At 53.0% G+C, this 69,123-nt stretch overlaps 2 protein-coding genes and 4 non-coding genes across 7 annotated transcripts; 1 reads left to right on the forward strand and 5 right to left on the reverse strand.

Annotated features, from left to right (window-relative positions):
* Positions 1-7,474: 7,474 nt before the first annotated feature.
* Positions 7,475-15,099, reverse strand: RPL3 (ribosomal protein L3). The gene is made up of 10 exons (XM_028115377.1): positions 15,028-15,099; positions 13,853-14,045; positions 12,751-12,919; positions 11,910-12,045; positions 10,181-10,367; positions 9,492-9,652; positions 8,875-8,976; positions 8,326-8,421; positions 7,811-7,930; positions 7,475-7,575 (listed from the first exon to the last, which is right to left on the reverse strand). The coding sequence occupies exons 1-10, from the start codon at positions 15,028-15,030 to the stop codon at positions 7,531-7,533; spliced, it is 1,212 nt and encodes a 403-aa protein (XP_027971178.1). The 5' UTR covers positions 15,031-15,099; the 3' UTR covers positions 7,475-7,530.
* On the reverse strand, positions 8,518-8,611 carry LOC114218564 (small nucleolar RNA U83B). The gene has a single exon (XR_003611217.1). It is a non-coding gene; the product is annotated as a small nucleolar RNA U83B (small nucleolar RNA).
* LOC114218565 (small nucleolar RNA U83B) lies at positions 10,043-10,133 on the reverse strand. Its single transcript, XR_003611218.1, has one exon. It is a non-coding gene; the product is annotated as a small nucleolar RNA U83B (small nucleolar RNA).
* Positions 12,046-12,100, reverse strand: LOC114218566 (small nucleolar RNA U82P). The gene has a single exon (XR_003611219.1). It is a non-coding gene; the product is annotated as a small nucleolar RNA U82P (small nucleolar RNA).
* LOC114218563 (small nucleolar RNA SNORD43) lies at positions 14,476-14,539 on the reverse strand. The gene has a single exon (XR_003611216.1). It is a non-coding gene; the product is annotated as a small nucleolar RNA SNORD43 (small nucleolar RNA).
* Positions 15,100-34,490: 19,391 nt separating the features above from the next.
* SYNGR1 (synaptogyrin 1) lies at positions 34,491-57,192 on the forward strand. 2 transcript variants are annotated; one of them, XM_028115382.2, is made up of 4 exons: positions 34,491-34,616; positions 50,910-51,147; positions 52,520-52,665; positions 56,971-57,192. In XM_028115382.2, exons 1-4 carry the CDS (start codon positions 34,518-34,520, stop codon positions 57,190-57,192), a joined length of 705 nt encoding a protein of 234 aa, XP_027971183.1. In that variant the 5' UTR covers positions 34,491-34,517. The 2 variants fall into 2 exon arrangements, with proteins under 2 accessions (XP_027971183.1, XP_027971184.1); XM_028115383.2 differs by lacking the exon at positions 56,971-57,192 and adding an exon at positions 54,161-54,464.
* The last annotated feature ends 11,931 nt before the right edge of the window (positions 57,193-69,123 follow it).

The raw sequence follows: 69,123 nt of genomic DNA on the forward strand, positions 1-69,123 counted from the left end.
TGAGCCTCCCGAATGGAAGCGGGGAAGACAGACGGTGGGCAAGAACCCCCCGGGTTCCACCACGGCCATGCGGCCCTGACCGTCTGGGTGACCCTGGCAAAACCGCTTCATTCTTCAATTCGCGTGTTCATTCTCGCCTTCAGTCAGCTGGTTATTCAACAGGTATTTATTGTGTGGAACACCTACTCTGTGCTCGGCACTTGCTGGGTGCAGGGGGCACAAGAAGAGCAGAACAGACACAGGAGGATGCTGTCCGGCTGGGGGAAGTTGGACACAGAGCCACAAGCAGCAAGAATTGATGATAATGTGATGGCCATCGTGAGAGGTGGTGAGGGAGAAGCTGAGACAGCAGGAAGAACCAGCATTAGGGCACTCTGATGGGGGGGGGGGTTGTCTGTGGAGGCTTCCAGGAGGACGTGACATTCGGAGCCCAGCCCAGAAGGGCAAGTTGGGACTGCCCCCTGCAGAAAAGAGGGAAAAGCATTCCTGGCAGGGGAACAGCCTATGCAGAAGCCACCTGCTTCTATGAAAGGCTTCCTCGCTATTTGCTCCTCCAGGTAAAGGGGCCCAGAGGAGCCTGTGGGTCAAGCCCAAATTCCTCTTCTGTGAAATGCGGGTCCTCCTAGTGCCTGTCTCCTGTAGATGGAAGGAGTAAGCGAGCCAATGCTTGGCAAGTGTCAGATGTGGTGCCTGGGACACAGTGCATGGGTGGACCATGCGGGGCAACTTCCCCGCCCCCACCCACCCCATTGTGGTCTGGAGAACTGGGGCCCCCTGGTGCAATGGAGGGTCTCAGGGAAGACCTCCCAAACCCCCCTCTACTTGCTGTGCCTGACATTTCTCCATCAGAAGCTCACTCTTTTGAATTGTGCTTTCCCACCCTTCCAGAACCATCCATTCCATTCAGGTTAGCCGTGGGCAGGGTATTGCTCAGCCTTCACAGCTCATCTCAAGCCTCCCTCTTTCGGAAAGCCCTCCCTGATTGCTACAGCCCATTAAGTCTCTCTCCACACTCTGCACTGGCCTTTGGTCTTCTGAGTCCCAGCCTCAGAGCTGAAAGGGCGCTGAGAAATCATCCCTCCCTGAGACCCAATGCTTCAGGTGAGGAAACGGAAGCCCAGGCCGAGGCGTCAGGGGGAGCAGAGACAAGAGCTGGGCCGCCCCCATAGCCAGCCTGGTCGCTGTCCAGGACACCGTGCAGCCAGCACGGATCAGATTTACCAATTGCCTTTTTAAACGGATTATCAAATCTTTCACCCAGACCGAAGGAAATGTGAAGGCGGCCTCCATATCACAGAATCCCTCCAGGTGGCTCTTCTGCTGGGCGGCCCAGGTAACCAGGAGCTCCTTCATCTGCCCGCTGCATGGAGCTCCCGGGCCCAGGGAGGCCACATGTCCTGTTAGCGCCTCTCAGGCCACCGGACCTTCAGATGGCTTCCAGGTTTGTGCTGTCGATCAGGATTTTAAAGATAAAAGCAGAGCTGTGAACTCCAGAATTCAAAGCCTCGCGTGAAACAAACTCACTCGGAGGGCCACACCAAACAGCTGTGGGCCGATTTGGCCCTTGGGCTGTCAGTTGTCACCTCCAGCTTAGCGGGCTTTGGGAACCAGACTGGGCAGAGCCCTGTGGGTCAGCTGCCTTCTCCAAGCCCTGGTGTTACCGTCTGTGAAATGGAAGTAATATTGCCTATTCACAGGGCTGTCCGCACATTCAGGATTTACTGACAGGGAGTGCAGGCCAGACGTCCAGCGAGGACTCCGTGCCAGGAGCCAAGTGGAGCACATCCTCCACCTGATCCTGTTGAATCTTCACTGTGGCCCTCAGAGGGCTGTCACGGAAAAGCCATGGAAAGCTTTTGAGCAGGGGACAGGCTGCCTTGATTGAATATAAATGTTCAAGGCTTTAGATAGTGCTGGTCCCAGGAGCAAAGTGCTAGGCACAGTGCTGGATCCCTGTGCTTGTCCCTCCAAAGCCTCCGTCCACCCTCCACCCCCTGCTCTGCGCCCCAGGACACTGACATCTGGGGCCACCTCTGAGGACAGCCTCAACCCAGCGTCTCTGCTGGCTTCCCGTTGGGTTCGGCCAGCAGGAGAGCCGAAGGTTGAGGGCGGTGGTGTGCTGGCCAATGTTTAACAACCAGCTCTCTGGAAGAAACGCCCTGATTTGTAGTGTTTATGGATTTCCCTGGTATAAATACTTCCAAGAAGGTGGAGACAGACACACAGATGGATGAGTGGTGGCATGTGTCCTGGTGGGCCCCAGGGTTATCACGCCAGTGTGGTCCCGGGCCCGGCCTTGATGGAAATGGTGTGGTTGTGTCAGTGTCGAGCTGTGTCCATGGTTCAAAGGGGGTGTGACGATAGCACCCTGCCTCCTGTCGAGGGGATTGTCTGAGCGGCACAAGGCACATCCCTCCCCGGCCCGGCGCCTGTACCCAGAGAGTCTTCCCAGGGTGACCATTGCCTGGGTCCCTGTGTTGTGCCCCTGGCCAGGCGACCGGGCTCTGAGGAGTGGCCTGCCACAGGGCGGGGGCTGGCTGGGAGCCATCGGGGCCGAGGTGGTGGCCCGCGAGGATGGGGAAGTGGCGAGCCGGCTATCTTTAGCGTCTTCTCTCAGAGCCCTTTTCCTCTGCGTGCTGCTGGGGCTCGGGCGGCAGCCAGTGGGGAGGGCCACTTCTCCATAGTCATATGAAGCCTGGGGGCCCGGGGGCCAGCTGCGGGGCCAGGGCCCCCACCTGTGTGCCGCCGCGCTGCAGGCAGCATCCCCCGCGCTCCCATCCGTCAAGGCCCATGCTGGGGGTCGGGGGGGGGTGCTGGGGGGGGACAAAGGGACCGTGGTGCTGCAGGTGCTGCTGGGAAGCGCTGCCCCGCCCCTTCCTCACCTGCAGCCTCCAGGCACCTACTCCACGAGGGCAGCAGGGCACAGGGGTGGGAGCTGGGTTTCTGGAGCCTGCATTTGAATCCACTCCGGAGAGTCCCACGCGAGGGGCCGTTACCCAACTTGTATTTTCTCATTGCAAAAACAGGAGTGATAACAAGAGCCCCAGCTCCCCGCTCCCGGGGCTGTGACAATCCCACAGGGAGACAGCATGTCAGATGCCCGGCAGAACACGGTCCAGCTCTGTGACCTCGCAGGATTCCCTGAATCTCTCTGGACCCCCAGTTTCCCATCTGTACAATGGGAATGCTGGTTGTAAAGATGGAAGTAACTCTGAGAGGATCTAGCACAAATGAGCACTCTAGTCCTTCTCCCCCTAAGCTGAAATGGCCCCCCGGTAGCATCAGGTCAGGGCGAAAAGATGCCAGGCCTCAAATCCCAGCCCTCCCAGTTATCTACTCTGTGCCCTTGGGCAAGCTGCCCAACCTCTCTGAGCCTCGGTTTCTCCTCTGCAAAATGGGGTAGTAAGAGAAGCTGCCGCAAGAGCTGATCCCGGAGCCGGAGTCTGGGTGTGTAGTGCCTGCGAGGAGTGAGGTATTCACAGCTAGTGCCACCTGCCCCACCAGGCAGTGCCCCCCTAGAGGCAACGTCCGTGGGAGGGGCTGCTGAGCTTGGGCCCTGGGCAGCGTTGTGTCCCAGGTCCGGGGGACTGACAGATGAGACATGGTCAGGATTCTGCATTTTCGTAGTTCTGATGTGTTCGTAGGCCCTGGAAGGTTCCTGGAGGCCGCCTCCCTCACTTCCAAGCCCAGGGCTGTTATTTCCTGCTTCCTCCGGAGTCTGGGTCCGGCCCCAGCCCAGCCCCCTGAGCCTGCTGCTGAAGGGGCAGGGAAAGCTCCTGGGCTCCTGGGACCAGGCCAGGAGTCCGGCCCCGAAGGGACGTGATGCTGGAGAGGTCGGCAAGTCTCAAGTACCAGCCTATGCAGTGCGACGCCACATGGAGGGCGGGCAGGGACCCATGGGAGCTTCGGACAAGTAGCTGTGTGCTGAGAGCCGATGGGAGGAGGGCGAGGCCCCTGGGAGCGCAGGGGTGGGCTCCCAGGGGTGGGGTCGGGGCCTGGGGACAGGAGGAGAGAAGGCCCAGCAGTGCAGCCTCTGCCGGCAAGGATCCCACTGGGGATCCGAGGGGAGGGGGCCGCGTAGCTTGGGGGTGAGCCTGGGAGGTGCAGCCGGCTCCCCCACCCCTCCACCCTCCACAGCCATCCCCAGGTGAGCTCAGCGAAGTCACTGGCTCTGTCGTGCCTTTTAAGGCAATGGTGGCTCCTGCCACCTCCCTGTTCCCACTTGCTCAGAAATTCCCAGCAGGTATTTTCTTTTCTTTCTTTCTTTTTTTTTTTTTTTTTTTTTTTTCCCCAGGAGGAATGGAATGAGACTCCTTGTTCTGTCACTGCAGGATTCCAGCGAGGCCTGTCTGGGGGTTCTGGTGACAGGAAGCGCACAGTGACAGACCCTCAGAGAAGCACCCTCAGTGACACGTGCAGGCACAGATTAGGGAGACAGACACGGCTGCTCCACCCACCGTGGGCCCACAGCAATGCCTGGAGACCCCTGGCTGGGGCACCCAGACACACAAACGAATACGGGCGGGTCCCCGAAGCAGGGAAAGTTTACTGAGCACCTACCGTATGCCAGGCCCCGGCTAGGTAGGCAGTGAGGATCCAGTCCCACCTTCACGGACCTGCCTCCCTTGGGAGTTCAAATCCAAGCACGGAAGCCTCCCCTACCTCAGGGCCTTTGCACCTGCTGTTCTGCTCGGCGGGGGGGTGTCCGCTCTGTAGAGCTCACTTTGGTTGGATCCTTTACACTCTGCCTCAGAGCGGCCCCCCATCACTCTGTAGCCCACTGGCCTATTTTATTTCCTCAAGGCATCCATCGTTTTTTTTGTTGTTGTTGTTGTTGTTTTAAAGATTTTATTTGAGAGAGGGGAGAGAGCACCAGCAGAGGGGAGAGGCAGAGGGAGAGGGAGAAGCAGACTCCCTGGGAGCCTGACGCAGGGCTCGATCCCAGGACCCTGGGATCATGACCCAAGCAGAAGGCAGACACTTACCAACTGAGCCACCCAGGCGCCCCACATCCAACACTTCTAAAACTGTCTTGTTTACTTGTGTTTACTGTCTGCGCACCCACCTCGATCAGCTTCTGGGGAGAAGGGCGGTTGAGTTGCCCACTGTTCCCCCAGCAGCTGGAGGAGTGCTGTGTCCGTAGCAGGTGCTCAGGATTTGAGTGAGTGCAGCTGACCCCACACACGTGTGGTTGGCCTTTCCCACTGCCCCCCAGGAAACCCTATTATTCGTCCTAACAACGTCAGCTGTCCTGTGCCCCCGCTGGGGCGGTCTTGCTCATTTGGTCCCACTAACACCGCTGAGGAGGTGAGTCACCACCAGATGAGGCTGAGGCTCGGAACTGCTCAAGGTCACTCACTGGCTGGGGGCAGGCAGAAACAAAGAGGATGGGAACAGGAGGGTATGGTCAACAGCCAAGGGCTCGCCCCTATCGAGTAAGCCAGCCCCTGAAAAGGGCTGTGTACGTGTCACACGTGTGGGGACAGAGAAGGGCGTGGTGAGCCCATCACCTGGAGGTGTATCTGTGGTGCTGGATGCTTGTGTGCAGTCCTCAGCCTGAAGGCACACAGAATATTCCTTCCTGCCCTTCGGAGCAAGCCTTGGACCCCACATCCCATCATTCTGGCCATGCCCACGACTGAGCAGAGCCCTGGACAGGGAGCAAGGGCCAGCGAGGACATCTCTGACCCGCAAAACCCCTCCTACCTGGGCTGGGTGGGCAGGTGGGCTCCAGGGCTGGTCTAAGGGTAGTGGGGAACCCCCCAGGCTGTGGCCAAGGGGATGAGGGCGGGCCTCCCGCCCAGCTCAGTGTCCTCTCCAGAAGCTGGACTGGGTGGGGACTGACAAGAGAATCCCACAGAGGCAGAGCCCAGGTCCCATGCCGGGCTCTGCCAGAGGTGCCTGGTGGCCTTGGACCATGTGCTGACCCTTCTGCCTGTGGGCCTGACCCCCAAGACCATGGGGAATCCTGGCGAGGAGACCCTGGTAGGAAGGGCGAGAGGGGTAACTGCCCTCTCCAAAGCCTAGAATGAAGCCCTGGGCCCCTCCTCCAGCAGGATGCTGCCCACTCACCCCCTGGCGGCCAGGGCCTGAAGTGCAGCTCCAGCCACTCCAGAATCCGGATCCGGAGGCAGAGGACCCAAGGTCAGGAGGCACGGCGGCAGCCAACAGGTCCTTTGCATTAGCCCAGAGCGGGCTTTGAAGCCCACTCCCCCAGAGCTCAGAAGGGGGGCTCCAGAAATGCTGGGCAGAAGACATCATGGGAGGGGCCCCAGCTTGGGACTCATCTGTACACCCCAGACCTCACCCTGCCCGTCTCAGGGCCCTTGTCTTAATTTTAGCAACCTGTTGTGGGCTTCCAACCTGGGCATTAGGACTTCACCCCACTCACTGTGGGCACCATGCTAACTGGGAACCAGAGGGACAACTTGGGCCACCTCGAATGTACTTGGCCTAGCACCACATCCACACCACCAGCCCATCCCCAGCTAGCACCACCACTGCAGAGGGCGTCAGAACCAGGTGGGACAGTGGCTCACGGCTGGGCTGGGAGCACCCAGAGCTGCCCCAGCTGCAGTCTCAAGGGGTCAGAGGCAAAAAACACGCTACGTAACCAAAGGCTGTGTGAGGCAGCTCTGACTGGGGATGGGCTTAGCAGAGTCCGTAAGAGCATCGGGACACCTGGAATGCCAGGATTACGGCCAAGTCAGTCGGAAATCAGAGGCCAGGACATTCAGAGTGGAGAGGCCAAGGTGCTCAGCAGCACTACAGGTCCCCAAACCCAGAGGACAGTAGATGCCCAATTTGCTGGTCAATAGAGCACAGGGTGGAGGCTAAACCATTCCATTCCAGAATGGAAAAGGGGCCTGATGGCTTCACCAGCTGGCCAAATCTCACCTGTGTGCTCATGTCCCCAACCTGTGTGACAAAGCTGGGGGAGCTCCAGTGTCAGCACTTCAGGGTCCCAGCAGGCCCACGTGCCTCTGCCCAGCAAGCCCACCCTCCCCCAGTGTCACATGGCAAACAAGCCATCACTGGAACCCAATCCTATGTGGATTAGTGACTACATTATTTACTCTCTCAACAGAACAGGGTTGGTCCTGCCATGCCCATCCGCAAATCTAAAGACCACAGGGAACACGAAATCCTCAGCCTCCTTCCCACTGGGCTGCCACCCACGCTGTGCAAACACACGAGCTCTACAGCAGAGCCCGCTCTCACCTGAGCACACGCGCACCTGCACAAAGCCTGCTGCTCCGGCCCGGCTTCTACAATCCAGGGGCAGACTGGGGCGCAGCTTTGAGCACCCCCCTTACACCCCATCTGCTCCAGGCCTGAGCCAGACAAGCGGTAGGGAGAAAAGGAGACCCTCTGGCAAAGCCCAGAGGCCAAGGGCAACATCTCTGAGAACAGTGAGGCCCCTGTGGCCTCGGCGGCAGCAGCCACAACACACAAGCAAAACCAGGGACAGAAATCACTGGAAAATAATGTTTATTGAGATCCCACCAGCTGCACAATCTGCTCCCGCTATTAAGCTCCTTCTTCCTTTGCAATTCGGTCTTTCTTAAGTGGTCCCTGTGGAGCGAGGACAGGGGGCAAGGTCAGAGGGAGGAAAGCAGCTGGGCACGAAGAATACCCCACACTCCAAGGGGACCAGGGACTCTGCGTGGGTTCCCAGTGCAGACACAAGCTCAGGACCCCCAGGAGCCAGCCCAGCTGTGTCCTTCTGCACCAGCACCGGATGGGCAGGTGGCAGGCTGACAGGGGACATCAACTGGGAACTATCCCAACCCCAGGTCGGGGTGCTCACCATGAATGCTTTCTTCTCCTCCACTGTCTGGAATCGGCCGTGGCCAAACTTGGAGGTGGTGTCAATGAACTTCAGGTCAATCTTCTCCAGGGCCCGCCGCTTGGTCTGCACCAGCAAGGACTATGGGCCAAGAGCGGAAGGTTAGTTTCCAAGAGCTGGGCCGTCCTCTGCCTCTTGGTTCCCAGGCCCCCTCAGCAGAGGGCAGAGGATCGACAACCTCACTCAGCCCCTCCCGCAACACCTCCTGGCTAGCTGGTTTACCCAAGGATCTCACCCTGCCGCCAGACTGAGCAAACAACGCAAGCACAGCAAACAGCTGGGCCAAGCCCGACTGGGAATTTCCTCCTCCCAGGACTTCAAAGCTGCTGCTGGAGTGGCAAGCCCCCCCTTTTCCTTTGAACTCCCCTCCACAAAGTGCGGGCACTATGTTCCGCTGTTACCCATCACTACCCCCCTGTTGGAGGGCCGAGCTCCTGCCTACCCGCCCCGACTGCGGAGAAGGGCCCTGGCCTCACCTTGCGGAGAGTAAGCACTCGCTTCTTGGTTCCCACCACACAGCCTTTCAGCATGACAAAGTCATTGGTCACTTCACCATAGTGGACAAAGCCACCCTGGAAGAAACCAAGGCATCAGGTCAGATCAAGCACAGACAATACACATGAACGACCCCTTCAGCTTCAGGTGGTCTGCCGCCCGACAACGGCCAGGCTGTTCTCAGAAGGAAGGCAGCAAGGAATGTTTCCGCAGTCTGACTCGGGCGCTGTGCCCAGCGCTCATTCCAGAGCCTCATCACTGAACAGCTGGGTCTGAGACCCCACTTCTCACCAGCCAGCCCCACCAGTGGAAGACCCGGCATTTACAAGGAACAGACAGCTGGGTGCGGTCCTGCGCAGGGGACAGTTAACAAGCTCTGGAAACATGACCTCCATGCATCAGCCAGAACCCAGGAGCACTAGGGTCCCACCCCACGGGCAAGGCCGGGTGCAAATGCACACGGCATGAGGGGAAATCCCTGCCAGAGCCAAGACCCTAGAGGCTTTGAGACGACAACTCTCATTACTCACCAGAGGATTGATGCTCTTGTCAGACAGATCGTAATCCGTGGAAGCATTGTTCTTGATCAGTTTGCCATCCTTGATGAGGTAGCCCTGGCCAATCTTATAGATCTAAGAAGTAAAAGAATGAACACTTTAACACTGAGAGGGAAACAGGCTCACGTGTCCCTAGACAGAAGGCTGGCTGCAGGACAGCCAGCCAACAGGGGCAGGTAACCCTCAGCTCAGCAGTGGGTTAACCAACAAAGGACTCTGGATGGAAAGCAGCTACCAGTCCCTGTACGGGGGATCCCAGCCTGGTGGCAGAAAGAAAAACCGGCTGGGCCTGAAGATACTGCCACTTGGCTGAAACAATGCACACAGGCAAAGGAAGGGACAGACAAGGCTCTCATCCTGGGTCACTCCAAGTCAGCCGTACCAGAACCACCTTTGATGACACCTTACAAATCCCACCCAAGAACCCAAACCGTGCCCGTCAGACAAGATGAGCACCTCCAGTCCACATGCATTCCAGAAGCTCCCCCACCGCAACAGCGCTAACAGGAACCGGAAACCACACTCCCAACCCGGGACTCGTCTTTCCCTTCCCAGCATCAGTCTCCGCAAGAGCCCCCTTGGCACCTCACCTTCTTGTTGATCTCAGTGCGGTGATGGTAGCCTTTCTGCCCAGCCCGAGCCACAGAGAACGCCACTCGGGCAGGGTGCCATGCCCCAATACAGGCAACCTTGCGCAGGCCCCGGTGGGTCTTGCGGGGTAGCTTCTTAGTGTGCCAGCGGCTGGTGACCCCTGGAAGAGACGCGAGCTTATCACCGGGGCATCTGGCACTCGTGCCACTGGCCCCTTTCCTACCAAAGGCCAGTTCACCCACTTGTGGCGCACACACAGAACATTCGACACACGGGTTTAATGTCCTCTCCCCCCTATTTCCTCAGGTTGACCACAAGCCTAGACATAAACCTGTTCTCAGCCTGTAACAAAAAGCCTTGGAGAATCAGCCCTGAACTAGAAGGGGACCACATGCACTTCACAGCATCCAAGTTCCTCACCGGCAGAGGCCCCCCCGCCAACTTCCCAGTCCCCTCTGTCTTCTGCGGTGGGCTGTGAATGCTAAGGGTGCAGATGGATGGTGAGGGATCTCCCCCAGTCCTCCACACTTCCCTCACGCCTGACCGCACAGCTGTTCTTGGAAGGCAGGCAGTGAGGCAAGTTTCTGGAATCTTACTCAGGCCATTTGCCAGGCGCACATTCCACAGCCTCAAAGATCTGGACCTGAAACCTAAGTTTTATCACAACTTGGCCCACCGCAAAGCTCACCCTTGTAGCCTTTGCCCTTGGTAACACCAATGACATCGATCATCTCGTCTTGCCCAAACACTTGGTTCACAGGCACCTGCTGTTCCAGCCTCTCGCGGGCCCAGTCCAGCTTCTCAGCCACTGTGCCTCCATTCACCTGGATCTCCATGAGGTGGGCCTTCTTCTGGCGTAGAGGAAGCAGACGCATCTAGGAGGGAATCGATACAGCTTAGATCCCAAGCTTCGAGCTCTCCTTCCACGGCAAGGGAACTCAGGGTGGGCAGAACCGTCTGGCAACCTTGAACCTCAAGTCTCCCTACCAGCAAAAAAGACTCCTTCCTGTGTTCTAACTCCCCACTGGGTACAATTCCCCTTTTCATTTTAAGATTTTTATTTATTTGGCAGAGACAGCCTAAGGGGGAACACAAGCAGGGGAGTAGGAGAGGGAGAAGCAGGCTTCCCACCAAGCGGAGGGCCCAATGTGGTCTCGATCCCAGGACCCCGGGATCATGACCTGAGCCAAAGGCAGACGCTTAACAACTGAGCCACCCAGGCATCCCTAATTCCCCTCTTCAATTCTGATGCCCAAGTTCACCATGATGAGCTGATCCGTAACAGACATACAAGGGCCATGCCAACACAAGGAGACCAGAGACAAAATCCTAGGACCAACTAGCCCCATGTTCCCCATCAGCAGGCTTTTGGCCGGTCCCTTTGGGGTACTGCCCTGGTTTACGCTATCTATCTTGGTCTACTCAGTCAATAAGACGTTTACAACGTGGGAGAGTGGAAACAGCACCTCAGTCAAGGGCACAAGCTGCAAATATTAGGGGGAAAAAAGAAAGTCAAGCCTAAACCTTTTCATTAAGAGCAGCCCAGCGCTGTTCTACAGAACTTTCTTCAGTAACACGCATACTACAAATATAAGTACATATGATCGTTGCTAACCATAGGGAAAAGAAGTACTTAAGAACTGGACGTAAACCCAGGATGGCGGCTCAGGTCAACAGCGTATGAGGTAGCCATTCTAACCAAGTCAGGAAAAGGCTCATTCCGTTTGCATCAAGTCAGATTTGAGCGCAAATGGCCAACATCCTACTACTGACTACTGTTTTCAGGTAGGCATTTTAAAACACGAAGGAGTCACCAGTTCCTCCACCACTTTTTCTAAAATGGGGCACAGTTGGAGCGCCTGGGTGGCTCAGTTGGTTGGGCGACTGCCTTCGGCTCAGGTCATGATCCTGGAGTTCCAGGATCAAGTCCTGCATCGGGCTCCCTGCTCAGCAGGGAGTCTGCTTCTCCCTCTAACCCTCCCTCCTCTCATGTGCTCTCTCTCTCTCAAATAAATAAAATCTTAAAAAAAAATTAAATAAAAAAATAAAATAAAATGGGGCACGGTTTCCCTAATACAAGGCCCACAGAGACACAGCGCCCTCTGCTGGCAACAGAGAAACCAACCCACCAGCCTGGAGGCAGCCCTGGCTGCTTTCTCAGACCAACAGTAGTCTTAGCCTGGCCCCAGAAATCAACGACCGCGCAGGCGCCCCAGCCTACTTGCTGGATGCCCATCCATCCAGACAAGCCTAAAGAACCGGAACCGGTCTTACCACCCCTCTAAAATCCTCGAGACTTGGCACAAAGTCAGCTTGAGTTGAGGATCAACTCAGCAGGTAACTAGGTAAGCACAAGGTAGTTACTGTGAAGCAGTGGGACAGTCGCCCTCCTTTTGTGCCCCTTGTCGAGTGCTCACCTGGGTGTGGGCGATGACCCGGATCACCTGGCAGTACTTCTTCATGCTGTTGAAGTCCTTCTCCAGCTGCTTTTTGCCATCATCATCCTGCCACTTCTTGCAGTATTTGGTGAAGGCCTTCTTCTTAGACTTATGCCTTCAGGAGCAGAGCAGAGTTGGGGAGGGGGCCGGGTGCGGGCCTTCATCACCCCTCCAAGGGGTGAGCGGAAGGCACACTGGCACCACATGGGGACGGGGCTCATTGCCGGCTTCTAAGGAGCCTTTTCCACCGGCAAGCGGAGCCTGGATGGAGCTCATCGGGCAGACCCGAGCGGAGCTGAGCGGAGGTCCACAGAATTAATTCAAGTCACAGCATTCAAGTACACACTAATTCTTGCTCCTGCTTAGCCATCAACCCAACCACATTCCCAGGCAGGACTGGGTGAGTTACAGTGCTGTTTTTAACCGGACTCTCAATACTTCCCGGAACTAAGAGAACACTAAATACGGAGTCCTCAGCCAACACCCACTAGGGTGAACGTGACGGTCCAGAGGTGCTGCTCAAGATCTGTCCTCAGAACTGTTCTGTTCGGGAAGCAACTAAGCCAGACACCAGAGCAGTTCTCCCCCTGCTACAGAGAAGCCCACACAAGGCATTCCCTTCTCTAATCCTAGGTCCAGAGCCTCCTCACCCCTTACCAGAAGATTTTATTTATTTGACAGAGATTGAGGAGAAGGGACATGAGCAGAGGGAGGGAGAGGGAGAAGCAGGCTTCCTGCTGAGGATCCCAGGACTCTGGGATCACGACTGGAGCCGAAGGCAGTCGCTTAACTGAGCCACCCAAGTGCTCCATCCCCTTACCAGTTCTTATAGAAGCGCCTTTTGCATTCATCACTGATGTGCTCGGCAAAGATGGTCTTAAAGGTACGGAGGCCTCGAGGGGTTTCCACGTAGCCCACGATGCCCACTACCACCATGGGCGGTGTCTCCACAATGGTCACAGCCTCCACAACTTCCTTCTTGTTCACCTCTGCCGAAAATAGTAGTCAGACTTGAGTGGGATGGCTAGAATCGCCCACAAGGGATTCACGGTGTCTTGTGTGAAATGCCCATTTAGGTCAAGAGGGCAACGTGCTTCGGGTAACAAGCAACTTTGTGGAAATAGGGCCTTATCACCAATCTGGACTCCCAGGCCTGTCCTTACCAGATACGTTATAAATTCTAACTCAAAAAAATTTCAGGACTCTAAGACAAACAGTCCAGCTTCAGTTCTCATCACAAATCTCTAAAAGCAAATTCCTTATTACCTAGATAATACAAGAGTACTTAGTATGATGGGTTGTGGTAATAGCTCTGAGCTCAGCGTAGATGTTTAATACCAACATTAGTATGTTACCATGTGGTTCACTAACCAGTGTTTTTTATTTTAAAGGTTTTATTCATTTATTTACTTGACAGAGAGAGCCAGAAAGCTTAAGTGGAGGGAATACCGGAGAGAGACAGGGAGAAGCAGGCTCCCCACCGAGCAGGGAGCCAGATGTGGGGCTCGATCCCAGGACCCTGGGATCATGACCTGAGCCGAAGGCAGACGCCCAACCATCTGAGCCACCCAGGCGCCCCACCAGTGCTGTTTTACTTAGTGATTTTTCTCCTTTGCACTTCATAACCCAGGGACACGGGCAGCATTCAAGCTCTGGATTAAGGTGCACAGGTACCAACTAGCATACTCCTCTACGCTGTGGCTCTTGAATTTACTCACACGCTGCTCTGACTTCAATACATCCCCCACCTAAAGCAATAATGCCAGCCACCTGTAGCCTTTAGTGGGAATCAATCCTAATGGAGATTTCCATCCTGTCAAAAGGTCTGTCCTCCTTTGACTACAGTCCAGTCCATCCCCATCCTCCACTCCTAACCACCACTCCCCCCCCCAAGCAGGGTGAAGGGTCCTGCTGGTACTCACTGGATCCTGGCCTGTCCACCTCCCGAACGATGTGAGTCATGCCAGCCTTGTAGCCCAGGAAGGCTGTGAGGTGGACAGGCTTGGAAGAGTCATCCTTGGGGAAGCTCTTGACCTTCCCACGGTGCCGGCTGCTGCGTTTCCGAGGCAAGAAGCCCAGGGACCCATGCCTGGGAGCGGAGAATTTCCTGTGAGACTGGGCGAGAAAGGATCACCATTAGCACTCAAACCTGTCACAAGCAGCTCACTTCTGATGCCCGGCTTTGCCTCAGTGGTGGAAGGACCCGCCCCAACGCGTAGTCCACACCAGAGACCGGCGGCCCAGCTAACAAACACGCTTACAGGCTGGGCTGGGTTCACTTTGAGAAAAGGTCACACGGCCTAAATGACTTGAATCTTTGCCACAAAATCTCATTTTTTAACCTAAGAAAACGTACCCTCCCCTTTCTTCTCTATAAAGACAAAAGCACACCAGGTGATGTCCTTAAAATCACTCCACAGGTGGCTTTATGATCAAGTCAGCACAAAACGGCTGCTGGGACCAGGAGCTAGGTGGCAGACGGCACCACAGGCTCCCCCTCCCCCCGCTAGAGGGACACCCGAAGGCCACTAGAACTCGACGGAGCCAAATCAGAACATGACAATCAGCACAGAGTCTCTGTCCGCCCGTCAGAGAGTTCATCATCTGTGGTTCCCGGGAACTCCAGAGGCCTTACACGGGGTACCAACGTCCCGCCCAGTTCAGCCCGAGGCCTCAGCAACCCCAGCCCAGGTTCCCCTCCCACGTGCTACGCTGATTTCCGCACCTCCCCCGGTCAGCACGAACAGGGCCTAGCGCCCCCACTCAAGGTCCTCCTGACCAATGTGCTCACGGACTCCAATCTCGATCCACACTCAACCGGTGAGCTCGAGAAATGATCGGTGGCTTGAAAATTTCCGGGCTCGGGGCCTCCAAACCGGAGCCCGCCCCACCGGCCTTCGCCAGCCGCTGCCCGGCGGGCCCCAGGCCGACCACAGGCCTCCGCGGTTTTCAGAAAACAGGCCTCACTGTGGATCTAAGTCTCCCGTGCTCCCGGAGCAGGGCCCCCGCGCCCGCCGAGTTGAGATGGCGGCGATGCGCCACGGATTGAGCCGCACCGCCGCGCCGACAAAGAGGAAAACGCCATACTGACACGTACCATCCCGCCGCCAAATGCTACCGGTAGAGGTCGGACCGCGCGCAACGAACGATTTATAAAGCCCCGCCTGGGCCCGCCCCTTCCGGCGTGCGAGCGCGCGCCCGCGGTGGGCGCCGGGTCGTGGGGCGGGTAAGGGCCGCCATTTCCACGCACGCTCGTCCCCGCCTAGCGTTCGTTCGGAGCTGGACGTCAGCCTCGGGGGCGGGGATTAGAGACTACGGCGAGCGACCGCGTTCAAACTTCGTGAAGAGCCGCGGAAACGCTGGCAGAGAACTGGGACTGCGGCGACCGTAGGGCTCTAGGTCGCTGCCAAATTTGCTGAAAGACGCCGTTCCGCTGAAGCTAAGTAGCTGCGTCTTTTTTTCATATGAAATGCAGTCACCTCCAGGATTGAATAACCCAGCTGTGGGTTTCAGTTCCAAAGCGCCTTCGCACGTGGTATCCCATTTCCGTCCCACACAGTACATCCGCGGTGTTGCCATTTGGCGGGCGCGCTGGGTTGGGACAGAGTTGACCGGCTGCCACCTGCTCAAAGTTGGAGCGAAAAGACTGGAAGCCTGGTTTCCTGGCTCCCATCCCAGAGCCGCTTCCACGACACCTTCAATGCGTTGTTTTCGGACATCGGTCGCTCCAGCCTCATCTCGGCCACTACTCCTGGTGTCCAGCTGCTGCGGCCCTGCTTCTGAGAGTCAATGAGGCGGCAAAACGACCTCGGGACCTGCGGTGACGGGTCCAGCTGCCCGGCCTCGGAGCCCCTCGCTAATCTCTGCTTGCACCCCCACACCCCCACCTCCGTGACCCAGGGGGCTCCTAAGTGCTCTCCCTGCCTCCAGGCTTGCCTCCAAATCTTTTTTAAGAATCAGATGTCATCTTCCCCTCCCTGGAAAGACCTCTGGGATCCCAAGTCATTCACTCAGAAATTCTTGCTGAAGGCCTGCTGTGCGCTGGGTACTGTTTCCTTGGGATTAGGCATTAACTGCTTTGGCTGCCACCCAAGGCTCTGTGGTAACTGGCTACTCCACCCCTTTTTCTGGGTGAGAGCAGCACGCTCTCTCCCATATATCACCTTGCACCTCCATCCCACCCAGTCCTGTTATTTGATTCTGGGCCTGACCATTGCTCCAACCATTGTTCAAAACAAAACAAAACAAAACAAAACATTCTTTTAATCTTCACACCATCCCTTGAGAGGCAGTGCTGATGGGTCCTCAATCCCTTATTGGAAATCTTTGGGGCCTGATGTGTTTCCAAACTCAGCATTTTTCGTGTTTTAAAAAAATCATGCAGGGGCACCTGGGTGGCTCAGTCAGCTGGGCATCTGCCTTCGGCTCAGGTCATGATCCCAGGGTCCTGGGATTGAGTCCCACATCGGGCTCCTTGCTCGGTGGGGAGCCTGCTTCTCCCTCTCCCTCTGCCTGCCACTCCCCCTGCTTGTGCTGTCTCTCTCTCTCTGACAAACAAAATCTTAAAAATAAATAAATAAATAAATAAATAAATCATGCAATATGGTGCACACACTTATGTAATCCTCCCCAAACTCTTTAATGAAACACATTAATTCTGTTAAAAAAAAAAGCATATTCTCATAGAGTGGGATAAAAATAAATGTCTTCACATCAGTTCAAGCCTGACTGTGCTGCCTAAAAAGTTCAGATCAGTTTGGTTTTTGCTATCAAATGACTTAAGTTTTTAATTTCAGAATTGCAAACAAGGGATTATGACTGTTGTCTGTCCCCTCTTGTCCCCTCTTGCAGAGAAAACAAAGTCTCAGTCCAAGAGGAAATACTTTGACAAAAGTCACACTATCAGTGAAGGACAGAGCTGACTCCACCTTGGGTTTTCATATCAGACTTGGTGTTCAGTAACCCCCTCACTGGAAAGATCTCTGGGGTCCCAAGTATTCACTCAGTAAGAAATTGCTGTGTGCTGGGTACTGCACGAGGCTGCGGGAGTACAGAGAAGAACAAGACGGCCACCATCACACACCAAATAAGACTATTTAAAACCGTGAGGAGAGTTTTAAAAGGTTTGACAATGTCACTAAAGGTGCTAGACAAAATATTCTCCCTAAAAGAAACTCCCTGTTTTCTCCCTCAGAGAAAAGAGAGCAGGGCCACCTGGGTGATTCAGTCGGTTAAGCATCTGCCTTGGGCTCGGATCATGATATCGGGGTCCTGGGATCGAGCCCCACGACAGGCGGTACACTCAGCAGGAGTCGGCTTAAGATTCTCTCTTCCTATCTCTCCGCCTCTTATCCCAGCTTGCGCACGCACGTTCTCTCTCTAAAATAAATAAAATCTTTAAAAAAATTAAAAAATAAAATAGAACTTCTAGTAAGGAGCAGAAAAGGGTCCCAGGCTTTGTTCAAATACCTAAAGAGCAGACGTTCTCTATAGCCAAGTAAAACCCAAGGTGTGGAAGGTTAGGAGGACCTGATGAGGAGCTGAATGGGTATGACATGAGGATGTTTCAGTGTTCATCTCTCTCATTAGACTGGAAGCTTCCTGTAGGCAGAGACCATGTCCTGTTCCCATGTGCTCAGCACCCAGTGCAGGGCCTAACACATTTGTCTGCTGTGGGTCACATTTGTCAGATGAGGGCATGAACACAGGGACCCAAACTAGAACACCACAGTTTTATTTTCCAAAGGCTGCCTCCCTTGTCCCTTTGAAGCAATAATGGCCCCTCTTTGACATGAGCTCACATCTTGATCTTTTGTGCTGTCATTGATTGTTGCAAAACCACCTGGCCCAAAGGACAGAGTGTTTGGGCCAGAGGCTCAGTTAATGCGATCTTGTGGCAGGAGCCCAGCCCAATGCCCCCAGGGCAGGATCCTGGGCACGGAGCCTCTGGGTCATGAAAGCCTCCCATCCCTGTTCCTCCACCACCAGCTGCCAGGACAATGCCCCACAGAACGGGAACCGACTGGCCAGGGGTGCAAGGCAGCTCCTACTGCTGCTCCTGTGTGGCCCAGGCCTGGTAAAATTCTCTGCCCCTCTGTTGGGGCTGCAGGCGGCCATAACAAATATGGCCTCCCACTGCCGCTCAGTCTACATACTGGGACTCTGTATCCTGTGGTGCAACAGCCTGCAGGTAAGCAGGGGGCTCACCCTCATCCTGGCCAGGAAGCTGTGCATAGAGGCGCTGCTGCCCATCCAGCGGGCCTTGTGGCAGCCACTGACCATCGCGTGGGGCTCGGGCCTTCAGCAGCTCACCACCATGATGCATGGAGCCCACCACTGCATCCTGCAGCAGCTGCGGCACTTGAAGTGGGAGGCAAGCCTAGTCCTGCTCTCCATGGCCCAGTGGGCCTACTACAGCCTGGCCAGTTTCCACCACGAGAACAGCAAGGCCGTGGAGCTGCTGCTGCGAGCTGTCCTGCAGCAGGTGGCTGTGTCCCCGCTACTCCGCTGCCTAGATAGGCTGTGGGCGGCCATGCGACGGGCAGCCCAGGCCATGCAGGACAGTGGCCTACAACCTCTGCAGTGGGCCAAGCTGTGCTGGGCAGACTCCAAAGATCTGGATGCAGTCACCACCATCCTTCCAGCCACCACCATCCCTTTTAGCTGGCGCTTCCCTGGACCTAACTCAGCCACCCTGAGCAGGGTCATACCAGCCTGCATCAGCCTGTGCCTCGTGGTTGGGGCCAAGGATGCAAGCGAGCAGGGAGGAGGCTGCAGCTTTGGGACCACCCAGGTGCCCATTAGCACCAGGTTCCAGAGCAGCAGGACAGGCAAGATGGCCTTCAGGGGTTCATCCAAGCAGGCCCTTGCCCAGCACGTCAAGGCCACCTGTGTTCTCATCATTCTTCTCTCTTTATCTATGCCGCATCTCTGTTCGTGCAGGTCTTAAAATAAATGATCAAGTGGGAGCCAGCCTTTGGTATGTCCCCAGCTTTGCTTTGTCCATGAGAGATTGAATGGTCCCAGGTCTGTCCACCTAGGCCTTTGCTGCGCAGGGGGCAAGGGTCAGTGGTAAGCCACATGCATACCCAGGGCTAGGCTGGGGGACCGGGTCTCAGCTCTGTCACCACTATGTGTCCCTAGGGAGAGGTTCCTTCATCTTTCTTAGCTTCGGTTTCCTTTTTTGTAAAATATAGATAATAGGACTCCCGGGAGAGGGGGTATATACAATGGTGCCATCTGTAAATTGTAGGGTGCTCTTCCTTCTATAATTACCCTCAGAGAGTGTGTAAGACCTCCTTAGAGACCACGTTCATATTCTTTTTTTTTTTTCTTAAGATTTTATTTTTATTTATTTGAGAGAGAGAATGAGAGAGAAAGTACAAGAGGGGGTAGGGTCAGAGGGAGAAGCAGACTCCCCGCTGAGCAAGGAGCCTGATGCGGGACTCGATCCCGGGACTCCAGGATCATGACCTGAGCCGAAGGCAGTCGCTTAACCAACTGAGCCACCCAGGCGCCCCGACCACGTTCATATTCTATTAAAAGACATAAAAAGAAGACCCAAATAAATGGAGGGACATAGTCAATTCATGGATCAACTGGCCTAATGTCTTAAAAATGTCAATTGTCTCCAAACTAATCTATAAAGTCATTAGGATTCCAACCAAAATCCCAAGGGAACCTGATTCTAAGACGTATAGAGAAAATCAAGGTCTTTGAAAATTTAAGGCATTTTTGAAAGAACAGAGCCAAGATGGGAACTTACTCTACCAAATGTTAAGACCTACATATTACAAAAGCACAGCAGTAAAAATAATGTGGTAGTGACAGGAAACACAGGCAGATGAACGTCTGTAGAACCCCAGACAGAGGCTGGGGAATGGAAACCTAATACAGGAAAAAAGGGACATCCCAAACCAGTGTGAGAGCATGGCCTTGTTAGCAGATGGGGTTGGAGAAATTGGTTCACAATGTGAGAAAATAAATGCATATGGATCCTGTAGTGGATTGAAGGTGTTCCCTAAAAATATGTCCACCCAGAACCTGTCAATGATGCCTTATTTGGGAAAAAGTCCTCTGCAAAGGATTCTTTGAACCAAGGGTCTTCAGATTAGATCATCCAGAATTAGGATGGGCTCTAAACCCAATGACAAGTGTCTTTATAAGAGAAACTAAGGGGAAGGGCGCCTGGGTGGCTCAGTTGGTTAAGCGACTTCCTTCGGCTCAGGTCATGATCCTGGAGTCCCGGGATCGAGTCCCACATCGGGCTCCCTGCTCGGCAGGGAGTCTGCTTCTCCCTCTGACCCTCTTCCCTCTCGTGCTTTCTATCTCTCATTCTCTCTCTCTCTCTGAAATAAATAAATTAATTAATTTAAAAAAAAAAAAAAGAGAAACTAAGAGGAGGAGAAACACAGAGAAGAAGGCCGTGTGAAGGGGGACACAGATTAACCAAGGAACAACAAGGATTGCCAGCAGCGACTGGAAGCTGGGAGAGAAGCATGAACAATTTCTTCCTCAGAGCTTCCAGAAGGAACCAGCCCTGCCAACAACCCCCCGATTTCAGACTTCTCCAGAACTGTGAGAGAGAAAATCTGTGTTGTTTGAAGCCCCCAAGCTTTTGGTAATTTGCTACAGCAGCCACAAGAAACGAATACAGATCCTTACCCTGTGTCTCAGCTCTATACCTAAGGTCCAAAAACATATGAAGTGCTGTATCAAGGCAGATTGGTATTATTTATATTATTACAATGATTTGTATGTGCCCAACACATTTATTATTCTTTGGGAAGTAATCTTAGCTGCCCTTTATTGAGGGCAAAACAATCTTTCATTTCATTCGATCATCCAGTCAACCTTTTGAGGGAAGCACTCTCAGCTCCATTTTATAGCTAAAGAGATTTGTCTCAAAAGAATTTAGTGACTTCCTGAGATCCCACAGCAGAATTCATGCCTTCAGGCACCAGCCCTCCTGTCCCTGCTCAGAATGAGCTCTTTCCAGGGTTTTAACTCCTTCCCTGCCCCCACTAGCACGGAGGTGGCAGGAAGGCAGGCCCTACTGAATTCCCTTACTCTGTCCCCAGGCCAAGAGCAAGCATAGAGCCTATGAATGACGTCAGATGCCAGTGTGCTCCTGTAGACTTTTGCCTGTGCTATCCCCATTTGTTTGCTGCTCACAGAGACTGTTTGCCTCCTCAGTCCTCAACCCACAAGTCAGGGCAAAAGTCCCCTCCTGCCGGGCTTGCTGCACCAGCCTCCAGAAGCATCCTTTTACCCCCATCTTGCCCCTGAGATCTGTTCTCTGCCTGGCAGCAGGGTAAGATCTCACACTGTGAATTAGATCAAGTCATTCCACTGATTAAGACTCATCAAGGGTGCCTGGGTGGCTCAGTTGGTTAAGCGACTGCCTTCGGCTCAGGTCATGATCCTGGAGTCCCGGGATCGAGTCCCACGTTGGGCTCCCTGCTCGGCGGGGAGTCTGCTTCTCCCTCTGACCCTCTTCCCTCTCGTGCTCTCTATCTCTCATTTTCTCTCTCTCAAATAAATAAATAAAATCTTTAAAAAAAAAAGAAAAAAAGAAAAAAAAGACTCCTCAGTGGCTTCCCATAGTATGAGACCTAAGGGGGGAACTGCAATCATGGTCCCAGCACAAGCCTGGGTTCCCCGGGGGCCCCCCACAAAATCCCTCCCATTCCACATGCAGCCCTCCCAGCAGCAGAGCCTTTGCATCTGCTTCTCTCCCTGCCCAGAACGTGGGTTGACTTCTACTTATTCCTGTTAAAGCATAAATGTTAAGAGATGATAAAATCACAACTCTTGTACAGATATAAAATGAACATATGTCAAAGATTTTTATTCAGCTCATTAATTAATGAGAGAACTAGACAGATGCCACAACGGGTTCAAAGAAAAGATGCAGAACCACACATTTATATGGAGCAAGGAAATGTCAAAACGAATTTACAAATAGATGTCAAACTGGCTTTTTCAGAGGCGATTTATTTGCGTATGGATAGATTAGGGTTATTTGCGTAGCTACACTTTTATCTACAATCCACAGAGCTGTTAAACAGTTTAAGAGCGAAGAACAATCTTTTAAACTACACCCAACTTGATAATCGCCAAGGCTCCAGCATGTGAGCAAAAGGACAATCAGAGAGCTCTTTTCCTTCTTCCAAAATCTTTCAGTTTTTCTTCCACTCTTCAGATCGTATCTTACAGGTTACCTCTTGGGAAGCCTTCCCCAATCACCTGATAGTACAAACTGGTTTCCCTCCCCTACTCAGGTCTTATCCCGCGTTGTGGAACGTATGTAAGCTTTATGCCCAACTTGAGAACTCACGACCTGGAGACCAAGAGTCCCCAAGCGTCTCGTGCTCTACCAACTGAGCCAGCGAGGATTTTAAATTGCCAATGTCAGTTGCTCTAAAGAAGGGGCATCTCCGTTTTGCATGGCACCAAGCACATAGGCAGGTTTCATAAATATTTGTGGATGAAAGTAAGGGTGAGCCTGTTGTTTGGAGGGATATGTAAATGTTGTCAAGGGAGCCTCAGGTTTGGACCTCCTGGGTCCCTCTAACCATAATGTGTTTCTCTTCCCTGGGGGCAATGTGAAGACGAGAAGCCCCTCTTCCCAGAAGCAAAGGTCCGATTCTGTGTCCGGAACATCACGTCTCTGGTAAACTTGTCCTCTTGCCATCCCTGCAAACACCATGCCCAGAACCCCCAGCATTTTCCTAGTTTGACCAACTGACCTAATAGCCACCTGAGCCTTTGTTTCCTTAGGTGTAAAGTAACAATCACATCTGAATCAAGGGTTCATTCATTCATTTATTCATTCAGTAAATACGTCGGATTGCCTGTTACACACCAGATTCTGTTATGTGGATGCAAATCCAACAAACCTTTTAAAATCTCTAAGAGTCAGGGGCGCCTGGGTGGCTCAGTCGTTAAGCGTCTGCCTTTGGCTCAGGTCGTGATCCCAGGGTCCTGGGATTGAGTCCCATATCGGGCTCCCTGCTCAGTGAGAAGCCTGCTTCTCCCTCTCCCACTCCCCCTGCTTGTGTTCCCTCTCTCGCTCTCTCTCTCTCTGTCAAATAAATAAATAAAATCTTTAAAAAATAAATAAATAAATAATAAAAAAAAAGTAAAGTCTCTAAGAGTCAGAATTTTATTTGAGCCCAAGTTAGGACAGCTACCAGGGAAGCAGGCTCTTCACAGGGAAAAAAAAGTGTTTCAGAGAATGAACAGTTACTACAAGGTTATATACATTTTTACATCTTGTAAAAGCTCAAAAGATTATAGGTTAGCATGTAGTCAGGAATCACGAGTTTTATCAGAAAGGAATGCAGGGAGTAGAAGCATTGATCGATATCTCAAGGACAAGATGGTTTTCCTTCAGGCTACTCATTCACGATGCAGATGCACAATGCATGCACGGCGGGCCTTAAATCCGGCTTTTGGTTTGAACAGAGTTTATATACCAGTCATGTTGGCTTAGAAGGAAATCTAAAATGGCTTCCCGCATATCTCAGGCCTTCAGAGAGCTTTTCTCTCATCAGTTATAGTCATGACATATAATTCATTATATAATTATAATATCCATTATCTCAGTCGATCCTCAAACAAATTACCAGGCAGCTTGTTGTTAGAACGTAGGTTCGGATTCATGAAGACTAGATCTGCCTCTGGTCCATGGAACACCCTTTAAACAGCAAGGCCCTAAACACATCTTATTAACCACCCATTATATAGCCCAGATCACTGAGGCTCTGAGAGATTGTAGGTCCCAAAGCTGGCAGACATTGAGGGGGTTTTCAGGGACTGAGTAAACAGAGGTTCTTCAGCGTTGGCTGTGCATTAGAATCACCCCAGGGAGAGTTCAGAAATTCTGACCCCCAGGCTGAATCTCAGAACTGTTAAAAAGAAAACTACAGATCCAAAATGGCATCCTTAGGCCAAGTCACCAAACTGGGGCTTAATACCTAACCTAATGCAGTTTCAACCTCCCCCAGAAATGCAATCTTCACTAGTCAGAGAGTTTTCTGATTAGCACCAATGTGGTAATAAATCACATGGGCCCTCTCCATTCCCCAAAGGAAAATAAGGTCATCCACCTAATAAGACCTCTGCACTTCCCACTAAGGGAAGGTGACCTTGCCTTGAACAATCCTTCTATTTCTTCTGTTAATAACTTCCCTGCCTCGTCCTCCTTCCTGTAAAAATCTTCCACTTTGTACAACTCCTTGGAGCTCCCCTCTGCTTGCTAAATGGGATCCTGCCTGTTTCATGAATTGTTTAATAAAACCAATTAGATCTTCAAATTTACTCCGTTGAATTTTTGTTTTTTAACAACAAATTGCAATTTCTGGGGTTGAAACCCAGACCTGAGCTGAAGGCAGACGCTTAACGACTGAGCCACCCAGGCGCTCCAGCATTGGGATTCTTTTAAGCTAAAAACACCTGAACGGACATCAGTCACGAGAAAGAGAAAACTTGCCTAAACTTCTTTGCTGCCTTACAGAGGACTTCCTGAAAGATACAGTCACCATAAATCCTCAGTCTGGGTTACTCACAGCCAGAAAGGAGACTAATCATCGTAACCTGAATAATTGCTTAAACAAACTTTACCTGAAACTGTCACACCTTCTCTCTGCGCTTCCATAGGAGCCCTTTCTCCCTGCTCCCTATCCCCTTATCAGGTGGATATGGAAACACTTACCTTCCTTTTCGTCTAATTCAGTGGTTCTTGAAGCAAATGAGAACAGTGGAAATAGAGCAGGAATTGGAGACAGCTGCAGCATCCATCACCCTCAGGATGGGTAATAAGATGGGGCATGTGCGCAATGAGGCACTGGGCACCACTGGGAACGAACAAGTCAAATGTTCCTACCGTAATGTCGGTAAGTTTTAACACCATAATATGGAGTCGAGAAAGGGAAGAAACAGCAATGTTTACAGCCCAATGCCATTCAAGCTATTTAAAAACACAAACAGGGGCACCTGGCTGGCTTAGTCTGTGGAGCATGTGACTCTTGATCTCGGGGTCGTGAGTTCGAGCCCACATTTGGTGGAAAGATTACTTAAATACCTTTTTTTTTTTTTTTTTTTTAGAGAGAGAGAAAAAGAGAGTACATGAACAAGGAAGATGGGGCAGAGGGAGAAGGAGAGAATCCCAAGCAGACTCTGTGCTGAGTGCTGAGCCTGGCACTGGGCCTGATCTCATGACCCTGAGATCAGGACTGGAGCTAAAATCAAGAGTCAAATGCTCGGGGCATCTGGGTGGCTCAGTCAGTTAAGCGTCTGCCTTAGGCTCAGGTCATGATCCCAGGGAGCCCCGCATTGGGCTCCCTGCTCAGCGGGAGCCTGCTTCTCCCTCCCCTCTGTCCCTCTACCCCCACTCATGTTGGAGCACTCCCTCTCTCTCAAATTAATAAATAAAATCTATATATGTTTTAGATTTAGATATAGATTATATATAGATTATATATATATATCACCATGATAATTATCTTTCCTTCTATCTACCCTTCTAGGTTCTCAGCTGCATCTCTGTAAGAAATGACAAATTAGGTGCCTGGGTGGCTCAGTCGTTAAGCATCTGCCTTCAGCTCAGGTCATGATCCCGGAGTCCTGGGATCGAGCCCCACATTGGGCTCCCTGCTCAGCGGGAAGCCTGCTTCTCCCTCTCCCACTCCCCCTGCTTGTGTACCCCCTCTCACTGTGTCTCTCTCTGTCAAATAAATAAAATCTTTGAAAAAAAAAGAAATGACAAATTAACAGGAGAAAAACAGAAGTCCGTTAACACTGTATATTTCGTATATGCATGGGAGAAATCTGGGGAAAAGTAGCTCAAAGGGGTGGCTAAAACTTGGGCTTATTTGGCATCTTCAGCAAAGAACAACACATTTGTAGAGAATGACAGGGCAAAGGAAACTGTTTTAGACTTCCAAGGGTGGCAAACTGGGGGAAAGTAAATATATGGTGGGAAACTAACAGAATGCAGTTTGTTTTCAGATTCTTCCAGTGCTGCCACTGGCCTCATAAGAGTCTAAAGTCTCCAGTAAAGGAAAATTTAAACCCTAGAAAGGGAGAAGGGAAAGAGAGCTTTTCCTGTATTTGCTACTTTTTAATTGCCTTCAGCTCAAAATAATTCTTATGTCAAAGAAGCATATTTTGGGGTGTCATATTCTGGTTTCCTTCAATGATATTTCTGTACAGTGAAATAGTTTGCAGTCTGTTAACCAGAATTAGGTAGGTCTATATATATAGCAACATGAAAAGACTTTCAAGACACATCGTCAAGTAAAAAAAGCAAGTCATGGAACGACACAAATGCTATAATCCTATTTATTTAAAAATTAGATACATGTCCACGCATGCAAAATGAGTAAATTCATAGACAGCCAACCAGAAAGTGGCTTAAACTGTGGATACTTTTGAGGAGTGCAGTGGGCCTGAGGGGTGGGTGTGAAGGTGGCTTTTCCAGATGGTTCTGTATAGCCTGCTGTGTTCCTCACAAGAATGTACTCATTGTTAATTACTTGGGCAATTTTTAAAAATAAAAATCAAAGTGAACTTCTGAGAAGAAACAAAACAGGAATCATCTGGACTTTTTCAAAATATAGATACCACCCTGGGGCCTGCTGAATCAGAAGCTGGGGGAAGGGAAGCACAGCAAGCCCGGAAAAGAACCCCAGGTAATTCTGATGGGCACTCCCCCTTAAGCACCACTCAGCCAGGGAAAGTTTGGCAAATCACTTGAATTTGAAATCCAAGTAATTGTAAAAGTCTTTTCTGTGCACCAAAATGCTCTTCTGTGCCATGACAAAGCTCATGTTGGAAGGCTCTGAGCAAATCCCTTTCCATCTCTGGGTCTGAGTCCCTTGGAAAATGAGGACGTTGGACCAGAATCTCTTTAATGGATGGTCTCAGGTCCCTTCCACTTACCTTTTAGGATTCTAGATGGGCTGTGTTTCTAATCCAACCAACCAAGACCTACTACTGTCTTGTTAAAAACAAAACACCAGGGCACCTGGGTGGCTCGGATGGTTAAGCGTCTGCCTTCAGCTCAGGTCATGATCCCAGGGTCCTGGGATCGAGTCCCGCATCGGGCTCCCTGCTAGGAGGGGAGCCTGCTTCTTCCTCTGCCTCTGCCTCTCTCTCTCTCTCTATCTCTCTGACTCTCATGAATAAATAAATAAAACATTTAAAAACAAAACAAAAAAACATCATAACACCAGATAACTGTCCTGCTAATGAATACAGAATAAAAGTAGAAAATCACCCCTTTGTCATCCCTAATTGAGTCAGGCAAGGAGCTCCAAGAGATGTTAAGAGCACTGGGTGAAACAGAGTTAGAAACAGTAGAGTCATGCAAAGTATTACGTACAGTTTACTAACAAATTCTGAAGGGAAAGTGTACTTCAACAATGGGAGACCACTTTAAGCAAGCAGCAACACTCAGAGTGGGACAACCTGGTGTGGTGTCCCTCCCGATGGGGCATTCGCTGAAGTGTCTGACATCATCTGTGAACTACTAAGGTCCAAATGTTCTATGTAAGTGCGATCATGAGAAAACAGACCAATCAGGCCTCTCTGGCCTCCACTTTCACCCTGTCCCTTCTCCAACTGTCCCTTTCAGCCCCTCTTGATTTATTGCAACTCCCACAGCTGGGGTTTCCAGCATATACAGAAATGATACATACAACAACCACAACATAAAGCAGGAGGGTGCAGGGAGATTTCGTTTTCCACGGTATTAGGGAAACAGAACCAGCAAAACTAATCGTGTGTGTGTGTGTGTGTGTGTGTGTGTTACATATATATATATATATATGCATATATATGATTATTTTAAGGAATTAGTTCATGGGATTGTGGGGGTTGGCAAGTCTGAAATCCATAGGGCAAGACAGCAAGTTTGGAACTCAGGCAAGAGTTGATGTTGCAGTCTTGGGTCCAAAATCTGCAGGGCAGGCCGACAGACTGGGAACTCAGAAAGGAGTTGATGTTGGAGTCTGGAGTCCAAATTCTCTCCATTCTGGGAAGACTCCGTTTTCCGTCTTAAGGCCTTCAACTGATCAGGTGAGGCCCACCCACACTCTTGCGGGTCACCACCTTTATTTAGTAAACAGATTGTACATGATGATCACTTCTACAAAATGCTTTCACAGCAACGTCTAGAACAGCATTTGATGGAACAACCGGGCACCACACCCATTGGTAAACTGTACCAAGGCATTTATTTATTCACTCTGGTCACCCACCTCACTAACTCGGTTTTTAGCTCTATCCAGGCTCTTGTTTTCTCGACCTTTATTTCAACATTTATATTTTTCATTTCTAATACTCCTGCTTGATTCATTTTCCTTTTTCTTGTTCTTTTTTTTTTTAAAGATTTTATTTATTTATTTGAGAGAGAGAGAGATAGCGAGAGCAGGAACACAAGCAGGGGGAGTGTGAGAGGGAGAAGCAGGCTTCCCGCCGAACAGGGAGCCTGATGCAGGACTCGATCCCAGGATCCTGGGATCATGACCTGAGCCGAAGGCAGACGCCTAATGACTGAGCCACCCAGGCGCCCTTCTTGTTCTTCTTTGATATTGCTAATATCGTCCCTTATCTGCACATCATGCTTATTTCAAATTTTTGGTGTGTTTGTCCTAATACCCCTGCTTCAGATGGCATACGTCAGATAGTTCACTGACTTTATTTTCAGGGAGTTGTACTACTCAGATATCTAGTTGTTTTAGCCCTTGGGTTCCTTTCCTCTCTGCACAAGGATCTCAATTATTCAATCTGGTTGTGTGTATCGAGAGAGGAAAAAGGCCAGTTCCTGGCGTGTGTTAGTCCCAAGAAGTTTGAGTAGAGGGGAGGATGAGCCCTGGCAGTGGTGGGGGGCAGAAAGTTCCAGGGTCCACCAGACAGCTCCAAGCGCTCCCTCTGGTTCCACTGCCCCCAGCTAATCATGGTTTCACCTTCAACCAGCTTTAGCAGTTTCCTAGTTGGCATCCTGAGTCCTGCTGATTTGGGGAGGTGGGTAGGTGAATGAATCCTGAGTGCAACTGTCTTCAATTTCCAGCCGGCACATGGAATTAATTTGTGTGAATGGTGTGAGGTAGGAACCCAACCTCATTTCTTTCCCCATATGGATAGCCAATGTTCCTGGCACTACTCACTTACTAAATGGCCCATCCTTTCATTTGCAATGTCACTTCTGTATATCACATTTCCAAATGTTCCTCATTCTAATTCTGGGCTCTGCATTCTGTTCCATTGTTCTTTTCGTCTATCATCTGATTTACTACAGCTCTATAATAAACCTTTACATCTGCTATGCCTATCTGGTAGAACTTGCTCTTCGTCCTCAAAATTGGATTGGCAATTCTTGGCCCTTTGCTTTTCCATAAGAATTTTAGAATCAGCTTCTAAGTGAAATAAGTTAGTCAGAGAAAGACAAATACCCTATGATTTCACTCAATTGTGGAATTTAAGAAATAAAACAAAAGAACATACGGGGAAAAAGGAGGAAAACCAAAAAACAGACTCTTAATCATAGAGAACAAACATTACTGGAGGAGTGGGTGGAGGATGGGTGATGGGGATTAAGGAGGCACTTGTCCAGACAAGCATGGTGTGGGGTATGGAAATGTTGAGTCACTGCACCTGAAACTACTATTACCCTGTAAGTTAACTAACTGGAATTTAAATTAAAACCTTAAAAAAAATAGGAGCGCCTGGGTGGCTCAGTCGTTATGCGTCTGCCTTCGGCTCAGGTCATGATCCCGGGGTCCTGGGATCGAGCCCCGCGTCAGGCTCTCTGCTCGGGGCGGGAGGCCTGCTTCTCCCTCTCCCACTCCCCCTGCTTGTGTTCCCTCTCTCACTGTGTCTCTCTCTGACAAATAAATAAATAAAATCTTAAAAAAAAAAAAAACTTAAAAAATAATAATAAATAAGGAAATATTTGTTTTGTTTTGTTTTAAACAGCCTAGATAATTAATTTTTTTGTAAAATTTTATTTATTTATCAGAGAAAGAGGGAGAGCGAGCACAAGCAGGGGGCAGGGAGGAGGGGCAGAGGCAAAGGGAAAAGCAGACTCCCTACTAAGCAGGGAACCCAATGTGGGACTGGACCCCAGGACCCTGGGATCATGACCTGAGCAGAAGGCAGACGCTTAACCAACTGAGCCACCCAGGCGCCCTAAGTAAATATTTGTTTAAAAAAAAAAAAGTCTTGGAATCAGCTTATCAAGGTCCACTGAAAATCTTGTTGCTATTTGGATTGGAATTGCACTGACTCTATACATCAATTTGGGAAGAATAGAGATCTTTACACAGGGTTATCTCAGACTCTCTCTCCATTTCTTTAGGTCTTTGTTTCCTTTAATTAGAGTTTTCCTTCTAAAGATCTGTCCACCCCCCTCCTTTTAAAGTTTTATTTATTTACTTATTTAAGTAATCTCTACACCAACGTGGGGCTCAAACTCACGATCCCAAGATCAAGAGTCACACGCTCTTCTGACTGGACCAGCCAGGCACCCCTCCCTCCTTTTAAATTATTCCCAGTTGCTTTTTAAAATATTACAAATGGCACCCTTTTTAAATATACATTTTCTAACTACTGGCTATGGGAATATAAAAATACAATTGTTTTTGGCATCTTGATATTCTGATCAGCAAACTTACAAAACTCTTATCAAGTCTGATAATTTGTGCATTCTTTAGAGTTTTCTATGTGGAGCAATTATATCATGTGAAAATAATAAATATTTGTTTCTTCCTTCCAATCTTCATACTTTATATAGCTTTTTTTTCTTGTCTTACTGTGCCGGCTGGGACCTCTAGAGCAATGTTGAACGTGGTGATGATGCCTGGCATTCTTGTTTATTCTCCAGCTTTTTAAAGGAACCCTTCTTTTTTTTACTTTTTTTTTTTTTTAAGTAGGCTGCCTGCCCAACATGGGGCTTGAACTCATGACCCTGAGATCAAGAGTGGCATGCTCTGCGGGCTGAGCCAGCCAGGCGCCTCTAAAATGAATGTTTTTAATGTTTCTTCTTTGAAACTTACCCATCTTGTATGGTTTTTGTGGATGATCTTTATTAAGTCAAGAACATCCTATTTTTAATTTGGTAAGAGCTTTTATATTGAATGGGTGTTGGTTTTATTGACTAGTTTTGTTGTGTCTGTGGAGACGATCTTGAAGTTTTTACCTTTTAATCTGTTCATATGAGAAATCACATTTCTCGATTTTCTGATAATAAGCCAAGTCTGCATTCCTAGGATAAACCCAGCTTGTTTGTGATGTATTATCTAATGAATTGCAAGATTAAGTTTGCTAGTATTTTCTCAGCACTGTTTGCAATGATATTCATGAGTGAGACTGGCTGAAACTTCTCCTTTCTTGTAATATCTTTGTCTGATTTTGATGCTGAATCAGTTTTAGAAAATTATATTTTTCTATAAACGTGGGGAATTGCCCATTTTTGTCTATTTTCAAATTTATTGGCATAAAGTTGTTCACAATATTCTCTTGCTTTTTATTATAATAATTTTTATTATTTAACATCTCTGCATCTGTAGATATGGGCTCTTTTTCATCCCTAATATTGTTTATTTCAGTCTTCTGTTTTATTGATCAGTCTTGCAAAAAATATATCAGATTTTTGGACTTTTTAGAGAACTGACTTTTAGCTTCATGAATTTATTGTAATAGTTTTTATTAATTAATTTATGGGTTTTTAAAAATAATTTATTTGCTTCCAATGGGTGGGGGTCATTCTGTTGATCTTTATCTGATTTCCAAAGTTGGGTGCCTAGTTCATTAATTTTCAGACTTCTAAATTATGCATTTAGGGACTACTGGGCGGCTCGGTGGGTTAAGCTTCTGCCTTCAGCTCAGGTAAAGATCCTGGGCTCCTGGGATGGAGCCCCACTTCAGGCTCCCTGCTCAGCGCAGAGCCTGCTTCTCCCTCTGCTCCTCACCCTGCTATCGCTCTCTCTCTCTCTCTCAAATAAACAAATACATAAAAATCTTTAGAAAATATTAAGCATTTAAAATTTTAAAAAACTTCCTTCTTGTGTACTGTTTCATCTGCAGTTCCCCAAATTTTTACTTTAATTACTTTGCAATCTTAAGTATTTTCTAATTTTCATTATGTTTTTTTCCTTGGTCCATGGGTTATTTAATAGTGTGTTTTAAAAATTTAATGTATAAGGTTTTAAGTAGTTTTTGTTGTTAATTATTTCTTGTTTTTTTTTCTGTTTTGCTTTGTTTTTAAGATTTTATTTATTCGTTTGACAGAGAAAGAGCATGAGCAGGGGAGTGGCAGGCGGAGGGAGAGGGAGAAGCAGACTCTCCACTGAAATTCTTGTTTATCCTCCAAGTTTTTAAAGGAACACTTCTTTTTTTGTACCTTTTTTTTTTTTTTTAAGTAGGCTTCGTGCCCAACGTGAGGCTTGAACTCATGACCCTGAGATCATGCGAGAAAATCTTTACAAAGCATCCATCTGATAAAGAGTTTGCATCCCAGGGGCCCTGGGTGGCATAGTTGGGTGAGTGTCAGACTTGTGGCATTCTTGTTTATTATATGTATACGAACTATACCGTTTCATATTTTCACCAGCAAGGTTCAAGAGCTCCAGTTGTTCTAAATCCTCTTGAGCACTTGGTATTGTCAAATCAAAATTTTTAACCATTTTAATAGGTATGCGGAAGTATCTCATCTGGTTTTAATTTGCATTTCCCTAGTGACTAGTGATGCTGAACATCTTTTCATGTGCTTAGTTGCCATCTATATGTCTTTTTCGGTGAAATATATCTGTTCGAGTCTTTCGCCCATTTTCTAAAAAGCAGGTTATTTTCTTATTATTGACTTTGTAGAGTTCTTTATATCTTTGGGACGCAAGTTCTTTTTTTTTTTTAAGATTTATTTATTTAGAGAGAGAGAGGGGGAGAAAGAGTGTGAGCAGAGAGAGGGGCAGAGTGAGAGGGAGAGAGAAACTTCAGCAGACTCCTCCCTGAGCTCGGAGCCCAACTTGGGACTTGATTTCAGGACTCTGAAATCATGACCTGAGTCAAAACAAAGTCTGACACTCAACCAACTATGCCACCCAGGGGCCCCTGGGATGCAAGTACTTTATTAGACGTATGCTTTGTAAAGATTTTCTCCCAGACTGTGGTTTGCCTTCATTCGTTCCTGTTAACAGTGACTTTTGAAGAGCAGTTCTCAATTTTGACGAATTTCAATTGATCGATTGTTTTCTCTTAGGGATCATGCTCTGGGCATTATATCTAAGAATTCTTAGCCCAACCCAAATTCACAAAAATTTCTCTTGTGTTTTCTTCTAGAAATTTTATATAATCATAGCAGCTACCTTATGAGGTTGTTGTATTGAATGGGGGTAATATATATGAAGTGCTTAGCACAAGGCCTGGCACAGAATGAACCCTCGTTAAATAGAGCCTAAAATGGACATTTGCCTAGGTGATATTTATAAGACGTGCCCTCACACCCGCCACACATTTCCTCTGCACAGACCTGTGTCCTGTCATCACAGAATGACAAGACACAGCAGCAAAGCATATCCTTGTCCAACCGGATCCTGGAACCAATGGAGGTACAGAGGCAATTGAGGGAGGTGGTAAGGACTACAGGTCATCTCAAGAGCCAGACCCGGAAGGTGTTCTTCCTACTGCAACTAGCTCTCCTCCAGCCTGCCTGTTTCCATGCAACCTGGAGGTCTAGCCCAAATTATGACGCTGTTCTGGGGACAAGGGTCTATTTATTGAGCACCTACTTTGTGCCAGGCCATTGGCTCCAGCAGCTAACGAGATAGAACCCACAGACTAGCAGAAGAAAAAAATGAACAAATAATTACATAATTAATTACTGAATTAAGGAAAAGGATGGGGGGGTTACGTCCAATAAAACATTTGTTGCCTTTCCTCAGCCTCCGCCCCTGTACCAGGCGTCTCGGGCCCCTCCGGGCTCTGGGTGGGGGTGCTCAGACACAGGGGCCCACATGATGTCAGCCTAAAAGCAAGGTGGAAAGGTCCTCGGGGAGGTGGGGGCTGTGTTTTGGAGGGCTCTGGGAGAGGGGTTATTCATTCGTGGTCCATTCATTCATTCGAGAAATCTCAGGCGGCACCTGCTGTGTAGGAAGACCAACGCGGCCCCTGCTCTACTATGTTGGGGGGCAGACAGCGACAGGAAAAAAATAACGAAGACGCTTTTCAGCCAGAGCCTTAGGCACGGCGGGGCCGTGATGGGAACAGGGCGGTCCGGTGGAGCGGCTGCCCGGGGACGGAGTCGTCCTGTATTTGCGGCATCCACCCCCGCGCCCCGGCTCCGCAAGGAGGTCACCACGCTGGCGACGAGCGCGCCCTCCGCCCTGTCCGCAGCACGCGCGCCCCCGCGAACGAGCGCGCGCGGCGCCCTGCCCGCCCGCGCCCCAGCGCCCTCCGCGCACGACGCCCCCTGGCGGGAGCCCTCGACCACGCTAGCCGCGCGAGCGGGGAGGGGGCGGGGGCGCCGCGCACGCGCAGGGCCGGCGGCGCGCGCCGAGCGGGGGGCACCGCGCGGGTGCAGCCACGATGGAAGGGGGTGCGTACGGAGCGGGCAAAGCCGGGGGCGCCTTCGACCCCCACACCCTGGTCCGGCAGCCGCACACCATTCTGCGCGTCGTGTCTTGGGTAAGGACGGCTGGGTGGCCCGGCCGCGCCGGGGGTGGCGTGTCGTGGGGGCGCGGGCAAGGGCGGCGCGCCCGGACGGACCCCAAACCCGCCGGACCTCGGGCAAAGGTGCCGCAGCCCACGGGGAGCGTTCCCGACAGGGTGCCGGCGCCCGCCCCCTCCCTCCTTCACGGGCCCCGGGCGGGGGGTCCCAGCGCTGGCGAGGGGCGCCCGCTCCTGCTGCCGGCGCCCTTGCTTCCCGGCGCCCCCATTCGCCTGTGGCCCCCCCATGGTCGTGACCTCCAGGCCGCGGCTGTGCGGCTCGCGGCTCGTGTTGAGCGTTGCCGCCCCGGCGGATCAGCGCCGGTGGGGACTGAGTCCGGGTTTCAGGTGGCCTTTTTTGGGGGGGTGGACCAGGGCGTGGATCATCTCACGGGGTGCACGCCGCGCCTGCCGTAGACGTTCGAGGAGGGAGAGGGCCGGAAACCAGGTTTGATGGCTTGGCCCCGAAGGTAAGGAGCGATGCGTGGGGAGCCGGATACCTGGCTTCCACCCGGCAACTGCCTCTCCTTCGCTGCGTGACCTTGGACCGGGAACCACCCAAGAAATGTTTATGGGAAACGAGGAGTTACATTCTGAGGTGGGGAGAGTCAACTCCTTTCTCATGCCTCAGTTTCCCGATTTGTAGAGAGGTGGGAGGAGCCACCTTGGGCTCTGATATTTCCTGAATCCATGACCGCCCCCCCCAAGTACACCTGGATGCTTGTGGGGGGGCGGGGGGGCGGGGAATAAGGGAGAGGTCCCCTGCCCATAGGGAAGAGCAGAGAGGCCTGTTCTGGAGCTCCGGCCTGGTGGGTGTTAGAATCCCCCAGCAGTAGGGGGTCCCTGCTCAGACCTGGGGCTGTGGGGGAGGAGGATGGGACAGAGACAGTGAGCACAGAGGGAGGGGTTCAGGTGGTCTGGGCAGCACCCCAGGAGAGGAAGGCCCACTGTGGGAAGGGGTGCCAAGGGCCCCCTAGGGTTTGCTGGCCATTGCCCAGACACCCTCACTAGAGGGTCATGCCTCTGCCGGCCTGGGGCCTATTCCTGTGGGCCCATACCAGAAGGGCTAGGATTGGGGACACTGGGCAGGGTCACTTCAGCGACCCCAAGGGGCTACACCTAAGGCCAGCTGTGGCCTCAGGGTGCTCAAGCCCCCTCACTTCCCGGGTTTTCAGGGCAATATTAGGGTCTGATGGGTGGGACAGCATGGGTGTTTATCTCTGGCCTCCCAGAGAGAAAGGAAGCTAACTGTCCTTTGTCTGAAAATGTTAAAACCTCCCCCTGGTGCCACAAGAAGCCATGTGTAAACCCCTTTCTTCTGAAGTACCCACCAGACGGGGAGCTCGCTGAGGGCAGGGAAGCCCCAGTGGCTGCACAGGACCTGGCAGTCGGCCTGGCACCCTGGGCACATCCAGAAGGCTTTGTGGTGCTGGATTCATTCATCTGTGCCAGTCTCCAGCTCCCCAGAGACCCCGACTGGCCGTTGGCAGAGATAGGGCTCTGGGGGGGCACCTGCCTGATCCGGTGGGCCAGCTGTGTGCTCTGCTCCCCTTTGCCAGCCCCTGGGCCACGGGCCTGGGAGGGTGAAGCCACTGGCTTTGTGAGGAGGTGTGGGCAGTTTGCCTGCTTGGGGCACTTCTGCCTGTGATGGCTTCATTTAGCAAAGCTTCAAGTCTGCTGGGCCCCTAGGGAAGGCGGCATGACTCAGACACAGCCTTTAGTGCTCAGGGATGGCACAGTCCCACTGGGAAGGGAGCCAGGTACCCCCCGGGCAGAGGCCGTGAGAGCCAGCAGAGGGGTCCCCCTGCCGTGGGAATCAGAGAGGCTTCGTGGAGAAGGTGATATCAAATTGGGCCTTGAAGGATGAGCACGGCTTACCTCTGTTCATATCTGGGTGCAGGGAAACATTCCAAGCAGGAGGAAGGAAAAGGAACTGACGGAGAACCCACCGTGTGCAAGGTGGAGGGGGGTGCACACAGTCACCCAGCTCATTCCCCTATGGCCTGCATCACTCAAAGAAGCAGGCTGAGAGAGACCCAAGGTTACTGAGCATGTAAGCGGCAGACAGAGGATCCAAACCCAAATCTTGGCATTTCCAAAGCACATGGATTGCTTCCCTGGGAGCTGGAAGAGGTCAGAATCCTGGCTTTCAGGACTGGGCAGGATAAAGGTCATCTGGGCCAACCAGCATCTAAGGCCCAAATCCTCCCACGGCCTCCTAGCTCTGCTCACTACCTTTGTGTGAGCAGAGGCCACTGATACAGGCTGATCGTCGCCTTTAAAAAATATATAGTATTTTTTTTCTGATCACAAAAGTAACGCCTGCTGATGTTTGGAAAATATAAACGTCACTTGCGATGGTCAAACAACAATATAAATGTACTGGACTTAATACCGCTGTGCACCTAAAACTGATGACGGTGGTGCATTTTATGTCCTATTTTACCACAATAAAAAAACTCACATGTGATCCCACCACTCAGGGAGGCCCAGTGCTTCCTTCCAGTGTTTTTTGAAAATGTGTGGTACGCCAACATGTCTTAACCTGTTGACAAGCATGCAGAGGATGCAGTGGGTGACCTGTCCTTCACCCTGGTGTTCCCTTGGCGCCCCACAGGGTCAGGGAGGCATCAGGTTCTATCATCAAGCTAAGGAAGCCTGAGCTCCAGGGCTAGGGTGACCAGTTCATCCAGGTTTGCTGGAACTTTCCCAGCTTTAGCCCTGAAAGTCCTGTGTCCTGGGAGCCCCGTCAGTCCCACACAAACCTGGACGCCTGGTCTCTCCATCCAGGACCACCCCTGTGTTTCCCCCGTGCAGCCCATGGGCGGCCCTAGCCCCATGTGCTCGTGGGCTGGTGATTTTGTGCAATTTGTAAAAGACAGATCTTGTTTCTGAAAGTGGGACCCCCCATACCTGGATCTACCCTGGAACCTGAGCCACTGGGGCAGAAGCACATTGCCCAGCCATCTCCTCTTTGGCTTCCTCAGCTCCTCTCTGCCCTCACCTTCCCCACCCACTGGCTCCCAGGCCCCATGATTACGCAGAGCAGGCATTGAGCGCTTTGGCTAAGTGGGGAGGGGGCTGGCAGCCCTCTGGCTCAGCTGACTTGGACCTTTCCTGCCTGGGGTGAGGAGGGGACGGTTGAGGGGGTGCAGCGTGGAGGGCGAGCTCAGAGCTGCGGCCTCTGACCGGGTTGGAGGGAGATGGCGCAGTGCTGGCTGGCGGCCAGGAGAAGGCTGCCTCTAGGCTGCCCCACGCAGCATCTGCGACCACCCTTGTGCCTCGATCTCCGCAGCTCAGTGAGGAGGCTGAGCTAGGTCAGAGGTGCTCCAAGACCGCGGCCTGTCAGCGGGCACCTTTCTTTGTGCTGGGGCCAAAGAAAGGTGGGGGACATGGAGCTCTGGCAGGGAGCTAACTGATTTCATATAAAGGACCCCCTCCTCTGTGGCCTTTGCAGTCTTTTCTTTTTTTTTTAATTTTATTTATTTATTTATTCATTTGAGAGAGCGAGAATGAGAGAGAGAGAGAGCACATGAGAGGGGGGAGGGTCAGAGGGAGAAGCAGACTCCCTGCTGAGCAGGGAGCCGGATGCGGGACTCGATCCCGGGACTCCAGGATCATGATCTGAGCCAAAGGCAGTCGCTTAACCAACTGAGCCACCCAGGCGCCCCCTTTGCAGTCTTTTAGACGGTCCACCTGATCTGCAGGGAAGGAATATTGGCGCTGGTAGAGGAGAGGGTGGTTGGTGTTTTAATGTTCAGTCTGAGCAAAATAGGATGCTAAAAGTTTGAAATTTCAGCGTGTTCAGGGTTGATTTCTGAACACCTCTGGATTCTGTGAGTAGGATGGGTATTGCCCCCCCAAACGACAGAATAAGGCACAACCTGAGGTCTGCAGGGTCCACATTCAGTGTACCCCCTGTGGCCTCCCTGTCTAGGTTGCCATGGTCTCATTTCATCAGCACCCTCCGTCATCCCAGTGAACACTGACTATAAAAGCTGAGCTAGCTTTGGAAACACAGCAGCTTCGAGATGAGATCCCTTGTCCCCTCTCCCATCCAGATCACCATTCCCTAGCCATCCTGCATCAAAATCCTGGAGCTGTGGGGTGGCGAAAAGGGGTCCAGGGTGGAGATGGAGCCTTCGGCCAGCTCTGGCATTCAGCCATCCATTCCACAAACGCCAAGTCCCTGCCCAGTACCAGCCTGTGTGTCCTACCAGAGACTGTCAGTCCAGTGACACGGAGACTTGAGACACTACAAGAAGAAAATCCAGTAGGGGGTAGCTGCCTCTGCCAGGGGGGTATGGAGGAAGGACTTCCAAGGGGAGGTGACTTCTGAGTTGGTTCTGATACAGACGTGGGGAGGGAACATTCCAGGTGGAAGGAACAGCATGTGCAAATATCTGGAGGCAGGAGGTCCGAGTGGGCTTCAGAAACGATGGTGAGCTCTTGGAGGTTCCGGGTATGTGAGTGAGAGTGACGTCACACTCTGTGGGTGTGCTCAAGAGCGGCAGGTGGCGGGGGCAGCTCACAAAAGACCTCAGGTGGCAGATGACTTCATCGGAGGGCCAAGGGCAGCCACAGAGAGGGGTTTCAAACAGAGAAGAGCTCCCTGTGGCTGCTATGTAGAGGTGTGGCTTGAGAGGGTCCTGGGGGCAGGTGTCCTGACAGGAAATGGGTGGCCTCATACAGCCTGTCCTCTCCCAGCACCTGGCACAGTCCCGTCACTAACTCAGGGAGCTACGTCCATGGAGGTAGATCACATGCTCGTTTGGCGTTTATCACTAACAGTCTTGGAATCTTCCTTGTCTTTTCATCTGCTTGTGACTGACCCTTGGCTGGTCTCTCTCTCTTAGGTCTAGGATGGAGTCAGTGGCAAGGAGAGATTCAGGAGATGTTGGCTGGTAGGTGAGGTCTTCAGAAGACGTTGGTCAAGGGCTGAGGTCTTCAGGAGATGTTGGCTGGTAGGTGAGGTCTTCAGGAGATGTTGGTGGTAGGTGAGGTCTTCAGGAGATGTTGGTGGTAGGTGAGGTCCTCAGGAGATGTTGGCTGGTAGGTGAGGTCTTCAGGAGATGTTGGTGGTAGGTGAGGTCTTCAGGAGATGTTGGTGGTAGGTGAGGTCCTCAGGAGATGTTGGCTGGTAGGTGAGGTCTTCAGGAGATGTTGGCTGGTAGGTGAGGTCTTCAGGAGATGTTGGTGGTAGGTGAGGTCCTCAGGAGATGTTGGCTGGTAGGTGAGGTCTTCAGGAGATGTTGGCTGGTAGGTGAGGTCTTCAGGAGATGTTGGTGGTAGGTGAGGTCCTCAGGAGATGTTGGCTGGTAGGTGAGGTCTTCAGGAGATGTTGGCTGGTAGGTGAGGTCTTCAGGAGATGTTGGCGGTAGGTGAGGTCCTCAGGAGATGTTGGCTGGTAGGTGAGGTCTTCAGGAGATGTTGGCTGGTAGGTGAGGTCTTCAAGAGACATTGGCTGAGGGCTGAGGTCTTCAGGAGACATTGGCTGAGGGCTGAGGTCTTCAGGAGATGTTAGCTGGTAGGATCCTGCCTTGTATCTTGGGCCTTTCCTCATGCACAGGGGCAGTGTGGGAACTTGGGAGCCTGGGGGAGCCTGGTGTTTGACGTAGGGAGCAGGATCGCCTGAGCAGGACCTTGGAAAATCCTGGCCTCTCCAAGCCTCATCTGTGACCTGCAATATTGGAATGCTTAGGTTTGGGGCAGATTCGAAGCTTTATGAAGATGGATGTGTAAAGGGTCTGCCATACATCCTCTCCTCCCAGGCCTGTGGCGTCCTGGTCGAGTGGGTTTTGTTACCTCACTTTAGGTGAGAAGCTGAGGCCCAGAGAGGTTGTGGAGTGGCTGGGATCACAGCTGACAGCTTCTGCTTCGGGGAGTCCCCAGCCACATGGGGCGAGCCCCACGACCTGCTCCTGCAGGGACCTGCGCCTGCGCCTGGGAAGCTGGGAAGCTGTGAGGCAAGCCCGAGCCTGGGGAGAAAGAACAAAGGCTGGGGGAGGAGGGGCAGAGAGGAGGAAAACCAGGAGGAAAGGAGGGCAGATGGCAGAGCTGGCAAGGGAGCTGCGCTGGGCACCAAAGCCGGGGAACCAGCTGTCTGGTGGGAGGACAGGCAGGGCAGGCCACGGGGAAGGGCCTGGGGCCACGTTCTGCAACCCCTCTGACCCTGACTGGTGGTATGACTTGAGCAGGATGCCATGTGCTCTGGGCCTCAGTTGCCCCACCTGTCAAAGGGGAAAAGGATAATCAGATTGGGCTCGTGGTTCCCGAACTTTCTATCCTCAAAGAACCCCCACTCTTGCTCCTAGTGGACTCCAGGTTGGGGACTTTTGGACCGGTCAGTCTTTGAAGAAGTGATACCAAGAACTACACCCTCACAGTGCTTTTGGGGGGCCTGCAGCAGGGGGCCTGGGTCCCAGGTCCATGGATGTGAGCAGAGGATCCTGGCACGGCGGCTCATACCCCTGTGTTTCTGGAGGACACTTCCCTTCCAGGGATGGAATTATGCTCAGCTCCCCTTGCGGGGGAAGGGGCGGTGAAGGGGGCCATGGGGAGGGGGTGGCTGTTTGGCTGGGGCAGCCCTAGGCTGCCAGGCCCAGACTATTTAGAACAGTAGTCCTCCAAGAACCCCAACAAGCTGGGGCTCTCAGCTCACGGTCCAGGGGGCGAGCAGACATGGCCTGGGTCCCCAAGTCTTCAGCCCCACACTGAACATCCCTAATTATAAGCTGCACTGTAACCTGGCCTCCCCCGACGAAGGTCACAGATGGTGGAGAGGACAGGGAGAACGCCTGAGTGGGGTGCAGGTGAGAAACTGAGGGAGAACCCTTGGAGACCGTGACCTTCTCGCCACATCCACGGTCGCTTGTCATTAACGGCTCTCTCCGCCGAAGCTGGCCGGCCGTGAGAGGCTTCTCTGTCCTCCCCTTGGTCCCAACGGCCACAGGACGCACACACCCTGCCGTCTTCCCTTTAATACACACGGGAGCGTGTGCTGGGGGCCTGCCCTTTGCCAAGGGCTCACGGTCTGGTGGAGGGAAGTGTGGTGTGAAACCAGTAAGAACAGGTGAGCGCGCAGCCCGAGTGAGGAGACACTCAGGTCAGGGACGGGGACGTGACAGTACGGCGGAGATGAGAGGAATGGGGCCAGCCAGGCGGAGAAGCGGGGGGGGGACTCTAGGCAGAAGGAAGGTCATGGTAAAGGCCGAGAGGCGCAGCAGAGCAGTGAAGAGGCTGCCACCCCGATGGGTGTAAGCTCTGGGGGGACAGAGACTGCGTCTATTTTGTCACTCTTGTATCCAGTGCTAGATGGTGCGAGCCGTCTTGTAAGGGTAGACAAGGTGGGGAACTGCACTGCTCTGCTTCCCTCTTTCCACCCTTTGTCCCTATTTAGGGTCTCCCACGCAGCCTTCAAGGCCCAACTCAGATATCGCCTCCTCCTTGAAGCCTTCCAGGATCCCCCCACCCCCAAGCTTGCTGTCTCCTCCCTGCTTCCTTTGTGCTGTATGTGAAAGGCTGTAAGAACTCTCAAAGCAGAAGGCATCTCCCCCTTTGCGTCTTTTTCTCTAGAAAGTGATGCAGGGCCTGGGACCAGATTATCTCTCTGAAGACCTGGAATTTCCACAGAGCAAAAGAAACAGTGGACAGTGTCAGGCTTGTAGGAACTGGCAGGGCAGAGAAAGGCATTGAGGTGAGGAGGAGCTCACAGACCTGGGTGGTTATCCCTGCCCTTAGTAGCAGAAAGACAGCAGAGAGCCTTTCCCATCTGCAAAATGGGGAGAGCAGGGCCTGCCCAGGGGGGCTGTTGGGGCATAAACAAGGTCCTGCCTAGGAAGGGCTCCAGTCGTGCTTGGTTGGCATTCACAGCACTTTTCCAGGGGTGGCATTGTTCCGCCTCCCTACCTCTGAAAGTTCCGAGGTGGCAGGACCTGGGTGAGGAAGGACCTGGGCTGTAGTGGCCGGGGCGGAGGGGAGCGGGGATACTCCTGTCCCCTAGCAGCTGCCCGGGGCCGTCAGGCAGCTTGTCTCGGGGTCTTGGTTTCCCCCTGCTCCCCATGGTTACACAGCCACAGGAGGATGAAGGTGGGGACAGTGCAGAGAGGAGGGGGAGCCTTCAGATTACCCAGTTGAGGCTCTCAGTACCTTGGGGACAGGGGTCTGCTTGCTCAGGCCCCTGCCCTGCAGAGCCCCCTCCCCACCCCCACCGCTGAGAATGTGAGGGACAGCTTGCAGGAAGATTATGGCCTAATCCCCTGCAGGTCACATCCAAGGCTTCAGAACAGGGTGTCTGGGCAGGGGAGGAGAGAAGGGACCCTGGGAGCCCCCCCCCCGCCCCCCCGCAACCCTGCCTCAGCCCTGCGGCTCCGCACGAGGCTCTCCAGGAAGCAGAGAGGCTGCCTGGTGCTCGTCATGTGCCCCTGCGTTGGCTTCAGCCATTTTCCTCTTATGACCCCGTGGGAGGCAGGGCCCCATTCCCATGAAGGAGGGGGGCCCTTGGCAGCCTGACTCATCCCTCAAAAGCACAGCTACTTCTTTCCTCACAGCCTTTCCCTCGGGCCCAGGAAGCAGGATCAAGGACTTTGGTAGGGATACTGACAGGAAGGCAGGGTCAGCTCGGGGTGAGGGAGAGGACTCAGCAGCCCCCCTTTTTAGGGAGTGAGCTCACCGTGGCCAGAGATGTGCAAGCAGAGGCCCAAACTAGGGATGCTAAGAAGGGAATCCTCCCTTCTCCTGATTCCCATGCTGCCTGTGCCTCTGCCCATCTCAGATTTGCTATTTGCTCCCCTCTAAGCCTTTTCCTGACCCTCCCTCTGGGTCCAAGGCGGGAGATGTTCACCCACAAATGAACCAATAACTAGGGACATTTGTGTATAATGATGTTATACACAGTTTTTCTGGGGGGAAACCCGGCATGTGCCTAAAGATGATTAAAGCCAGCCTCTGGGGAGTTCCCAGCAAACAGCAGCGACCTCTGCCCCTCATGCTGGCTGGGCCCAGCTCTCCCTGGAGCCGGGTCAGCCTGACGCCCAGCAGTGGCCCAGACACAGCCTATGGCCTGCCCGCTCTGGGTGCGGATATGGAGTAAAGTGGGCCCCGCCTGTCCTGCCCTGTAGGGTGGTGACACGGCTCCGGACGGCAGGTGTCCCTCCCAGGACTCATGCTTGTCCTAGAGTTTGGGATCTGGAATTCCCTCCTGGGGAGGCAGCTGAAGGTAGAGATTTGGCTTACATTCTGGAATGGGGCTGGAGGGGGGCAGGCCTGGGCTGGGGCCTGGCACCCTGCTTACCCGCTAGGGGCCAGCCTGTTATGGGCAGGCTAGAGTCCAGGCCTGTCTGAGCCTCAGCTTTCTTCTCTGTGAAATGAGCTAAGTGAGCCTGATTGTGGAGATGTTTTTCTTTAAAGGTTTTAAAGACACTTTATTTTTGGGCGCCTGGGTGGCTCAGTCGTTAAGTGTCTGCCTTCGGCTCAGGTCATGATCCCAGGGTCCTGGGATCGAGCCCCGCATCGGGCTCCCCGCTCAGCGGGAAGCCTGCTTCTCCCTCTCCCACTCCCCTCGCTTGTGTTCCCTCTCTCACTGTCTGTCTCTCTCTCTCTGTTAAAAAATAAATAAAATCTTAAAAAAAAATAAAGATACTTTATTTTTATTAGAAAGGGGGGTGCGGCAGAGGGAGAAGGAGAAGGAGAATCTCAAGCAGGCTCCACACCCAGCTCAGAGTCTGACTCCGGGCTGGATGCCACGACTGTGAGATCATGACCTGAGCCGAAATCAAGAATTGGCTGCTTAACTGACTGAGCCCCCCAGGTGCCCTTCCTTAGAGGTTTTGGTGAGGATTAAGTGACATGATTTTTGCCCGGCACTCCCAGTTGATGCAGAGCTCCTGCAGAGGCTGTGGGGTTAGCTCGGGGTCTCCTGGGGGAGACAGACCCAGAAATGAGTGTGTGCAGGGTCGGGGTGGAGGAGAGTTTTGAACGGTGAGAAGGAGTTTGATCCTATTTGAAAGATGAAGAAGGTGGGGAAGGGCGTTCTGGGAGTGAGAACAGCAGGTGCAAACTTACCAGACAGCCCGCGGCCGGGCCCTCTGGGGTAGCTGAGCCAAGTGGGGGAGAGGGGGAGGGGAGGCCAGGGTGGGGTCCGGCTGTCCTGGGGTCTCCATTTCTGTGTCTCTGAATCCCAGTACCCCAACACCCTGAAATTCTGAGGTACCCCTGATTTGTTTTTCTGAGTTCGACCTAGCTCTGTTCTAACTGCCATCTGGAATCCATTTTTTTAAAATCCATTTTTAAAAAGACCCAGGATTGGATTATAAAGACAGCAAAAAAAAAAACCAGCCTTGGCCCATTTACATTGGTGCCTTTTTAAAGAAATAAATAAATTTTTTTTATAGCATTTTCTTTAGTTCAAGGAAAAGGGGTGGTTTTTTTTCCTGTGCCTTCCCGTGACCAGCGACCTCTCTGGGACCCCCCCTGAGGCCACCGTGTCCTGTTTCCAGGGCGCTGGTTCTGCCGCCAGGGACCTGTGTCCCGTCCCTCCAGCACATCTGCTTGTCAGGAAGAGTTTGGCCACAACAGCATAGAATTTCATTCTGGTTTCATTCCGGGCCTCTGGTGGTGGCTCCATGCGCTCCCTGCTGCAGATCAGGCCTTAGCAAGTCTCCTGGAGGCCTCCTGACCTGAGGCGGAGCCTGGCGCGGGGCTCAGAGAGACTTGGGTTTGAGTGTGCAGCCAGCCCGACCAGCTGTGGCCCCAGGCAGATCCCCGGACACTGGCCTTGCCCAGTTAGGAGGACGCATTTCAGTCATCTAGCAGATCCTGAGGGAGCCCCCGCTCCCTCCCAGCGGGATGGGAGCTCTGGGGGACAGAAACCTGAGGCCCATCCCGGCTCTTGGGGGGCTCCCTCCCACTAGGGTGGAGGGACAACAGCTAAAGGGAGACGTTAACCCGGGGTTTGCAGGGTCCTTGAGGGAGTTTGGGAACCACAAGGGGCCAGTTGTCTATCTTTGGCAACGCTTCTCCGTGTGTAGATTCTCAGGCCCGGTCTAGGTGAGGCTCCCTGTCCTGGCCCAGCTCTGCAGCCTGCGGGAGACGTGGCATGCACACCTGTGTCCCCGGTGGGGACATGCACACACCCCCACCCCCTGCCGCCCCTGCCCTTTGCTCTTGCTCCCATCCCCCACGGCGGGCCTGTCAGCAGATGATGGTGTGGCTCTACCTGCCACACACATTCAGCGCCCAGCCCCGTCCCGCCGCCACCACTGCCCACGCCAGCCCAGGGCACCGCTTAGCCCCCGGGGGGGTCTCCCAGCCTTCACCCCGGCCCTACACTCTTCTCTTCATCCGCCCGGGGGGGCTCTTTTCAGACCTAAGTCACATCAAGTCACCCACCTGCTCTTAGGCCTGAAGTGGATCCAAACTCACCCCGCCCCTGGCGGCTCTGGGGGTCTGGCCTGGGTGGAGCTGGCTCCACCCCCACAGAACATAACCTGTGCAGGTAGCAGCCAGGTTCAGAGAGAAAATGGTGTGGGGAGGGCGGGGCGTGGGAAGGTGGGGAAGCACTGATTGGTGAGCCGTGGAGGGAGGTGGGGCCCAAGGGCCTTGACCACCGGCCCTGGAAGCTTGGATTGTGTCTGGAAGGCGGTTGGGGAATGGCTTTAGGGCTTTTCCTGCTGCAGGGTGGGGATGGGGATCCACAGGTCTGGTCACCCCCCTGTGACTTCTCACTGTGCCCCACTGTGGTCCATCTGGCCCTGCCCCCCCCACACTCTCCCTGCCTCCCTCCCTCCCCATCCCATGCACCTTTCCAGCCCCACTCGTCGGTCACCTCCTCCCACCTTCGGCCTCTGCCCTTTCTGTTCTGCCTGAAACACGCTTCCCCTCATCTTGGCCGGGGTGGCTGCGTCTTGTCTGCGCTCCAGGATCGCTGCTTCGGCTCCTTCGCTGGCCACTGCTGTGTCCCTCCCACCGCTGCCCCCACCGGCGGTGCTTCGATGCTTCGTCATCCCGTCCACTTGTTCAGCGTCAGTCTGGTGTTTGGGGACGCTGCCTCCAGGACACCTGCCGGTCCTCACGGGCACGACCTCATCCCTTCCTTGCGAGGCGCCATTGCTTTACAGATGAGGGGACCGAGGTGCTGAGAAGGCAAGTCACTTGCCCAGGGTGACTTTGAGCGCCCCGTGTGCCGGAGCCGTGGGCTGGAGAGGAGACCCCGAGCGGGCACAGAGCCTCCTCTCTCTGCCTGCCCTTGGGCCCCGCCGGTCCTCGGAGGATGTTGTGACCTTGTTCCTCACCCTCTTGGGGACTCAGTGTCTCCAGCACCTGCCTCCCGGCCTCTCCAGGGACTCCCTGCTTCTCTCCCCCCAAGAGGACCCTGTCTGAATGGTTCCTCCTCTGCTTGTCCCCAAAGCCCCGACTTCTGCCTGCCTGTTTCCCCTCCCACCTCCTCCTGGCCTGCTTTTGGCTGGGGGGCGTCCACCCTTGTCCCCACCCCTGGTGGAGCCTGTCAGGAAGTGCTGCCCAAGAGGGCCTTGCGCGTGCTCTTCCTTCTTCCCTGGGGCCTCTGGAGAAGGGAGTTAATCCTTGCTAAGCCCCTACAGTGCACTGCTCTGCTCAGGGTGCTTGCATGTAATTCACCCATTAGCCCTGAAGGGAAGGTTAATTTTTGCAGAGGACCAATCTGAGGCTCAGAGAGGTTGTCATTTGCCTGAGGTCACACAGCATAAGCAGCAGGCCTGGGATTTGACTCCAGCAACCCTGTATGACTCCTCAGTGTCTGGAGCGCCCTCTAATCAAAAGGCTTTTCCATTCTGCTGGATTGGGGACCACGGGTGACATCCGGAGCTGGGCCTCAGATTCCTGACCTGGCAGGTTCCTGGTAGGAACCTTGGACTTCTCTTAGCGCATAGGTCCAAGGGGCTGCGTGAATGGCAGTCCCGGAGTTGTGCTGTGCACGGCTCTGGCAACCGGCCATCAGAGCCCGCCTTCGCCTCCCCGTGTCCAGCATCTGCCTGGCTTGTCCAGACTGTGTCAGTAGCCTAGGAGTCCCTTAGACAATTGCTGTGAAATCCGGACTTGCTGCCTCTCCGCTCCTGTGCCCCTGAGCACAGACTTGGCTCTCAGGCACACTACGGGCCCCTCAGGTGTCTGTCTCCTTCAGGGCCCACCTCCTGAGGCTGAGAGTCAACTTGGTCAGGTGGGTCAGGTGGGAAAGAGCTTACACTTGGGTTCAGGTTCAGCCTGTCCTGCTGACAACAGTGCCACCTGCTGTTTCTGAGGCTCAGTTTTCCTACACTGCTAATTGGGAGCAGTGCGAATTGCCCTCTGCGCTTCACAGGGTGATCATGACGACGCAGAACGTGTGACACGGCTACCCCGAGAGCCAGCATGCCCGCGCGGGGCTGGACCGTGGCTGTGTTTACATTCTCAAGTCTGGATTGGCAAATGTGTGGCTCACGGGCCACCACGGCCCAGCTATGTGCTCGTGGTTGAACCAGGACACAGACCCAGTCTCGTCGTTCTTTCTTTTTAACTGCAGAAAAACTCATGTAGAGCATGATAAGCCATTTTAAAGCACACAGTTCTGTGACATTTATGTTGTGCAACGATCGCCTCTGTCTAGTTTCAAAACTTTTCATCACCCCATAAAAAAAAAAAAAACAACCGTGTTCATTAAGTAATCACTCCCCATCCCTCCCTCCTGCAGCCCTGGTCACCTCTGGTCTGCTTCTTGTCTGTTTTGCCTATTAAGGATACAGGACAGAAATGAAATCATGTAACATTGACCTTCTGTGCTGGACTTCCTTCACCTCTTTTTCCACTTCTTTTAAGGTTCATCCAGATGTAGCACGTGTCAGAACTGTTTTGTTGTTTGTTTTAATGACTGAAAACTATTCCATTATGTGGAGATGCTCCAACCTGTTTCTCCATTCATCTATCGATGGACATTTGGGTTAGAATTTTTCTTAGCACACAGTGCCGTGAACCAGTGGTCTCCACACTTTTGGTCGTGCTATTCTTTAGGAAAAACTTTTGAATCAATCCTCCCATTAAATGTAGATGTATTTGTTTGATATACATTACTACTACACAGATCCAGTACATTACAGAACCCATGTAAAGTATGGACATCTTAGGGGCACCTGTTAAGCGTCTGCCTTCGGCTCAGGTCATGATCCCAGGGTCCTGGGATCGAGCCCCGCATTGCGCTCCCTGCTCAGTGGGGGCGCTGCTTCTCCCTCTCCCGCTCCCCCTGCTCACGTGTGCTGTGTCTCACTCACTCTCTCTCAAAAAATAAAATCTTTTTTTAAAAAAAGTATAGACATCTTAGGAAGATGAGATTAAAAAAAATAATAATGCTTTTCATATGTTTTCCCACACCTGCCATGGGGTTACTGCCCATCCTGCATATTAGCTGAGGATGAAAATGTGCCTGAAATTATAGTTTCTTATTTTAGAAAAATTGGAAACCACAAAGAAGTGGAAAACAGACAATAAAAATACCCTCTGGCCCCTGCCTCATGCTCACTGAAGGCCACACCTGAGGCGCTGCCTGTTGAGTCTGGGCCTCTTCACCCTCACACAGTTTCAGGGGAGGTGAGAGGCAGGAGGAAAAAGCAAGAACTTTTTTTTTTTTTAAAGATTTTATTTATTTGAGAGAGAAGGAAAGCATCCAAGCAGGGGGAGGGGTAGAGGGAAAGAGACAAGCAGACTCCCCATGAGCAGGGAGCCCAATGCAGGACTCAATCCCAGGACCTTGAGATCATGACCTGAGCCGAAGTCAGAAGCTTAACTGACTGACCCACCCAGGCACCCCAAAGCATGAACTTTAGAGTCTATCCCCTGGACTCTAAAAACTTAACAGTTTTATGACTCTGGTAACATTAATCAATACTCGTACCTTAACTGTCTCATCTGCAAAATGCTGATCATAACTGATGTATTAGTTAGCTATTGCTGTATAACAAAATATCCCCAAATGAAGTGGCTTAAAACAACAAACATTTGTCATTTCCTAGTTTCTAATGTCAGGAATCTGCTTAGCCAGGTGCCTCTGCCTCAGGATCTCTCACGGGTTACAGTGTGGTGTCAGCCAGGGCTGTGGTCTTAATCTGAAGGCTGAGGGTGGACCCATTTTCAAGCTCACCTACATGGTGCTGGCCGACTCGATTCCTTACAGGCTGAGGGGCTCTGCTCCCTGTTGACTGTTGGCTGGAGGCCTCCCTCAGTTCCATGCCACGTGGGCCTCTCCACAGGGCGGCTCAAACCATTAGAGCGAGCAGGTAGGGAGTGGCAAGAGAGGGTAAACAAGGTGGAAGCCAAAGTCTTTGTAATCTCCTCGCAGAGATGTTGCTATCACTTTTTGTGATATTCTGTTGGTTAGAAGTGAATCACAAGGCCCAGCCGCATTCAAGGGGAAGGAGGTGGTACAAGGCTGTGAATACCAGGAGGTGGGGTGGGGGGTGGAATCTCAGCCGGCTGCCTACCCAGCTGCAATAGACCTGTCACAGAGGGTTATTGGGTTAAATGAGGTACGTGCACTGTACTTGGGGGAGTGCAGGTTGCCCTGTAACTGGCAGGATTGTGACTGGTGTTATTATTTTTTTTAATTACTATATTTATTTGTGAGAGAGAATGAGCGATGGGAGGGGCAGAGGGAAGGAGCCCCATGCAGACTCCCTGCTGAGCGCAGAGCTGGCCACGGGGCTTGATCCCAGGACCCCGAGATCATGACCCGAGCTAAAACCAAGAGTCAGGTTTAGGGGCACCTGGGTGGCTCAGTCAGTTAAGCGTCTGTCTTCGGCCCATCTTCATGATTGGAGATGGGGCTGGGCATGTGCCAGCATCCAGAGGACTCAGCCTTGGCAGGTCCACCTCCCAGAAGGGCATGAGACCGACCACTCGTTCTGGGAGGCTAAGTCCACAATTCTAGAGGAATCTTGATGTCAGGGCCCAGGAGGACCTCTCAGGACCTGGCTGGTGGGATGGTAGTGCCAAATCTGTGGTCAGAGTGTCCTTAGAGCCTGAGGCTGAGGAAAGAAGTGATTGTCCCCTCCCGTGCTGTGTGACCCCAAGCAAGTTGCCCTCCCTCTCTGGGCCTCCCCTCTGATATGCCTGCTTAACAGCAGCCTTGTGGCTGATTGGGGTGAAGAGGGCTGGCTGGGGTGGGGGCAGACAGCAGGCCGAGGGGAGTGGCCGCCCCTTCTCCAGACCTGGTGCTGGGTCGGGGCCGGCCTGGGTCTCATGCCCGGCCCGGCCCCTCCCCCTCCCCGACAGGTGTTCTCCATTGTGGTGTTCGGCTCCATCGTGAACGAGGGCTACCTCAACAGCAACTCGGGGGGCGAGAAGTTCTGCATCTACAACCGCAACCCCAGCGCCTGCAGCTATGGTGTGACCGTGGGTGTGCTTGCCTTCCTCACCTGCCTGCTCTACCTGGCCCTGGACGTGTACTTCCCCCAGATCAGCAGCGTGAAGGACCGCAAGAAAGCCGTCCTGTCCGACATTGGGGTCTCAGGTGAGTCCCCCGCCCCCGTGGGCACCCCCCAGCACGACAGAGACTGCAGAGGGCTGCCCCAGCCATGGGCCCACCACTCCTCACGCACAGCTATGAGGCGGGCGAGGGGACAGCCTGGGGGTCACCTGGCTGGCAACAGGGAGTGGTGGGCCCAGGGCTGGGCCTGAGACGCTAGAAGAGCCCTCAGCTCCACAGCGGGGAGGGGACAGGGCTTCTGTGCCACCTCCCTTGGTGGAGCCTCGTGAGAAGTAAGGCTAGACTGACGGCATGGCACACAGTCCGGGCCCGGGGAGGGTCGGGGCCTGACGTGACCTGCTGCCCCTGTCCTCCAGAAACAGTCTTTGGTGGAGGTAACCCGACCTCTCTCCCTACGAGTTCTGAGAGTCTGATCACTGGGTGCTTTGGTTGAGGGGCAGTGAGGCTTTGGCTGTGGTCTCAGGTCTCTGGCTGGGACCTCCCCCCATTACCGGGCCTGGGACTCTCAGGATGAGCCTGGCTGACTTGTAAGCAGTGAGTCCAGTCCCTTAGACTTGAAAGATAGAATGAAATTAGTAGTTCTCAAACTGTATTCCCCGGAGCCCCAGGGTTCCGCAGCAGTGCCTGTGGGAGACGTTGGTCTCTAGATACCACAGCCCTTTGGCACACACACGCTTTACTGGAGCAGCTCTGGTTCTCTCTGGGTAGACTCTGGGCACCCACAGAAGATCTCATTGCCACGAGGCTCTCACTGCTAAACTCCCCAGGCCTCTGCTCAAGAGGCTCCTCCCTAACCTCGGGCTTTGTGAGGCCGCAGGCACATGAAAAGCTGGTGCTCAGACCCGTGCAGCTGACCTGCCCCCCCTCCCCAGCCTCCTCATCCTCCTCTCTCTGCCCAGTTCTCAGGGAGGCTGCAGTGGGCCGGGGGGTCAGAGCAGTGCCCCTCCCAGACCGCTGCAGGGCGGTCAACGGTCCCCAGGCAGGGATGCAGCTGGGAAATCTGTGCGAGGCTGAGGTGACAGAAATGCCCGCACAGGCTGACTGACTTTTCTCTGTCTCTCCCTCCTTCGCTCCCCTCACCGCCCCTGGCTCTCCTCCCCTGCTCTGCTCCGGGCCTTGCTGTCTGCACGGCGGCGGGCTCCTCTCTGTGGTCTCTCTCCCGCTCCATGTCTGACTGACCTCCCTGCTCTGGTCTCACCTTCCTGTGCTCCCCTCTCTGCCCCGCTCCCCGCCCCCGGCCCTGCCCCTCCCTTTGGGGGTGGGGGAGCATGGGAGATGTGCTCCTGAACCTCTCCCTGTTCCTCCCCTCTCGCCCTCTCTCTCTCCCCCCCCCCCCTCTCTCTCTCTCTCTCTCTCTCGTGTGGCCCCTTCTGCCTGGTCCCGGTGGACACCCCAGCCTTCTGGGCCTTCCTCTGGTTCGTGGGCTTCTGCTTCCTGGCCAACCAGTGGCAGGTGTCCAAGCCCAAGGACAACCCGATGAATGAAGGGACAGATGCGGCCCGGGCCGCCATCACCTTCTCCTTCTTCTCCATCTTCACGTGGGTGAGTATACCGCGGGCCCGGCGCGCACTCCCCTGCCCCAGCCAGGCTCCCAGGCTGCGGGTCGTGCAGCTTAGCCAGGGACTCTTGCTTCCTGGGGCCCGAGTGGCCCCCTGTGTCTCTCCTGGACGCTCACACAGGGCTTCTTCCTGAGGAAGGAGGCTGTTGCCGGTGCCGGTGAGGACAGTCCCGTAGTGGCAGGAGACCCTTGCTTTGGCCCAGAGCACCCTCCAGTGATCATGAACGCCCCTCCCAACCAGTCTGGTGTTTGGGTTGTGGGCGTTTGCCATGAGCTTTTATAAACACTAGCGGAGGCGTAGGCAGGAAGATAAGGCTTTGCAGTCCCGAGGCTGGGAAGGAGCCCAGGCCTAGGCGTCAGGAGACCTGGGCCACATCTTGGGGCTGCCTCTAATTGTCCGGGCCTCTGTCTTCCCGTCTGTAAAATCAGGCGATTGGATTTGGGGTGGGAGGGTGTCACAAACTCAGATGCCCACGGGGCGGGCAGCACCTGAGAAATTATGAGTGGGCCGGTGGCAGGTACATGCCCCCCCAAAAGGGCACCCTCGGCCCCTGTTCCAGAGCAGGAATGGGGATTCACACAGGCCAGGTCTTCCCGTTTTCCAGAGAAGCCAGAACTCTGAATTTCTGTGTGAAATCTGATCTTTATGTGTTAGCAATTTATTCAAGTTAAAAAAAAATACCATGTGGGTCAAAGAAAGCATGTCTCTGGGCCTGACTGGCCAGATGGCACCCCTTGGCAAGTTCTAGAGCTAGGCTGGGCCCTCTTTCCCACTGGTTCCAGGTCACCTTGATGTATTTCTTCTCCCCCCATCTTCCTCCTGCAGATGTCTGGGGTCACATGGGCTCCAGGCCCCCATCCCAAAGGTTCTCCCTCCCCTGCGTGCAGCCCCTTCCCCTCCAGGCCTCCCCGCAGTCCTGGGCCCAGCCTTTTGCAGGGAGCCCCTGGGGCTGGATACGGGCAGCCCCAGCCCCTCCTGCGAAGTGTGCTGCAGCCAGCCCTCCCTGTCCCTCTACCCTCCTGGGCTTGTCCTGGAGTGACTTCCTGCGCCTTATGAGGGCCCCTGAATATCCATTTTCTCTTGGGACCCCCCCCCCCGCCCCCGCCAGTGCAATATTAGGAGCCAGAGTTTGGAGGAGAACAGTTGTGGTTCAGGCCGCAGCTCCCTAGCTGTGGTCACACCAGCCCTCCAGGTCCTCAAGGCTGGTCGGAAGAATCAGGCGACCCCAGGGCATCTCAGACCAGAGAAGGTGCCCCGTGTGTGGGGACGTCCCAGCCCACCCAGCCCTCCAGGGAGGTGTTTGGAACAGTGAGCCCCGAGATGGGGTTGGGGCTCACAGAAGAGGAGTGGGTGATTGGACGGCAGGACTTCCAGGGGCAGGTCCCAGAGCCTGACTGACAGGAGCCCGCTGGCCGACGGCTGGCTTCTGCCTTTCCCAGCTCTTCCCCACTGGCCTCACCCCTGCTCTCTCCTGGCAGAGCCTGACCGCAGCCCTGGCCGTGCGGAGATTCAAGGACCTTACCTTCCAGGAGGAATACAGCACACTGTTTTCCACCTCGGCACAGCCGTAGGCCTGCCCGGCTTCCAGAGGCAGGGGCGCCCCGTGTCATGGCCAGTGGCAAGGTTGTGGGGGCAGCCTGCTGCCAGGAGTGGCCAGGATACCAGGGCCCGCGGGGCAGGAGACGGCCGGCTGCGAGGCCAGTTCAGACCCGCCACTTGATCGCTTGTTGCTTCCTTTATGTTTCGTTTGTCCATTCATTCAGTAAACATTTATTGAGCTGTTTTGTGCCTAGTGATGAATCAGACGGGGGGCCTGGCCCCAGGAGCCCACAGGCTGGGGAGGGGAGGACAAACAAATTGCAGTTTCCCCTAGCCAGACCGCCAGTGGCTCTGAGATGGGGGGAGGTGGCTCATACACGGGCTGCCAGGATGCTGTGGGCACTGGGGGAGCCTGTCCCTCGCTGCAGCATGAAGGCTGACCTTACAGGCTGCTGAGGGGGACAGGCTGAGCTCGTCAGAGGACGCCTTGCCTGGCTCTGCTCTTTTATGCCGTGTGACCCTGGGCAAACCCCTGCGCCTCTCTGAGCCTCCGTCCACTACCCAGTGGATCAACCTCGCAGGGCTGTTGTGTGGATGAAGCAAAGGCCGGCGCAGGGCCCTGGCACAGAGATGCTCAATAAATGTAGGTTCTTTTGTTCTTTCATGCATTCATTCATTCATTCTCTGCCAGGAGTCAGAGATACCTCCATAATCCCTACTTTGGGGACAGTTCTCACGGGGTGAATCCTTGTTCTTCCAAAAGACTCTGGCCTCCAGTTCTGTACAGCCTCCAGCTCCCCAGGCAGGAACCACCTATCCCTCCACCCTCTGTAGGAACTGAGGGGGTATTAAAGCAAACAGGCCCCCAGAGCAAAGCACAGAGTAAGCTTCCTAACACGAGAGGCATACAAGTGTAGACGGCTGCAGATAGTGTACCCGCTCTCGAAGAAGCAGGGCCAGGCTCACCAGCAGGGTCCGTCTCACCCTCCCCCTGCACCTCCACTCCCACCCCCACACTGCCCAGGCTCTTGTGTTGTGGCCTTGAACTGGCTGACCAAGGGAGGCCTGATTTCCTCAGCTCAACCCTGGTACACCTGGTACACCTCTCTCAGGCTCCTGCACTGCTTTAAGCAGCCGCCATTCAGGAAGGGCTGCCCCTCAGAGCTTTTACCAGTGACACAAATCGAAAGTCAGTGCCTAGTCACTGGGCTTCTGGAACTCGCTAGAATAAAATGCCAAGCACACTTCACCCCCTGCCTGTCACCAGGTGGCCTTTTGGGGTTCCTCATTGGTTTATTGCCTTGTCGGGGGGCTGATGAAAGGGAAAGAGATGGGGAGGGCCCTGGCCTGGGAAGAGGCAGGACCTCTGTGTTCAGATCTGGCTTCTGGCACTGACTCTGCCATGAGCTTTCCCTTAACGAAGCCTCGGTCCTTCCAGCCCCAAAGCGGGTATGTAGAGTATTATTAGCATCTTTCCATCACAGGCGGACCAGCTGCTGGAAAGATCTTTGGAGGCGGCTTTCAATGTAAACCTAAAAACTATTTTTTTTAAAGATTTTATTTATTTATTTGATAGAGGGAGCGAGAGAGCACAAGCAGGGGGAACAGTAGAGGGAGAGGGAGAAGCCGGTTCCCCGCCGAGCAGGGAGCCCGATGCGGGGCTCGATCCCAGGACCCTGGGATCACAACCTGAGCCGAAGGCAGACGCTTAACCATCTGAGCCACCCAGGTGCCCCTCAAAACTATTTTTTAAAATTTATTCCCTCGCTTGGTGTGGTCAGTGTCATTGTCCTTAATAACAGTGTGATGGTTTTTACTGAAAAAGAATTTCCCACCTACATACCTATGCTGTAGACAAGTCTTTCCCAACTAGGTCCTGTGGGGAAAGGGCTTTGTTGGTCAGATAAGGTTGGCACATGCCACTTGTCATAGTTTTCCCCTTGGGGATCCCAGCATACATCCGTCATGGCTCTGACAAGTCCTGTGGCCTTGAAACTTATTTTACTCTGTTCCCAAACTTGTTTGACCGAATGTTTTAGTTAGAATCAGGTTCAGCCGCAAGTGAAACTGTAAATCGCAGTGGTTTAAATGCAGCCCAGTGCAGGACTGACCTAGTGGCTCCAAGGCCTTTCATGACCCGGGCCTCTTCCATCCCTCCAGTTTGGCTCATGGACCTCGCGGTCCCGTGTGGCAATTAGAGCTCTAGCTACCACATCTGCATTCCTCGAGTCAGGTCAGAGGGTGGAACAAAGGACCTGGGGTGACGTGCTGGCCAGAACTTCGTCACATGCTTACACCTAGCTGCAAGGGAGACAGGATGGCTTTTAGGAGATACCAACAGTTCCCTATCCCACCGAGAACTCTTTTTCCCCATTCCACCTAACACCCCTGAGACCACAGTTTGAGAAGGATGTCGTGGCCTTTGGGCCATTTTAACGCTCCACCGCGGAGGATGCTTGGGGACCCATCATGACCTTTGGGGTTGGGGCACATGGGATAGGTGACTTCTGAAGGGCTTTCTGGCTGGATGGACAGTGTGGCTCTGGATCTGTTGAGGGCTGGCTGCCAGGACAGACCCCCCCATCAGGCAAGCTTGGTTTCATCTCTGGGTCTTTGAGGATATTTAACCCCTACTGCCTGTGTCCTGTGAACTAATTGCCACTAACCCACTGTTCTTGTCTGTCTCTCTCCTCTAACCGTCCCCCCCCACCCCGTCCTTGCCCCCCCCCCCCCGGGCGCCCGTCCCCAGGCGGGCCAGGCCGTGCTGGCCTTCCAGCGGTACCAGATTGGCGCCGACTCGGCTCTCTTCTCCCAGGACTACATGGACCCCAGCCAGGACTCCAGCATGCCTTATGCCCCCTACGTGGAGCCCAGCACCGGGCCAGACCCCGCCGGCCTGGGCGGTACCTACCAGCAGCCGGCCAACGCCTTTGACACCGAGCCCCAGGGCTACCAGTCTCAGGGCTACTGAGCTGCAGTGACCACCTGCCCCTCGCCTGTCCCCTGCCCCAGCGCCAGCTGCCCCCCCCCGCCCACTCCCAGACCCCTGCTCCCTCCCAGGCTGCCCTGCCCAGCGCCTCAGCAGCCTCTGGGTTGTTCCCCTGAGGTCCAGGGCAGCTCAGGGTGGGATGGGGCGGTAGGGTGTTGGGTGGGGGGTGCATCTCCACATGTGTGCAAGTCTGTCCAGCAGGGGCTGGGGGCGTTTGCATTCGTGCATTGTGTCACTGAGCATTCATGGGGTGCCTACTGCGTGTCAGGTATGTGCTTGACACCGGTGGTGAGAGACCAGGGGTCCCGGGAAGGGCGAAGATGAGGGACAGAGGAGCCCCATTGGTCCCGGAGGTAGGAATCGGTGTGAAAGATAGACCTGGATGATGCTGGGAAGGTTTGGCTCCAGGGTGGGTGGCAACACCTGCAGGACATCAGGGGCCGTCACCCAGCCCTACTACGAGCATGGGGGCTGTCTCCATTTTATGTTGAGGACACTGAGGCCCGGAGAGGTCAAGGTCCCTTGTCCAGGGTCACTCAGGCAGCCAGTGATAGAGTTGGGGCCAAGCCCCGGCCACCTGACCGGAGAGCCCCTGCTGTCCCCTGTCCTCCCTGCCTTCCCCATCCCTGAGCCTGGGGCTCCACCGCTCCGTGCTCCCGTCACTCTGGGAGGCCTTGGGGACCTCAGCCCATGATATAACCCTGATTCTGCTGCAAGCCAGGGGCCTGTTCTGCCTCCAGGCCCCTCTCCCCACATCCCCACCGGCCCCTCCCCCAGCCGCCAGTCAGGGTGGGAGGGCCAAGGGGGCTCGCCTCACTCGCTTGTTTCCCCATGTACTGCTCCATGCTGTGCGTGCCCCACCGGGAGCTCCAACACCCTCTTTGTGGCCTCCCAAAGGACTGACCATTGTCCCTGCCCAGGGCTGGGTGGACGAGGAGGCCCAGAACGGGGAGCGACCGGCCCAAGGTCACAGTGAATAAGTGGCAGAGCTGGGCTTGCTTCCTGGGTTTCTTGGCCCCAGCCACCCAGCAGGTGCCCCGATTCCCTGCCCTGCCCTTGTGACCTCCCAGGAAACAGAACTCATCTGGGACACTGTGTCATCTTTCCCTCAGCCGGGGTTAGCCAGGGTCTCGGGCTGGAACGGCCAAGGGCATGGAGAGTCCTTCCACTGGCCTTCCAGAAGGCCTGATGAGAGGACAGTCTCTGTGGGAGTCAGAGTAGAGAGGGTGGGGGCTCTGGAGCCAGCAAGGCCAGCCTTCAAGCTGCTGCCATGGGACACACTGCTCCCAAAGTGAACGCTGAGAGCCCCTGGTGCGCGGTGGGCTGGGGGAGGCTGTAGCAGGTGTCTCCAAAGGCACAAGAAGGGTTGAGGCAGGGAGGGACTCTTGCACAGGTGGACTCTTCACTGAACCTTAAAGGACGGGGAGGTCTTGAAGGAGAGAGAGAGGTGTGGGGAGACATGGGTCCCTGTGTCCACTGGCCAGTGACCCGGGGAGCAGGGCCAGGGGATCGTGGCTTGGCACAGTGCTGGATGTTCCCACCACCAGCACCCCATGCCTCCATGAGAACCCTCAGAGGCAGGTGATACTCACTTGCCCTTGGACTCAGCAGCTATCCTTGCAGAAGGCATGCAAGCTGGCCGTCCAGAGATGAGCACCAAGCCAACCTCTGTACTCAGGGTCCACCAGAGGGCAGAGTGCTATCCGAGCGCTTGCCAAGGGATGCGGCGCCCCTAGGAGGGGCCAGGAGGATGCGCAGCAGTTAGCACGGTGGTGAGGGAAGGAGAAGGAATTTCCTAGGCTCAGAAGTAGCGTTGTTGTCCCCACTTAACAGAAGGGGAGGCTGAGGCTCAGAGAGTGTAAACGAGTTAGCAGTGGAGCATGGATCTGAACTTAAGCCTGTTCAAGTCCTCATAAGGGGCAGCAGAGACAGGAGAGAATCCCAGACAGCTGAGCAACAACTGGTCTTTGTGGACTTCAATTTTCCACATCTGGGGAAGGGGCTCTGTCTCTGGTACCCACCCCCAGTAGCCCAAGTGGGCATGGGATGGGGTTGTGGCATCTACCAGGCCAAGCAGCAGAGCCTGTACCAGACCAGGTTTGCAAAGCAGGTAAGGGTGTGGGTGGTTGTGGGTGCGCTTCTGGCAAAGTGAAGCTCTGTGCCCATGCGGGAGGCTGAGAGAGGTCCTTCCCCGCTCCCACTCCCCACCAAACACCTCCCCTGCCGATGGACACCGGGAGACCCCAGGGTGCTGCCCATCCAATGCTTCTCCCTGGGCACCGCCCAGCTGCTTGTGATACCGAGCTGGAGGGCAGGCTACCACTTAAGCTTCACCGATCCCCTGGGTGTTTCTTACAGACTCTCCCTGCCACCCCAGACCAGGAAAGTTTACAGGACCCCTGCCAGGAGGGAGGGGCGCAGAATCTTCTCACTTTGCATTGCTCACTCGGCCTGGGGTACAGCCCAGACATGATCCCACCATCAGGCTGGGTGTTGGCAGGGCCCGCCAATGGTGGAGGTGAGAAACGGGCAGAGGGCGGGATTCGGCTGGGACCCAGGGCTCCTAACTACCCCTCCGGGGCGGTTCGTAGGGATTCCCTGCTGCTTCCCACTGGCTGAGGACAGTGCCCTGGAGTCCCCAAGCTTAGAGCCAGTGGTGTCCTCTTTTTTCCCTCCCGGCTCCCTCCCTCTGCCTCGCCCTTGCTTCCAACCCTTTTCTTTGGAGAAGGCTGCCCCCTGCCTCCTGACCTTGCTGAGTTTGGGCTCCCTCCTTCCACCAAGCACAAGAGAGGGCCCAGGAAAACTGGGTGCCACCCAAGTTGAGAGCTGCAAGGACCCTTCGAGATGGTAGAGTCGGCCGGGAAGACTCATTTGTCCAAAGTTACGCACAGAGTCAGAGGTTGAGGACCTAGGTCTCCTGCTTCTGAGTTAACCCTCATCCTGCACAGTCATGGGCTATCTGCCTGGGTCTGGCTTCTGGTACCTGGGGGTGTGACAATTGAGGGACTAATTCCCCAGGGACTGGCATCCGCTCCCCTACTCCAACCTCCCCTGTGATTTTTGATCTTCAAAGACTCTTGGGGGTCCCAGGCTTCCCCCATGTAAACAAGAGCCCCCACTTGTTACCCCTTGAGGGCCCCCCAACCTTGGCCCAAGACCCCTTTGATTCTCTAAGGAGGAGGAAGGGGGAGCACCCCTCCCAAGAGTTTGTGGGAGGATGGGCTGGTCCAGCCATCTCCCAGCGTGGCCCTTTGATGTGACACTCCCCCATCCCCTGGTGCCCACAGCCCTTGTCTGGGTGTCCCGGTCCTCCCGCAGCATAACTGCCTGTGTATAGTATAAATATATATATTTTCTATATATAAGACGTATAATATAAGGCTCCACAAATATATCTCTGTGTGTGTGCGTGTGTGCAGTGAATGGCGGTCCCCATCCTGGGCCCCCACTCTGGACTCCCCCACCACCCGGTTAAGTCTCGAGTGAATCCAGTGGCCCCGTGGCACCCTCCGTTACAACATCTGTCCATTTGTGGTGAACCAAGTGAAGGTGGTGACTTCTGGTGACATAGTAATAAAGTGAAGACAAACCCACCAGCTGATTGCGGCGTGTCACAATCTTTTTGTTCTTCCTGAGTGTGGCTTGGGATCACCCATTCCCTCTCTCCCCTGACCTGGCTCATGCTTTATTTGTTCTTACTGTTCAATACAAGTAAGATCATTACAGTTGAAACCAGTGCCCCCCCAGCTTTACATGTGCGATTGCAGGCACACACACACACACACACACACACACACACCACACACACACACACCCCGTCAATGTTCCCTATCTCCAGAGGCACCCAAGCCTCCATCCAGATCTACACATATGTTTGCAGGTCACTATTTAAAGTTAATGGCCCTGAGCGGGCACAATATTTATCTAGACACTGAGCCGGGCGCTAGGAGTCCACACTGAGCAAGGTAGACAGCCCTTGTCCCCGCAAACGCAGTCTTCCAGCAGGAGGCATGGATGTGAAACCAACATGCAAACAAAAATGTAAGTTGTGACAAGTGCTGGGAGAACGTCAGAAGATGCCGTTTAGACCTGGGCTCAGATACAGAGCCCTCCGAGCTGGTGACCCTTCGCCGGAACTCACTCCGATGAGCAGGTGTTCAGTGGCAAGGGGGTGGGCTGCCGAGGGACCTGAAGAGAGGAACTGAAACGCGGAGGTCCCTGGCCCGGCAAGAGCTTGGGAGCGGCAGAAGGCAGGAGAGGCGGACACACGGGGGAGAGGAGGAGGAGGAGGGACAGGCCACAGGGTACTCAGGGGTGCCACCGCGGAGGGCCTCCAGTCTTCCGTAGGAGGTCTGGTTCCCGCTGAGCGATGTGGAACCCACTGACAGGCGGGTGACCATCGTGTGTTTGAAAAAGACCACTCCTGTGGTCGGATGACAGCCAAGAGGTTGCTGCCCGTCGTTCAGACTGGAAGGTCACCACGGACATGGGGAGAATAGAGGAAATCTAGATAGATTTGGGGAAAGAGCAGATCAGTAAGAGATGGCTGAGGTGGGTTTAAGAACCACTCTCCCGCAAAAGCCCGAGCTCAGCTGATCCGGGTCTCCGGCCTCTGTATCGGCCTGTCAGTCACAGTGCTGGCCACGCCCACACCATGGCCGTCCACAAGTCCCGCCTTAGTCCCACCGCGGGGTCTCTGACTGGACAGAGGTGAGCACCTGATCTACGGGATGCCCCTTCATAGGCTGATGGGTCTCAGGGCCTAGGTGCCACGCGGCACTAAAGAGCACCACCCTCCCTCCATGACTAAGCCAATCAGACTGCTTCCCTCCACGATGGGGCGGGAGGATTGGTCAATCAGGAGTGGGAGGAGGCTGGAGGAGACCCCGGAAGAGGCACAGTTCCGAGAGAAAGTGCGGAGCGAGTTTCAGTGCTCCTGGGTTCATCCTCCCTCCTCTTGATTTCAGGAGGCCTGAGAGCTGCAACTGTTTGCAATCACAAGAGCTTGACTGCCCCGGGAAGAATGCCTCACCTGTAACAACCCTTCCCTGCCAGGCATCAAGAAGACTAATGGAATTGTGAACCAACCAGACAGCTGAGCGCATGTGCGGAGTCACTGTTAACGAGACTTATAACATCATTATTATTATTACCTAATAGTCACGCCGCCCTCCCTTTGCATTTTCTGTTTTTGTCATTATTATTCACCTATTTCCTCCACTCTGGAGTTACCAAAATACTCGTCACATACCTTACCTGCCAAAGGACTTCAAAACTTAAAATCTGAATCGGAAGGACTCGGATCCACCCGGGGGGGAGTGGGGTTTGGGGAGGGCGGACTACTCAGAAGAATGAGCCTTGGCTGGAGAAGATGGCTCCCAGTTTGGGATGAGGAGGACATCACAGTGGTCATCTCTGCTTCAAAGATAACCAGTCCTCCATGCTGTGATGTGCGTTTGAAAACGTGATAACATGATGGCCATTCCTTGGACTTGACAGAAATCAGTAAAAGCCTGAAAGGGCTTTAACAGAGTCAGAATAATTTGGGGAAATATGAAAATCCTCTCAAAGAAATACTAGTTTTCAAAATCAGAGCCCCTACATAATTTGGGGGGCCTCTTATTAAAAAACCAATAAAAAGGAGCACGGGGGTGGCTCAGTTGGTTAAGCATCCAACTCTTTATCTCAATTCAGATCTTGATCTCAGGGTCTTTAGTTCAAGTCCGAGTTGGACTCCATGCTGGGTGTGGAGCCTACTTACACAGACACACACAGCAGTTTAAAAAAAAAAAAAAAAGTGCAGTTAAAGGTACTAAAATAAAAATTTTTTCCTTTCAAAATATTTGATTACTTATAAAATGAAATAGGGGTTACACGAGTGACATCATAAACTGAAAATTGCAAAAAAATTGTTATAATCAGTACGTTTTGAGTTGATTAATCTTGTGGAACAATTTGTCAAAATATTTAAGTCTTCAAAAAATCAACTTCACATATGCCTGAATTTAATTTTATATGTGAGTTTATACAGTGACATTTTAATATTTCTTCTAACATTTTCTGTATCTTGTGAAGTTGTACAAAAACTAAAAGTGATACTTACCTGGCAGGGGAGATACTAAGTGATCGCCAAAGTGGTTTTTGCAGGGTGAGGCTCTTACATTGCATTTAGGAAATGTGAGAAACTCAACTGTGTAATTTCTTTTTTTTTTTTAAAGATTTTATTTATTTATTTGACAGATAGAGACACAGTGAGAGAGGGAACACAAGCAGGGGGAGTGGGAGAGGGAGAAGCAGGCTTCCCACTGAGCGGGGAGCCCGACGTGGGACTTGATCCCAGGACCCTGGGATCATGACCTGAGCTGAAGGCAGATGCTTAATGACTGAGCCACCCAGGCGCCCTCAACTGTGTAATTTCTAATAGTAGGGGCCTGCATTCATGTTCTCCTCTGGGGGGAAAAAAAACTGAAAGCGACTTCATAATTTGTCTATAATTTTAATAAACTGTTTATGCACCTGTTTGCCATATCCTTGATTACAAGAAAAATTAATTTTAAAGTTGTCTTTCTCACTAATAATGAAACTTCACATGAAAATACAATTATTTTCTATAAAATGTGAGTTTTAAATTTGAGTTCTAGTCCTAAGCCTCTGAATATTTGCTTTGCAATGTTGCGGTGGTTTCAAAACCAAGGATTCTAAACTCTGAAGAATTGGCAACTCCCTGATATGCTTTATTGCAACATCCATGTGTATGCTTTGGTTTTGTAATAATTTACTGACAGTTTACTGCCCAAGTGCTGGCAGTTCCTGTCCCAGCCTTAGGCTGCAGAGTTTCTGTTTGTGTGAATCTACTGGATGGGCTCTTCCATGGGGGGAGTACCCTCTCTCACCCTGGCTTTGGTGGACTGCAGCCATATTCTGCTGCTGCCAATCTGGGCACAGATCCCAGACTGCCCAGCCGTGTGGGTGCACACTGGGTGGCCAGGCCAACTGCTCAGCACCCATACTGCCCACCACTCGCCATACTTGCTGGCCAGGGCCAGCTCCCTACCACCTGGTGTATCTTCACACCATACTTCACTGTCCCATTGGACTTGCTTTATGAAACACAGGTTCAAGGAGAAAATTATTATGAATTTCAAGGTGGCGAGAGCAGAGCGTTAAGCGAAGAACTGGGTCCATTTTGAGCTGGGAGGCCTCTATAACTGCATAGGTCACAGGCCTATGAGTTGAGCCTTGCCCAGAATACTGATTCCAGCCCCCTCTCCACTGCTCCTTCATTCTATTCTGTTTGTTTTTTTAAGATTTTATTTATTTATTTGAGAGAGAGCACATGAACGGGGTTGTGGGGGGAGAAGCAGGCTCCCCACTGAACAGGGAGCCCGACGTGGGACTCGATTCCAGAATCCTGGGATCAAGACCTCAGCCAAAGGCGGACTCTTAACCAACTGAGCCACTCAGGTGCCCCTCCTTCCTTCTATTCTGAATTGGTATTTTCTCCTTTTAGTCTCCTTGTCAATTAGTTAGCAACACTTAATTGTGCGCCTGTCATATTGGCTATAATTATAATAAATTTGATCACCCAGTTCTAGTTCCTGACACAGAGCTGCTAAAATCCTTGGAATTTCTGAATGATAGGGTTAAGGGATTCACCTTTTGTTGTTTATAACAAGCCCCTTACAGTCACACCTGCAAGCATATTAATGAGGTAACTTTTGGAAAACCCCTAAGGGGGGGTTGCCAGGGAAACCAGCCCTGGGATTGAAGGGTTGGAAATTTCAGCCCCACCCCCTGACCTTTGGGTAGAGAAGAGGGGCTGGAGATTGAGTTCAATCACCAATAGCCAATGATTGGATCAAGCATGCCTCCATGATGGAGCCTCCAGAAAGATCCTAACCAAAGGGATTCTGAGAGCTTCTAGATTGGTGAACACATCAAGGTGCTGGGAGGGTGATGCACCCAGTGCATGGAAGCTCTGCACCCACCCTCGCCCCCACGTACTTTGCTCTATTCATCTCTTTCATCTGGCTATTCCTGAGTTGTATCCTTTTATAATAAATAGGTAATAGAAAGCAAAGCATTTTCCTGAGTTCTGTGAGCCATCCTAGCAAATTATTGACTTATTCAGGAGGGAGTCATGGGAACCCCTGATTTATATATCCAGCATATCAGCAGTAGAGGAGGCTGGGACCTTCCATTAATATCTAAAGTGAAGGCAGTTTTGGGACTGAGCCCTTAAGTTGTGGGATTTGACACTAACTCTAGGTAGAGAATGTCAGAACTGAACTGAATGAACTACAGGACACCCAGCTGGTGTCAGAGTGGGTCAGTGTGAGAAAAAACCCACATGTTTGGTGTCAGGAGTGTTGGTGCTAGTGGTAGTAGAGAAGAAAAAGTGTGTGTGTGTGTGTGTGTGTGTGTGTGTGTGTGTGTGTGTGTGTGTGTGTGTGTGTGTGTGTGTGTGTGTTAGGGCCAGAGCTATGCTACGCGCTTTGTTAGCATATGTATTTCACTTCTTTCAATGCCTGTGTTAGAGACAAGCTGAGCCCGTTCTACAGGTGAGGAGCTGGGCCAGAGAAGTGACACAGCCAGGGTTTCACTGGGCAGAGCCTGAAGAACCATAGTTCTACCACCTTTGAAATCCATGCTCTTGGGGCGCCTGGGTGGCTCAGTCAGTTAAGCATCCAACTCTTGACTTCGGCACAGGTCATGATCTCAGGGTAGTGGGATTGAGCCCTACATCAGGCTCTGTGCTTAGTGGGGGGAGGGGGGTCTGCTTGAGATTCTCTCTCTCTCTTTCTCGCTCCCTCTCCCTGTGCCTCCCTCCCACCCCTGCTCACTCTCTCTCTCTCAAATAAATAAATAAATTGTTTTTAAAAATCCATGTTCTTAGCCACTGCCTTTTGTTAAATTATTATTTTTTTTAAAGATTTTATTTATTTATTTGAGACAGAGAGAATGAGAGAGAGAGAGAGAGAGAGAGAGAGCACATGAGAGGGGGGAGGGTCCGAGGGAGAAGCAGACTCCCCGCCGAGCAGGGAGCCCAATGCGGGACTCGATCCCGGGACTCCAGGATCATGACCTGAGCCGAAGGCAGTCGCTTAACCAACTGAGCCACCCAGGCGCCCTGTTAAATTATTTTAATACCAGTATCTGGTCATATTGGTATTTCACATATCCTTAAAGCCAGTTTTACACAAAAATTGACGCCGCTCAGAATGTTTTCTGGATCAGCAAAGACTTCAACTTTGGTCACCCATCCAGCCTCCTCTGTGCTTACCCATCTCTGGTGTCTTCCCAAGCCTGTCCTAATGATGTGTCCTAGAAATGCTATTTCAGACATGTGAGAGATCTCTGACAAAACCGAGAACCTTTTCCTCAAGCTTTTTCAAAACTCTGCAGGCTTTTCACAAATTACATCAGCTGGGTGGTGGCATCGGCTGAGCCCTTGCTGTGCGCATGGCAGACTCCCAGGCTCACCCTTGGCTCTCTTCTCCATCCACACTCGCTTCCTTGGTAAGCGCATCTGGGCTTTCAAACCCACAGCTTGAAATATCCACTGTATACGGATCACTCCCAAGCATACACCCCCAGCTTGGGCCACTTGTATATCCAACTGCCTGCCTTTACACTGAGACACCTAGTTGACGTCTCCTGTTTATCACGCTCAAAGCCAGATTCCTGTTGTTTCTCCCCATCTCCGTAAATGGCAACTTCAGCTTCCATGCACTCAGGACAAAAATCCTTGGAGCCGTCGTGGTTCCCCTTTCTCTCATATTTCATGTCTGATCCACAAGCAGATGCTATCAGCTCTTCCTCGTTCTGACCACTTCTCTCCATTTCCACCATAACCATTCTGGTCCAAGCCATCCTCACCATTCTCCTGGGCCCCTGGACCACTGCAGAAGCTGCCCAGATGGTGTCCCTGCCTCCACCCTGGCCCCCTCCATTCTGTTCTCAAACCAGCAGCCTTGATGATAATTATCATAATTGCTGCTCCCAGTCTAAAGTGCTTAGAACGTGCCAGACACTGTTCCGAGTGCTTTCTTTATATTAACTTTATTTAATCCTCGCAATAACCATACAAAGTGATTACTGTTATTATCCCTATTTTACAGATTATGAAACTGAGGCACAGAGAAATTAAACAACTTGTCCAAGGTCACCCAGCTAGAAAGTGGTGGAATTGGGATCTAAGGACCAAGGAATTCTTATTCACTAAGCCTCTAAAATACAAGCCATTCAGGGTCCTCTTCTGCTCAAAACTCTCCAGAGAGCCTTCCTGGCTTTCTTAGCATAAAAGCCAGAGTCTTTACAATGGCCTACAAGGCCCCACAGGATTTGCCTCTGCTACCCCTCCCATCCAATCAGCTGTCACTCCTCCCCTTGCTCTACCACATTGCTCCTCCTTGCTCCACCACACTGGCCTCCCCACTGTTCCTAGGATATATCTAGCATGTTCCTGCCTCAGGGCCTTTGCACATGCTGTTTCCTCTGCCTGGAATGCTCATGCCCCTCCGAGTCTCTGCCTACATGACACCTTGTCAATGGGACCATCCCTGGTCATGTCTTTAAAAAATTGCAGACCAGGGGCGCCTGGCCGGCTCAGTCGGTAGAGTGTGTGAGTCTTGATCTCAGTGTCATGAATTCCAGCCCCACGTTGGGTGTAGAGCTTACTTAAAAATAAAACAAAAATAAAAATTGCAGATCCCACCCCTGCTTTCTTTTCCTCCATAACACTTTCTTTTCCTCCATAACACTTCTTACAACTTGACATATGTTTGTTTGTTTCTTTATTGTCTAGCTCTCACTGAATTTAAGTCTCATGAGAGCAGAGATTTTGTCATTGCTCTATCCTAAATACAGGGTGCCTGGCATATAGTAGGGGCTTAATTGAGAATTGTTGCCTAAATGAATTAATCTTCCCACCAAACCTCCTTCTTTCCTTGTGCTCACCATCCCAGAGATAGGCACCTTCAGCCTTTGGTTCCCCTCCCTGGAGGTAATATCTGAGCTTTGTCCCTCCCTTAAAAAATCAAAGCATCTGCCAGATCCTGTTGACTCAACTTCCTAAATATTTTTCAAACCATCCACTTCCCACCACCCCTTCTGCCACCTCCTGGGTTCTGCCTTTCCGTAACAGATGCCTGGAATGCATACAAGAATACACTGAGTTTTGCAGATTTTGAATTTTTCCCTGTCCTCTCTACCCCCACCCCTTTCAACTGATCCCCTTGTCTTCCCCAACCCGACCCAAATGTGCTCCTCTTCTAGTGCTGCTGTCTCAGTGAATCCTCCGCCATCGACACAGCTGCCCATGCCGGGAACCTGGGGGTCCTCCTTAACACCCCTCTCTTCCACCTCCAACCCACTGCCAGTGTTTCTCTTTTTATCAAATTAGATGTTTTTGAAAACTGCCCATTTCCTTTCATCCTCGAGGCTACCACCCTAGTCCTGGCCACCACCCCATCTCATCTGCGTTATCTCAGCCGCCCCCCAGTGCTGGACTCCTTGCCTGCCATCTGGCCTGGGCTAATATTCCTAAAATACAAGTGTGATCACGGGACTCCCCCACTTAAGTGAATCCCTACCCTTTCCCACGCACAGACCACCCCCCTCCTTGACTTGTCCCAGCCTCCGGCCACTCTTGACTTCTGCCATTGCTCCCTCCCACTCCCTCTTTGATCACGCTATTCCTTTGGCCTAGGATGCCCTTTCTCCCTTCTCTGCCTGCCCAGGTCCTCTCCCCTCCTGGGCCCAGCTCCAAAGTCACCGCTCCTGTGAAGTCTCCCCCGACTCCCCCCACCCCACCTCCACCACGTCCTCCGCACCGGGTAACTACCATCCTCCCTTGGCAGCTCCCCCACCCAGCCCTCCTGAGCAGGGTCACCTTGGCCGAGGGGATAACAG

The sequence above is a fragment of the Eumetopias jubatus genome, unplaced genomic scaffold (genome assembly GCF_037043125.1).
Source record: "Eumetopias jubatus isolate StellerSeaLion01/CBP00866 unplaced genomic scaffold, mEumJub1_p1.0 scaffold_8, whole genome shotgun sequence".
NCBI classification, from domain to species: Eukaryota; Metazoa; Chordata; class Mammalia; order Carnivora; family Otariidae; genus Eumetopias; species Eumetopias jubatus.

Coding starts and splice junctions, on each gene's coding strand:
- RPL3 (XM_028115377.1), bottom strand. Junction 8,422..8,874: donor ACAAGAGCATCAATCCTCTG/GTGAGTAATGAG, acceptor GGTTTCTTCCAG/GGTGGCTTTGTCCACTATGG. Junction 7,931..8,325: donor GAGTGCTTACTCTCCGCAAG/GTGAGGCCAGGG, acceptor CTTGGCCCATAG/TCCTTGCTGGTGCAGACCAA.
- SYNGR1 (XM_028115382.2), top strand. CDS start 34,518: ATGGAAGGGGGTGCGTACGGAGCGGGCAAAGCCGGGGGCGCCTTCGAC. Junction 34,617..50,909: donor TTCTGCGCGTCGTGTCTTGG/GTAAGGACGGCT, acceptor CCTCCCCGACAG/GTGTTCTCCATTGTGGTGTT. Junction 52,666..56,970: donor TCTTCTCCATCTTCACGTGG/GTGAGTATACCG, acceptor GCCCGTCCCCAG/GCGGGCCAGGCCGTGCTGGC.